The 72,089-nt window shown below is 42.0% G+C and overlaps 1 protein-coding gene across 2 annotated transcripts; it reads left to right on the top strand.

Moving 5' to 3' along the window:
* Nucleotides 1-14,800: 14,800 nt before the first annotated feature.
* On the top strand, nt 14,801-58,665 carry SAG (S-antigen visual arrestin). 2 transcript variants are annotated; one of them, XM_077488381.1, is made up of 16 exons: nt 14,801-14,939; nt 22,600-22,678; nt 26,124-26,184; nt 26,392-26,436; nt 26,672-26,865; nt 29,059-29,118; nt 29,295-29,362; nt 32,147-32,282; nt 33,242-33,326; nt 33,859-33,931; nt 39,326-39,463; nt 40,359-40,436; nt 47,366-47,389; nt 54,331-54,386; nt 56,540-56,549; nt 58,024-58,665. In XM_077488381.1, the coding sequence occupies exons 2-16, from the start codon at nt 22,619-22,621 to the stop codon at nt 58,124-58,126; spliced, it is 1,191 nt and encodes a 396-aa protein (XP_077344507.1). In that variant the 5' UTR covers nt 14,801-14,939; nt 22,600-22,618; the 3' UTR covers nt 58,127-58,665. The 2 variants fall into 2 exon arrangements, with proteins under 2 accessions (XP_077344507.1, XP_077344506.1); XM_077488380.1 differs by lacking the exons at nt 14,801-14,939; nt 56,540-56,549; nt 58,024-58,665 and having other exon boundaries at nt 26,392-26,435; nt 26,670-26,865; nt 54,331-54,416.
* Nucleotides 58,666-72,089: the final 13,424 nt, after the last annotated feature.

Here is a 72,089-nt window from a genome sequence, read left to right as displayed (position 1 = left end):
CTGAAGAAATTACACTTTGCTACAATGTAAAGTAGTGAGTGTAAGGCTTGTATAACCCTATAAATTTGCTGTCCCCTCAAAGTAACTCAACACACAGCCATTAATGTCTAAACTGCTGGCAACAAAATTGAGTGAAAAGTCCAAATTGGGCCCAATTAGCCATTTTTCCTCCCCGGTGTCATGTGACTCTGTTAGTGTTATAAGGTCTCAGGTGTGAACGGGGAGCAGGTGTTATATTTGGTGTTATCGCTCTCACTCTGTCATACTGGTCAGTGGAAGTTCAACATTGCACCTCATGGCAACGAACTCTCTGAGGATCTGAAAGAAAGAATTTTTGCTCTACATAAAGATGGTCTAGGCTATAATAAGATTGCCAAGACCCTGAAACTGAGTTGCAATATGGTGGCCACAACCATACAGCGATTTAACAGGACAGGTTCCACTCAGAACAGGCCTCACCATGGTTGACCAAAGATGTTGAGTGGAAAAGCTCACCGTAATATCCAGAGGTTGTTTGTGGGAAATAGACGTATGAGTGCTGTCAGCATTGCTGCAGAGGTTGAGGGGGTGGGGGGGTCAGCCTGTCAGTGCTCAGACCATACGCCTCACACTGCATCAAATTGGTCTGTATGGCTATTGTCCCAGAAGGAAGCCTCTTCTGAAGATGATGCACAAGAAACCCGCAAACAGTTTGCTGAAGACAAGCAGACTAAGGACATGGATTACTGGAACCATGTCCTGTGGTCTGATGAGACCAAGATAAAGGTATTTGTTTCAGATGGTGTCAAGCGTGTGTGGCGGCAACAAGGTGAGGAGTACAGAGACAAGTGTGTCTTGCCTACAGTCAAGCATGGTGGTGGAAGTGTTATGGTCTGGGGCTGCATGAGTGCTGCCCGCACTGGGGAGCTACAGTTCATTGAGGGAACCATGAATGCCAACATGTACTGGATTGCCATGTGGTGACAGAGTAGCGGCCGTGAGTGTTTGAAGTTTTTAGTGCTGTGATGCTGCCATATACCGGTGACAGTGGAATCGTGATGCAAGAATTATGATACAGAGTTTTTATTACGAAGACCACAATCTGTCTCGAATAAATACCATTAAGGCTATTATCTAATCTGCATCTGGTAAGCGCATCAAAATTCTGGTGACGGGCACTGGTTTGCAGCTTTGTTTGGACTCACCGCGGTGATTTGATAAGCACGGATATATTGGACTTTATCTTCCAGTCCCAGCTTTCTGCAAGCTGCTATATGTTATTTTTACACTTCTTATAATAGTTTGTGGTTTTATTTGTGTAATGTTATTGCTATTTTTTTGGCAACAAAATATTCATTTTCTGTGTGTGCTATTAACTCCTTATTGATATTTAATTTGTCTTCTATTATTGAATAGGACTATTGGCGCAGCTTTCCAAACTTTCTTATATTCATTCCAGTGTGTGTATCCCACTTAGAGCTGCAGCCTTTATTTTTTATATGTTTTAATTTTTCATTTTTTAATAGCTATACTTTTTTCCTGAGCGCAGTTTATTTTTATTATGTACTGTGACATACTGAAGCAGAGCATGATCCCCTTCCCTTTGGAGACTGGGCCGCAGGGCAGTATTCCAACATAACAACCCCAAACACACCTCCAAACGACTACTGCCTTGCTAAAGAAGCTGAGGGTAAAGGTGATGGACTGGCCAAGCATGTCTCCAGATCTAAACCCTATTGAGCGTCTGTGGGGCATCCTCAAATGGAAGGTGGAGGAGCGCAAGGTCTCTAACACCCACCAGCTCTGTGATGTCATCATGGAGGAGTGGTAGAGGACTCCAGTGGCAACCTGTGAAGCTCTGGTGAACTCCATGCCCAAGAGGGTTAAGGCAGTGCTGGAAAATGATGGCCACGCAAAATATTGACGCTTTTGTGTGCTTGGACTTTAAGTTTGTGGCCCTGCATTTCGGCCTCTCTTATGACTTTTGAGTGTTTATTCCAGCATTACTCCTGTTGCGCTCTCAAAGCATTCCCATCATGGAATATTTAGGTGACATCCTGCTGAGGGAACAGTGTGTACAAATTTGGGAGGACAACTTAAAGGGGTTGTAAAAGTTTGTGTTTTTTGCATCCTATGCATTAAGGTGAAAAAACATCCGACAATACTGGCCCCCCCAGCCCCCCGTTTTACTTACCTGAGCCTGTTCACCTGCTGCGCTCGCCCCCGATGTCCTCTTCACCACTCAGCCTGGCTGTTGATTGGCTAGAGTGGATGGATTGAAAGCATCGCAGCCATTGGCTCGTGCTGCTGTCAATCACATCCAATGACATGGTGCACCGGGGGGCGGGGCTGAGTGATACAGTGAGTGGCTATAGCCGCTGGCCATATCACGGAAGCGCGCCCGCAAGAACTAACCACCATGAGAGAGCTCGCATGAAGGTGGTTAGTTCTTGCGGGGAGGAGCTGAGGCAGCCGCCGAAGGACCCCAGAAGACCAGGTTCGGGGCCACTCTGTGCAAAATGAGCTGCACAGTGGAGGTAAGTATAACATGTTTGTTATTTATTTTATTTTTTTAAATTTGTCTTTACAACCCCTTTAACCATGACTATCCACACATTGCAGAGGTTCAGGTGGATTCTGAAACTTCAGAAATCAGCCTTGGACTTGAAATATCTGAGGCTAGTTGTAGACACAGCTAAAGCCTGAGTTTTTCAGACTTCTACTCCTAAGTCCAGGAGTTGTCCAACTCTCTGTTTTTGCATACGAGTTCTGGGTTGAAGGTAGTGTAACATTTGCCTATTTTCACTCCAGACCCTTGTAACATAACATTCTGTCATCTAGGAACAAGTTAGTTGAGTCCTTGGATAAACCAGTTTTTCTGGCCCCAGGCACCTGGTTGTCCCTGGCTTTCAGACTTAATAATTTGTAATTCCTGTCTTTTTAAAAACCCTCATGACATATGCTAGTCTTTTGGGCTCGGAAGGAGTCCTGGCATCCTGGCCGCATCGTGTGATTTGGCTGTTTACAGTTCTGTACTATCCAAGTGGAGGGTCATTCAGTTCAGATTCAGTTGGACATTGCCATGGTATTGGTGTATGTTAATCACCACGAATGAACAAGAAGTCTTGCTGTGGCAAGTGAGGCATATTAGAGCCTATATTGGGGAAAATGTATTTTACAGCATTGTCCCGTGTTTGTGCCCTTCTGTTACATAGTAGGTGAGGTTGAAAAAAGACATAAGTCCATCAAGTCCAACCCATGTGTGAGATTATATGTTAGTATTACATTGTATATCCCTGTATGTTGCGGTCGTTCAGGAGCTTATCTAATAGTTTCTTGAAACTATTGATGCTCCCCGCTGAGACCACCGCCTGTAGAAGGGAATTCCACATTCTTGCTGCTCTTACAGTAAAGAACCCTCTAAGTAGTTTAAGGTTAAACCTCTTTTCTTCTATTTTTAATGAGTGGCCACGAGTCTTGTTAAACTCTCTGCTGCAAAAAAGTTTTATCCCTATTGCGGGGTCACCGGTATGGCATTTGTATATTGAAATCATATCCCCTCTCAAGCGTCTCTTCTCCAGAGAGAATAAGTTCAGTGCTTGCAATCTTTCCTCATAACTAATATCCTCCAGACCCTTTATTAGCTTTGTACCTTCTTTGTACTCGCTCCATTTCCAGTACATCCTTCCTGAGGACTTATGCCCAGAACTGGACAGCATATTCTAGGTGCGGCCGGACCAGAGTCTTGTAGAGCCGGAGAATTATCGTTTTATCTCTGGAGTTGATCCCCTTTTTAATGCATGCCAATATTCTGTTTGCTTTGTTAGCAGCAGCTTGGCATTGCATGCCATTGCTTAGCCTATCATCTACTAGGACCCCCAGGTCCTTTTCCATCCTAGATTCCCCCAGAGGTCCCCCCCCCAGTGTAGAGATGTGTAGATCATATTTTTACCACCCAAATGCATTATTTTACATTTTTCTACATTAAACCTTATTTGCCATGTAGTTGCCCACCCCATTCATTTGTTCAGATCTTTTTGCAAGGTTTCCACATCCTGCGGAGAAGTTACTGCCCTGCTTAGCTTAGTATTGTCCACAAATACAGAGATTGAACCCCATCCTCCAGGTCGTTTATGAACAAATTAAATAGGATTGGTCGCAGCATAGAACCCACTACCCACCCATGACCATTCTGAGTACTCCCCATTTATCACCACCCTCTGAACTCGCCCTTGTAGCCAGTTTTCAATCCATGTACTCACCCAATGATCTATGCCAATGGACCTTATTTTGTACAGTAAACGTTTATGGGGAACTTTGTCAAATGCTTTTGCAAAATCCAGATACACCACATCCACGGGCCTTCCTTTATCTAGATGGCAACTGACTTCCTCATAGAAGGTCAATAGATTGGTTTGGCAAGAACGATTCTTCATGAATCCATGCTGATTACTGATAATAACACCGTTCTCATTACTAAAATCTTGTATATAGTCCCTTATCATCCCCTCCAAGAGTTGGCATACTATTGATGTTAGGCTAATTGGTCTGTAATTCCCAGGGCTGTATTTTGGGCCCTTTTTAAATATTGGTGCTACATTGGAGAAAAGCCAATCAGCTGGTACCATTCCAGTCAGTAGACTGTCAGTAAAAATTAGGAACAATGGTCTGGCAATTACTTGACTGAGTTCCCTAAGTACCCTCGGGTGCAAGCCATCTGGTCCCGGTGATTTATTAATGTTCATTTTCCCAAGTCTAATTTTAATTCTGTCCTCTGTTAACCATGGAGATGCATCCTGTGATGTGTCATGAGGATAAACATTGCAGTTTTGGTTACTGAAGCCCCCCGATTCCCTCGTGAAGACTGAGGAGAAGATTAAATTCAATACATTCGCCATCTCCCCATCCTTTGTAACCAGATGTCCTTCCTCATTCTTTATGGGGCCAATATGGTCTGTCCTCTCTTTTTTACTGTTTACATACTTTAAAAAATTCTTGGGATCTTTTTTGCTCTCCTCCACTATGTGTCTTTCATGTTCTATCTTAGCCATCTTTATTGTACCCTTACATTTCTTGTTGCATCTTTATAAAGTGTGAATGCTGATGATGATCCCTCAACCTTGTATTTTTTGAAGGCCTTTTCCTTTGCTTTTATATGCATTTTTACATTGCAGTTAAGCCATCCAGGACTTTTGTTCGCTCTTTTAAATGTATTACCCAATGGGATGCATTGGCTAATGCCCTTATTTTATATGCAAGGCTCGTAGTTTAGGGAAGTTGGCTCTTTTGAAATTCAGCCTTTGTGTATTCCCCTTATGATTCCTATTTGTGTGATTTGTACTAAAGCCAATTGACCTGTGATCGCTGTTACTTAAATTGCCCCGTATTTAAACATCCATGATCAGGTCTGTATTGTTGGTTATCAGTAGATCCAATAACGCTTTATTTCTACTTGGTGCGTCTACCATCTGACCCATAAAATTGTCCTGCAAGACATTTAGGAACTGGCAAACCTTAGATGAATGCACGGTTCCCTCCGCCCCGTCTATGACTGCATAGTTAAAATTCCCCATTATAACACTTCCCGTCCTTACTGCTAATCCAAATTGGGATAGGAGATCTGTCTCCCCTTTGTCCCTCAAGTTAGGGGGCCTATAGCATACTTCCAGTATTATTTTCCTCTTAGCTTCATCCCTTTGGAGCTCTACCCATAAAGATTCCACCTCCTCCATAGCTCCCTTAGTGATGTCATCTCTCACATTCACTTGTAAATTATTTTTGATATATAGGCATACCCCTCCCCCTTTTTTACCCTCTCTACCCTTGCGATAAAGGTTATACCCTTGAATGTTTTCCAGCCAATCATGAGAGCTGTTGAACCAGTTCTCCAATTCCCACAAAATCCAAATTCTCCTCGTACAACAGTAACTCTAGTTTACCCATCTTGTCCGCCAAGGCTCCTGGCATTGGTGAACATGCCACGTAGTTTAGACCGGTCGCATAGTATCCTCTTATTGGGTTTTCCGAGATTGCAACTAGGACTTGCTACTGTACTTACCATGGGTGCTTTGGTCAAACTACCACTATCCTATCATGTGCTTTGCTCAACCTACCACTAATGCCTCCAATACTACCCTCTGGAAAATGTTCTGCACTGACCATCTCTACCTCTGGACCCCCCATTGCCTAGTTTAAAAACCCCTCTAACTTTTTGGCCATCTTCATTCCCAGCTGATCTATACCCTCCTCATTTAGGTGCAGTCCGTCCCTTCTATAGTACTGGTTATCGACTGAGAAGTTGGCCCAGTCCTCCAGGAACCCAAAACTCTCCTTACTACACCAGCTCTTCAGCCATTTGTTTACTTCCCTATGCTCCATCTGCCTTTCTGGTGTGGCTCGATGTATCGGTAGTATTCCTGAGAATACTACCTTGGAGGTCCTTTTCCTCAATTTAGCTCCTAAATCCCTAAAATTGTTCTTTAGGACACTCCATCTGCCTCTGACATTGTCATTGGTGCCAACGTGCACCATGACAGCTGGGTCTTCCCAGCTGTTCTCAAGTTCGATCAGGTGGATGTTCAGGCCTCATCTGATGTCAGTATTTGTGTTGCTACTCTTCTTTTGGATTGCATTTGGATGTCCAAAAAGTAAACTTAATGAACAAGAAAAAAATTGGATTTTTTTTACGTACTGTAAAATACTTTTCTTAGAGTTCATTGAGGGACACAGGTCCCACCCATCTGTGTTTATAATCAAGCTGTTAAGAAGTCAAGTAGTCCATTATACTTTACCTTTGCTGGGAATCAAAGAGGAAGTAAACCCATCAGGGTTTACTTCCTCTTTAAGAGTTATTCTTGACTGGCCTACAATTTATTTGCCAGTGTCCTTTCCTCCTGTAGGATTCAGTATAACCTGCAAGTTAACACTTCCCATGTCCAAAAAAAGATTTTGGGTTAAGTATAAAAATCCTGTTTTAAAGCACCACACACCAATGCACATACTGTATGTAAAAATGTGTGGATGAACAGAGAATCAGAGAACTGAAATGGTAAGGGCTTGTTCATAGTATATGCATAAAGCTTCTCAGTGCAAAGCCAATGCAGGCTTAGCGCTAGGGCACATATTAGACAGTTTTCTATGTGCCCTGTTCACACCACAGTGCTGTAAGACTTCAGTAAAGTAAAAAAAAAAAAAACAGCCGAATACATTTTAACAACCCATGCACTGAGCCTCACCACCCATACACGGCAGACACCAGCCCACATGTGTTTTAGAATGCAGGTTGTTGTGAACAAGCCTCTATTGTCGATGGGCTGCCAATACACCATGCTTTGGACGTGGGCTTAGATGCTTCTGAGAACATTCTGAATTTTTTTACTTTCTTTAGTTTCTTTAGTTCTTTTATTATATGTTTTACACATAACAGAGAACATAACATTACACATAACAGAGAAGATGGGGGGTTGTTACTATTGTGGTACAATGATAAAACTCCAAGACTGAAAATAATTGCTCCACTTCAGTTTTGTTCTAATGAACTGTGCTGGAACTCCCACCTTAAGAGCAGGTTACACAAGGTGCTGGTGAGTGCCTCACATGTATCCCTTACCATGATATACCTAATCAGGGGGATTACGGGAAGATTATGTGCAGGTGACTTTAAATCTGCCAATGAGGTCAAGTGTGCTGGGCTCACAGAGGATTTACAATTCATTCTTAAGGTACATGACAAAAGCTATCTGACGTACTGCGTGTGTTTATGTGTGTGTATTATGAGCATAATTAATGGTGGATGCTTACCAGCTGGCTAACTTCAAATGCTGTGTCTTTAGTAAGAAAGGTACAAATTGCCTAGAAGGTTTACTGTAAATTGTCTTCATTTTAGAAACCGTTAGAAAAGGGTACTAATTTAGCAGCATGATTGCCACATGGTGAATAGAATAGCATGACAAATATATATATATCAAAAAATAGAAATTTTATTTCAAATTACATTAAAAAAATATATAGACATTCACATTTCATCATTGTAGTGAAGATAAAAAAAAAAACACACTGTTTCACCAATGTACATTCTGGATGTCAAAGTCATTATTCATTTGCAGGAGCTTTAATCTCTATGCATTTCGTGGGACAGCACCTGCTTCATCAGGAGACAGCACCAGTTGGTTTGTATGTGCATCTATGAAAAAAACATGTCAGTGTGTAGGTATAGTAAAAATTTGTTAAGCGGTTCATAAATTACAAAAATACAGGTAATTTAGGGTAGGAAGTCGAGCTCTATAGATAGTCAAAATATACTCACTTCAAAGTTACATATGGTGAAGTCAAAACCACATAGTGAAGATAGAACAGAATGACATCCAGATCTAAAATGCTGCGAAGGCCACAGCAGAGGTTCCCCCTGGGAGCTGAGGGTAAATGGGTGATCAGGAGGCAAGGCTAAGTGACAGGACCCCCGCTGCAGGATCCCTACAGGAAAAAAGTTGAATGGTAGGACAGTGAATGAGAGGATCAATTGAATGTGAAACATTAAAATAAGAAAAGTGACCAAGGGCATGACACCGGCATGTCTAAAAAGTGGCTAAAGTGCTCCAAATACCAGTAGGTATATGAGGTATAAAATAGTATTACCAGTGAGGTGATATAGTGCAAAGAAGGTGGTTTAGCCAAGTATAAAGAACAATGTATAATAAAACTGATGTTAGAAAGATGTTATTGTCCAAGACCAGGATGACAGCTAAATTTGTGAAACCGCCCTGTTCTAGTTACATAATTCCATCCTTGGTATTAGGAAGTCTGTATAGGTTTAATCCTTCAACATCTACCTTGATACATTCCATGCAGATTGAACTAAGGTGCCTCTGTGGGAATATACTATAAATGCTGGGATATTTTGAACGATTTAGACAAAGATAAGTTTGGAGGATGCCTGAGCTCATTATGTTAATTCCGGTATGTCTGTGAAGATTGCCATTTATCTTGGTATCACCATAACATAGCTAGTAGTCATAGGTCACATCGGAAATACTTGTACTCTAATGTTGAAGTTATTTCCTAGCTTATCGTAGACACTTCTTCTGTTCTAAAAGAGTACAAACACACCTCAGCATTTAGTCTAGGTTTAAGAAGGTAGTATTTTCTAAAGGAGATCAGCAATGACAACTCTTTTATTCCTCTTAGCATAAGCCTCTATAACAGGGATATGCAATTAGCCGATCTCCAGCTGTTGCAGAACTACAAGTCCCATGAGGCATAGCAAGACTCCGACAGCTACAAGCATGACACCCAGAGGCAGAGGCATGATGGGACTTGTAGTTTTGCAACAGCTGGAGGTCTGCTAATTGCATATCCCTGCTCTATAATAAATTTGAGGGCATTCTAATGTAGCTAAGAACGTGTGTGTGTATATGTGTTTGCGATACAGTTTTTTTACCTTGCTCAGTATGTGGGGTGCTATATTTACCTAGGTCAATATTCTTTTTAGTGCACAATAAGCCCTTGTACACACGATCGGAGATTCCGACGGAATGTGTCTGATCGGAGCGTTTTGTCGGATATTCCGACTGTGTGTGGTCTGCATCGGACTGTTTCCGTCGGAATATCCGTCGGACCAACTTTTCCAACTTGCCGGAAATATTTTCCGACAAAATGCTCCGATTGGACATACTCCAATCATGTGTAGAGAATTCCGATCGGACAAAGTGCCACGCATGCTCAGATCAAATTCCTACAAAAATGCTATTGGCTTCTAGCCTGAACGTAGTCCCATCGTAACGAAATTACGTCATCACGTTCTGAAAGATTGGATTTTCCGACAACTTTGTCCGACCGTGTGTATGCAACAGTTTCGGACAAGATCCGTTGGACAAAATCCGACGGATTTGGTTGTCGGAATCTCCGACCGTGTGTACAAGGGCTAATACTTTTTTTTTAACTAGTTCAGCTCTTTGGACATACTACGTCCAAAGAGTGAACCGTTAATCACAAGCTGATGACTGGTGGGCAGCCTCCACAACCGCCAGCTTCAGGATGGAGAGCGTGGTGTGAGAGCGAGGCATATCATGTCTCGATATCACATGTAAACAAAGAAACTGAAAGTGACATTGATTTTGTCACTTCCATTTTCAGATCTTCTATTTTCTGGCTCTTACAGTCAGGAGAAGCATCTACCTGAGCAATAAAATGCATTTCAAATTTAACCCCATTGCCCTGCACACATGCAAACGCATGCCCAGGATGCACATACGTATGTAAATCTCGTTCGCACAATATGTGTGGCATATCGTCACAAACTTCAGAGTGGAGGCAATATTTCTAGCATAAGAGCTCCTGGTTAACACTAAACGGTTGAGCTGTAAAAGCGTCACCTAACAATTTTTTTTGCAATAATATGGGCGCACGCAATTTAAATAGTTGGCATATTTGATACTATATATATATATATATTTAACATAAAAATTTGCAACTATCATCTTTTTATTCAGGGCCTCTGCTTTCAGAAAATATATAATGTTCTGAGAGTTTAAGTAATTTTATTGCCAAAAATGTATATTTTTACATGTGTTCAAGCTTTTTTTTACAACTGTGTAACTTGTCTTACAACATTGGACATCAAATTTTCATGACAAGTTGTTCTCCATGTTTTCCAATGATAACCATTCATATATGTGTGACTTAAAGTTAGTCCGACCTTCATGCAAATTGAGGGCCATAGACTTCAAACCTCAAGAGTTGCATGAAAGTCATACCTTAATGGTAATGTTATAAAATGAAACAGTTGTCCATTATCACTAGTCAAAGCCAACGTCGTGTCAAAGTTGCATGCAACTTTGGAGTCGTATAAGTGTGAATGGGGCCAAACTGGTTAAATTTGTAATACATTTTTGTATCCAGTGGTCAAAGATGTCTGAGATATTCTGAGACCAAACTTGTGACTGCAGTGGATCTTACTGCTTCAAGATAATTTGTGTACTTCAACATTGTGGGATTGATTTACTAGACAAATAGACTGTTCACCTTGCAAAGGAGATTACACTTTGCAAGGTGAACAATGTGAAACCTTGAGTTTTCCCTGGAGCTTAGTGAATGAGGTGAAGCTGTGCTGATTTCCATTATCCAATCATGTGAGAGCAAAAATGCATTATTTTTTAAAATTTTCCTTGCTTGTGATCGGGCATGCTTTGCAAAGTTAAATTTCACCACATTCACCAAACAGTGGAGAGAGTTCCCTTGCAAAGTGAAAAACCTATTTTATTTGCCTTTAGTAAATCAATTCTTGTGAATCCATCCTATTCATCACTGTTATGTTTCAACACAAAGATTGTGAGGAGTAGTAAATGAGAATGTGACAGTGTAGGCTGGGAAAACTCAGTATGGCTGGTCAGAGGTTTTCCACTGGATGTCTGCTAAGATTTCAAAATTTCAAGGCGTCACAAATTTTTCAATCCACTAGAGCGTTCCAGAATTATGTGATAAAAAAGTAACTTCTAAATTCAAATTTGAAGATTCATAAAGGTCTTTATAACCATGAAGTATACCTTCAGAGAAGGCAAATTTTGGACCTTCCCTGCCAAATAGGCACAGCTATAGATCTTCCCTTCCGCTGCTTTACCGTCTGATAATCATCCATGGTTCAAGAGGAATAGAATTTGCAACTGGGCTGTAGTGGCATGTTTAAGTTGTTTTTGGTTTGTTTTTTTCAAATGTGCCTTTTGTCATCACAATATCTTTTACATTTAATAATTGCAGTCAATATTTATATTACTTTACAGGTAGCAGGCATGGATATATATCTTCTGATACTCTTCTCCAGTCTTATAATGGCATGCACAGTAGCTCCTTGACATACAGAGGCTTTGTAACTCAAGAAAGAAATTAAACTTGAGCCAGAGTGGTAAAAACATTGAAGGGAAATGAATTCACCCATTATCAGTTATTAGCACTGATTTTAATACAGTACAGCTAATTAACAGTCGAATTATAAAGAATAATAGTACATTTGTGGATTTATATACATTTTTTGTAATCCCTGTTTCGTCGTAATAGTTACAACACAAAAGAAAAAAAATGTTTATTAAGTATCAAAAACTAGCATTATTGAAAAGCATAATCGATCCCAAGGTCCCCACCCCATCCGATGATCCTCCCAAACCCCTTATCTCGTCCTTCAATCCTCACCCTGGCCACTCTGCTCAGGAGCTGGGGAGCCCTACTACCCCTAACTAATCCCCCCTACCTTCAACCAAATACTGATAAATGGTCTAACACCAAAAATAGGACTGAAGTATGAAGGTCCAGGACAAAGTCTAAGCAACCAATAGTACGGATTTTCTCCTAATTGGACTGGATAATGATCAATGATAATCCCACAGCTATTTTAAAAGATGAATTAAAAGACTTTAGTCTCAGTGCACACTGATGCGGTGCAGGATTTGCAGTTTCCCCCACTGCATCAGTGTGAACTAGCACTTAAGGAAGGTCTGAAATCCTTGACTTAGGCTGGATTCACACCTATGCAGTTTTAGTGCTTTTCGAATTTTGCAGATTTGCACTACAGAACGTGTTCCATAGGAAATCATTTGAAATGGACTGTAGTGCAAATCTACAAAATGCAAAAATCACTAAGACTGCATAGGTGTGAATCCAGGCTTAAAGTGATGGTAAAGTCTTGTTTGTTTTTTCTTAAAAATAACAATCATGTTATACTTACCTGCCCTGTGTAGTGGCTTTGCACAAAGCAGGCCAGATCCTGCTTTTCTCTGGTCCCTCTTCGGTGCTCTTGGCCCCTCCCTCCTGACGAGTGCCCCACACCAAGCAGCTTGCTAGGGAGCACCCAAGCCGAGCCACAGCTCTGTGTGTCAATTCAGACACTGAGCCCTGGCTAGGCCCCGCCCTTCTCTCTCCTCATTGGCTGACTGAGCAGTGGGCGCCAATGGCGCTCCGCTGCTGTCTCAGCCAATAAGGAGGAGAGTCCCGGGCAGCTGAGTCTCTCGTGCAACATAGCTGGATAGAGAAGGACTCAGGTAAGTATTAGGGGGTGCTGGGGAGGCTGCTGCACACAGAAAGTTTTTTTTTATCTTAATGCATAGAATGCATTAAGATAAAAAACCTTCTGCCTTTACAATCACTTTAATTACCGTATATACTCGAGTATAGGCCGACCCGAATATAAGCCGAGGCCCCCAATTTACCCCCAAAAAAACTGGCAAACTTATTGACTCGTGTATAAGCCGAGGGTGAGACATGCCTGTCCATCCCTGTGTGTGTGTCCGTCCATCCCTGTGTGTCCGTCCATCCCTGTGTGTCCGTCCATCCCTGTGTGTGTGTGTGTCCATCCATCCATCCATCCCTGTGTGTGTGTGTGTGTCCATCCATCCATCCATCCCTGTGTGTGTCCATCCATCCATCCATCCCTGTGTGTGTCCATCCATCCATCCCTGTGTGTGTGTGTCTCCATCCATCCATCCATCCCTGTGTGTGTGTGTCTCCATCCATCCATCCATCCATCCCTGTGTGTGTGTGTCTCCATCCATCCATCCATCCCTGTGTGTGTGTGTCTCCATCCATCCATCCCTGTGTGTGTGTGTGTGTGTGTGTGTGTGTGTGTGTCCAGCCTACCTGTGTCCCGAGCCTCCGTCCCGTGCCTTGCCTCCTTGCCTCCGTCCCGTGCCGTGCCTTGCCTCCGTCCCGTGCCGTGCCTTGCCTCCGTCCCGTGTCGTGCCTTGCCTCCGTCCCGTCCCGTGCCGTGCCTTGCCTTGCCTCCGTCCCGTGCCTTGCCAGGATCGCCGCTCTTCGTCGGCGCCTCGGCGGACATACTACAATTCGAAAGCCGCGCCTCCGCCTCCGCCTCCGCCTGTGATAGGCGGAACACTGAATTTCCCAGCAGCCTGTGTTCCGCCTATCACGGACATCGTCTCATCCTCGTACTACGGACGAGGATGAGACGATGTCCGTGATAGGCGGAACACAGGCTGCTGGGAAATTCAGTGTTCCGCCTATCACAGGCGGAGGCGGAGGCGCGGCTTTCGAATTGTAGTATGTCCGCCGTCTGTCTGCTCGATACGCTGATCGAGCAGTCAGACGGCGATGACTCGAGTATAAGCCGAGGGGGGCACTTTCAGCCTCAAAAAAGAGGCTGAAAATCTCGGCTTATACTCGAGTATATACGGTATACATTCATTCAACTGTCATGAATGTATCATTCTCTTATTGTTTATCTTATAGCCCACTGTTCCTTTCTCACCTCATTGTTTTCTTATTTCCTTGTTCAATTCATTGTAAGTTATACAATTACAAACCTTTGTCATACTTATGTGAAATTGTTTATTTTATTCTGTCTTTTTTATGTAAACATCAATAAAATTCAATAAAAAAAAAAACTTGCTAATTTAAAAAAAAAAAAAAAAAAATACATATTAATATTTCATTCTGGTAAGTTTATTCCATACAAAGTGACAGAATGCTTATTACCAGCTGTATAACTAATGAACTGTAATTCATTTGTTTCTTCTTTTTTAGCCAGTCCTAATATTGAGAAAAATACAACAAAAATATAACAAGTGATATTTGGATGCATGGGTGTAACACATTAAAGGTTTTGTTTACCAGAAGATGCAATATATGGGCAGTTGGTTGCCTTCTCATATACAGCCTTGTAGCATGACCTCCTTGACACCCCTTGATGAAAGCAGCAGGCAAACCTAATGACCATAATAACCATGCCTATGCTATGTCCTACAACTTCTTGTTAATGCTCATTGGTGCTGACACAGATACTTCTGGCTCATCTCCTAATCCCACTTCCTTCACACCCTCAGTTGAGGATTAATTGGATGTTTTCTCCTCCCCACCCTCCTGCTGCTGCTACATATTGGGCTGCTGGTACTTTGTAGTCAGAATCTATCATTGTTTAAACCTGGAATCTGAAGATCCCTCACTTGATCTAGCTTCTGTGCATAGTAAGAAATTTGGGATGATTTATTGGGGTTACATTAGCACTTTTATTGTTTTATACCTTAACTATAGGATTTTGTTTAACTAATTATTTTTGGTATTTACTGTTGTAGTATATTAGTATTTGTTTTTGTTTTGTTTTTCCTAGACATTTGGCTATAATGTAATTCTAGTGTTAAATGTGTGATTTTGGTTTAACAGAAAGACAAGGACTCTACTGCTAGCAAAAATATTTATTTTATCAAAATGACTATTTCATTTTAAGCAAAACCTAAATTTCCTTAAACTTTCTAATTCCCGTTTACCAAAAAATGCCATAATAATATTATAAAGAGTTAGGAAGCATTGCTTCCTACATAGCGTGCTTTGAATAATAGGAAGTAAAGAAGAAAAATACACAAAGGGATAACTTGAAAAAGGGAAACAACGCAAAATAAACTACAGTATGGTTCAAACATCCAATGATGGGGTGAAGAAGTTCCTTCTTTTTAATTCCTATGCACACATCTGGATGAAGTGGCTCACAATGCTACAGCATAGGTCTATGAATGCTATAAATACTACACAAAAAATCTGTCATTATTGCAACAGAGTAAAACTAGCTTTTATTGCAATTTATACTTTAAAATGAAAGGCTGAAATTGTTTCTGTATTCACAAACTGTTATGAAAACCTTTTGTTATATCACCATTCTTAAAGTGGTACTTTAGCCAGAAAAATAAGTCCCGCTAGTCCCTTTTGCAGGTATTGCTATGTAAAACATTAAAAATAACTCCTTATAATGTTTAAAATCCAGTAATACACTATCTCACCCTGCTCTGCACATACTCAGTTGCTCTCTATTTTTGGGCACTGCTGAATTTGTAGAGGCCGATCTACCGACAGCCTTGAAGTGGACTTAAACCCTCCTATTCTTTACAGTCAAGGAAGCTGCTTCAGTTTGATCTGCAAATGCCATGGTGCTGCACATGTAATCAGTTATGCCATCAGTTATTTGATGGTTTGATAGTTTGGTTGAGGACACAATTAAATGTGACAGTTAGCAATCCCGGCATTCCAAGAATGCAACTTTTCTTTAAAATGTTAAATCGAAGGGTTTAGTACCTCTTTATAATTTGCTGCTGTTCAGGGGTTCTGAGCTTCGGCAAAATGGCAGCCTCCGGCAATTAGAAACAGGAGCAATGCTGAAGGCAATTTACAACACACACTAGGTTTGGTAGCATCATTATTAATGTGGAATGTATGTTCATTGCTAAAGAACATTACATTTTATTAAGTTGCTATGGGTAAAATTCTGCTTTAATGTGTATCTAAACCCAAAAGCAAGAATGCAAGCATTTATTGCAGATTACTAGTCCATAGTTGCAATGGCTGCATTCAATTTAACTTTTCAGGCTAATAACATTTTCATTAAGTACAGAGATTATGATGTCCTAGCTTTGCCGACATATCTTTTTCCAAATATTCTACAGAAAATATCTGTTGATTTTGCCAGAAATCCAGTCTGTGAGCTAACAAGTACGCGCAAAGAAATGTATGTTTCTTATGTGAACTACAAGCCCCATCAATATACAATATAATGGAGATTAATAAAGGCAGACGTGTCTGAGGTCCAGCCTGTGTGATAACCACAGCTCTATCCATACAGTAGCTATAGTATAGACATTAGATGCCAAAGGACAGGAAATATGTTACCCACAGGATTACTAAATAAAAAAAAAAGTGAAAAAATCCTGAAATTACTGTAGCTTTCAAGTGAAAAATATGATTTCAGCATCACAGTTGATTAACATCTGAATTTTTCTGTTTTTGATGGCATTTTTTCAAGATTTGCCATAAGGAATATTTGGGCATTGCTTTTTAAAAATCTGAAAAAAAATATGTTTTTAAATTAACTGCAATCTTGCATTTTAGAAAAACCACAGGGTGTATTTATAAAAAAAAAAATGCATAGCTGTTCCTCCATCAAAACTGCATATACATCTGTTTCCTGCAAATGGAGCAAAACTGAATGTTCTCAGGTTATATTTTCTGCATATTAAATGTGTGAACGGCAAAAATACTGCATCATGCCCAACTAGATGGAGCTGATGAACTTATTACCTGTGATACTCAGCACCATCTAGTGGCATGTTCCACATTCGATCCTCAGGGAATATAGCCTGAAAACATTTGATTTTGCCCAGTCCACGCTGAATGAATTTACAAGCAGTTTCAATGGATGAACAGCTCAGCAAATGTTGTTATAAAGTGTTGTCAAGAAATATTTTGAGATGGGAAAACTGTATTCAAAATGAGACTTGGGTTTTACAGCAGTGTTTCAAATGTACTCATCATACAGTTGTAGCAATTAGCAGTGTCATTATCATCTTTTCCAATGCAATATGTTTAGTGCATTTTTTTTTTAAATCTGGTGTCCCCTGAGCTTTTAATCTTCTTAACACCTTCTAGGTACACTACTCAATTGTGCTCACATTTTTAGTCTGTTAATAGGATCATCTTCATTATCTGTGTAGATGAAAGAAGATGAGGAGAAAATGCAAATAAACATGAAAATTTAATAAAATAATGAATGCTTCTGTTGCTGCCACTTTGTGGAACATTTAAAAAAAAAATCATAATGCATTAACATCAGCATTATCAACAGGTAAAATATAGTGATTAGTAATCAGAAAAAATCCTATACAGGCATACCCCACTTGTAAGTACACAATGGGGTTTATTTACTAAAGCTGGAAAGTGCAAAATCAGGCTCACTTCTGCATAGAAACCAATGAGCTTCTAACCCCAGCTTGTTCAATTAAGCTTTGGTAACAAAACCTGGAAGCTGATTGGTTTCTATGCAGAAGTGTGTACTTACAAGTGGGGTATGCCTGTATAGGTTTTTTTCTGATTACTAGTCACTATATACACTCCGATCAGTGTTCTCTGCCATTGGCTGAGTGTAAAATTACATTTTCCTCAAAAAACAGGACCTTAGAGGACCATGAACACTCAAGAGATTATTTAGTAAAAAGTACAAATGTTATTACAAATAGACATTATATAAAAAAAAGAGCTAAAACAAGATAAGACTGAAATGCACATGAGATTAGAACATGTAACAGTGGAAGAAACCCAGACCAACTGTCAGACAGATAAAATCCAACGCGCTTCAACATATGGAGTAGGGGTCTTCTTCGGGGAAGGAATGGAGAGGGTTGAAAAGCTTCCATATAGCTACGAGCAATTTATAAGATTGATATAGAGATCATAAATGTACATATAATGTTATGAAATTCATGCAAATATACAGTAGGTTAATCAGTAAGGACACAAGTATATTAACCTCCCTGGCGGTATGATTATTTCAGATTTTAGGTGCTGAAAGCGGTACACTTATTTTGCATGAAAATTTGGTGTTTTATATTGTAGTTCTGTAATTCTTAGGAATAACTCACTTAAATCTGTCCAAAGAGTCTAGCAGACATCCCGGGTATGATAAAGTTTGAAAAATTAAATAATAAATTATAATATAATAACTATAAATAATTATACTAAATAAAAATATAACTATAATAAAAAATATTCAATAATGTAATCAAATCAAAAACACTGAAATTTGCTCAGTTGCAGAATTGTCAATATCATTACTTTTCAGTATTTGATGACGGATTTCCCCACAAATCGATATCGCTCAATTCTGCGAGTGTTTCTAATTTATTATCGCTGTTTTCTAGCTGGTCTAAAACCATTTTTGATGTAAACGGACAGTTTTGGTTGCTATGGACAATCTCCAGTTTCCAGGCAGAAAGAACAGTTTATATAAGATAAAACTGCATGCAGGACACTGGAGAAACCACTAGGGACAAAGGGGATGTGAAACAATTACATACAACAATGTAATCTGTAAGATTACATTAAACTGTATGTAATGTGTGTGTTTCACTTTTTGAATTTGGCGGCGATCTCCGTCCCCGTGCGTCGCAACGCTTGCAGGGAACGGAGATCGGCTCCATGATGAATCGCTGGATCCAGGGGACAAGGTAAGTAAACCTTCCTTGCGTTCAGTGATGCGGTCCCAAGTTTGGCTCGGGGTTACCGCTTTTGGTACAAAAACTCCACCCCGAGCCAGACTTGGGAATACCGCCAGGGGGGTTAATATCAAAAACTGACCTCATGTGTTAGACACTTTTAGCACTTGAGATCAATTGCTCAAGGCAATAAAGGAGAAGAAGAATGTCCACATGGAAAGCAGCAAAATGTAATGTCAAATGTAGCAACCACGCCATATACCACCAAAATATCGCCCAGGTGTTTTAGATCTTTTTTGATATAATGTCCATTATTTGTAATAAAATTTTTACTTTTTACTAAATAATCTCTCTTGAGTGTTAATGGTCCTCTAAAGTCCCGTTTTTTTTTTTTTTGTTTTTTTTTTTTTGTTTTTTTTTTTACACAAGAACATTTTTATTAAGGAAAAGATGGTTTACAGAGTTCAAAATGAACAAAGTACAATAAATCGCCATATTGAGCATGAACAGACATGAGTTTTCAAAACAAGAAAAGAAAAAGAAAATAATAAAAGGAAACATAAGCATATAGAGTGAAATGGTAGCTATTCTCTAACCAAACCCAGGCCTTGGATCATAACAAAATAAGCAACCCAATACTTTATAACCAATTTTTACACTTGTTGGCTTATCTGGGCGCTAGGCCAGAACGATGAGCTATACATACATAAGGTCCTTGGTAGAAAAATCTAAAGGCGGAGTTGGCCACAGAGTGAATATGAAAATCATTAGTGCCCATACAAGAAACGATGTCATCTGACTTCCACTGTTGTGGACATTCACTCAGTGTTCTAACCTACTAGAGGTGGTAAAGAGTAGCGATTCAAGTTGCTATAATGGTTTTAACCAGTATCAAGTTGTAAGTATTGGTCAGAATACCTTGTTATGGATTGATTCCTGGTCCAAAACCAGAATGCATCTTCTATTCTGCCTCTGACCCTAATTCAATGTGATGTGAGTGCATGCATGCAAAAAAATTAACGCTGTTCAGTGTAAAAGCTCCTCATCAACTATTATTCAAATTACAGCTCCTTTATAGTCAAAGTGACATAAGCAAACTTCATGACATATGTGTGTGTATATGATTGGTTCATCTGTATATCATCCTCTTCCTGTCCAACATCTGTCTCCGGGGACTGAGTACATTCCAGGATATAGTGGGCATCATGCATTGCATGGTGGGAGGGGGGAGAAGAAGGAGTTAGAAGAACATCTATTTGTCCTTTTGAGTAAGGAAATCTACTGGCTTTGTTACGTACATATACATACACAAAAAATAATAAAGATATAAAAGGAAACAGTAATATTAGAAGAGAGGGAGAGGGAGACATAATATAGTCATTTTATCAGATCCACTACAACCTGAACACCACCCAAGGAGACCATAGTTCGTGGAATTTCTCAAAGGATTACCTAGCCTCCATGTGATAAATAGCACCTATGGAGTTAAACCATTCGGAGATGGAGGGAATGTCCTTTAAAGTCCTGTTTTTTTAGGGAAATTTATTTTACATGTTTTACAAGGGATGTGGACCTGAACCTCTATTTTCTCATCCAATTTGTCTCAATCCCCTTCTGCCATTGGCTGAGAGCTCTGATCCAGAGAAAGTCGACTGCTGGTTTTCCAGCGTAACCGACATACACATACACATAGGCTGAATGTCGGCCAGTTCTTTTAACCAGCAAATGTCTCCCAATGTTCGGCCCGTGTGTACCCGGATTTAAGAGCTTGCATGTTTTGTACTATGAAAAAAATCTACTACATCTGATACTTTTGTATTTTACTGTAGTTCTCTCATGATACAGGAACTGATAATGGAATCAGGATGATTGCAGAATGGATACTGTGTGGGTCACCTGGATATTTACATGCAGAACTGGCTGATCATTAAATAATTATGCAGACAAATTCAGGTTTTTGTGCTTAATTTTGTTTTTGATACTCAAAAGATCAACAATCTGAATGCATGTATTCAAGTGAATCAGACATATTTGCAGTTCACCAATTGCTCATCACTAAATGGCAAGTTTTGAAAACAAGTATATATATATACAGGCATACCCCACTTTTAAGTACACGATGGGGTTTATTTATTAAAGGATGGAAAGTGCAAAATCAGGCTCACTTCTGCTTAGAAACCAATGAGCTTCTAGGTTTTATTACCAAAGCTTAAAGAGGAAGTAAACCCTGATGGGTTTACTTCCTCTTTGATTCCCTGCAAAGGTAAAGCATAATGGACTACTATGCATCGCATAGTAGCCCATTATGTGTCACTTACCTGACACAGGAGCCAGCAAAGTCACCGCTGTCCCCTGTAGTTCCGAGCATCCATCTTCTTGGTGGGTCTCGCTGCTCCGGCGCTGTGATTCACCAGAGCAGTGATGACGTCACTCCCTCGAATGCGCACGGGAGCCGACACTCGCGGCATATCGCCGCGATCTGTGGCCTGCCCAGTGCGCCTGCGCGCCGCAGCGGTGGCTTTCTTCAGGTAATTATCTCCTAAACCATGTAGGAGATATTTCTTGGACCTACAGGTAAGCCTTAATCTAGGATTACCTGTTGGTCAAAGTGGTTTGTAAGGGTTTACAACCACTTTAATTGAACAATCTGGGGTTATGAGCTCATTGGTTTCTATGCAGAACTGAGCCTGATTTTGCTCTTTCCAGCTTTAGTAAATAAACTCCATTTTGTACTTAAAAGTGGGGTATACCTGTATGTATATATATATATATATATATATATATATATATATATATATATATATATATATATATATATATACACATATACATATAGATATTATATATACACGTACCCCTCTAAATCCTACCACACACAGGCCGAATGCCAGCTGGCATCAGTCGGTTCAATAGAAGCCGGAGTGTTCTGGCAGGGGGTCATCCCCCTGTTGTAAACACATTAGCACAGCAGGGGATATCACTGTACTAACATCAGATTGATAAGTACAGCAACTCCAACCTAATCTGTCATTTTTTTCTGAGTTTTTAAGGGAAAAAAAAAGTAATGTGTATGAAGTTTAAGGCAGGCCATGCATGGTGCAAATGCATGGTGCAAATTTCTTTCCTACAATCAGCAATTGTCTTCTATTTGTGGGCAAGCGGGGAATTCGTCCCCACCAGTAGAAGACAGCGATGATCGGTAGCGGCTATAGCAGCCGCTAGCAATAATCACAAGTGAATCAGGCAGGCTGGTAAGTTGATTAATCAATCGATCATCTTGGTACATTTAGCCTGCCCATTAACAGTTTGAACCTACTGAAGATTACTAGTGAGATTCAAACCGTATATGGCTGGCCTAAGTAGTTTAGCAGCGGTCCCTCAATGGAGCTAAGTGGTTGTAGAGAATTACAGGTTACAACTAAAATAAGTCTACAAATCTGTATATGATATACAAAATGATAACTGTAACATTAACAATTGCTTTAAATTAAAACATACAATACCATAAAATATGTACTCAGTGAAAATACACTGTTTTCCTTTCAGACATTACTGAAGTATTGGGAGATGCAAAAATTTTAAATCCATACAAGTGGCTATGTATTTTGGCTATTACACAAACTAAAATCAATAACTTTTTCTTTGCCAACAGATCTCTGAGACCAGATACCATGAGTGGAGACAAGAAGTCCCGTTCTGTTATCTACAAGAAAACCTCCCGTGATAAGGCTGTAAGCATTCCTAAATATACAACAGTATTCTATAACTTTTTACAGTTGATTAAACTGATAGATTGGGCAAAGTTTAAAATCCATCAATTTTTTTGTCATCTGTGTCCCATTTATTAGACTAAAGCTGGCCATATATTCAGCTGAAACTGAATAGATTCCCTTATCAACACATTCAAGGTGGATGGGGAAACACTGCGCTTTTGTATTTTGACTGCGGGAACTCTGCCAGAGTTACACTGATTAGCATTGCAGGCAATTAGCTGCAGTCCTGATCGAACATACATTTTCCAACAAGCCAGTTTGTAAAAAAAGTCAATCATTTGATCAACTAATGGGGAACGGCAAAAGATGGATCGAAATTCAGCCAATTTAGCAGGGACTAGCCACATTTCTAATCCATCTATGGCTGGCTTTACCTTTCTTTCCAAATGTACATCAAAAAATATGAGAATCTGAAGTGAAGGAAATCCTTTCTCTACAGCTGTCACTGCAAAAAGGTCCCCATTGAAAGATTTTCTCTTTATTCCTTTTCCACTGACAGCTCAACATTTTGGTTTTGACCTTGGTCTCAGCCCCAGTGACAGGACAAATAGAGAGGGCAAATCTATACAAAATAAAATAGAAATATTTTCTGCAAGTACATAAAATACCTGTCATTCCACATAGAAATACAGTGGTGTGAAAAAGTGTTTGCCCCCTTCCTCATTTCCTGTTCCTTTGCATGTTTGTCACACTTAAGTGTTTCGGAACATCAAACCAATTTAAACAATAGTCAAGGACAACACAAGTAAACACAAAATGCAATTTGTAAATGAAGGTGTTTATTATTAAAGGTGAAAAAAAATCCAAACCATCATGGCCCTGTGTGAAAAAGTGATTGCCCCCCCTTGTTAAAACATACTATAACTGTGGTTATCCACACCTGAGTCCAATTTCTCTAGCCACACCCAGGCCTGATTATTGCCACACCTGTTCACAATCAAGGCATCACTTAAATAGGAGCTGCTTGACACAGTAAGGTCCACCAGAAGATCCTTAAAAGCTACACATCATGCCGAGACCCAAAGAAATTCAGGAACAATTGAGAAAGAAAGTAATTGAGATCTATCAGTCTGGAAAGGGTTATAAAGCCATTTCCAAAGCTTTGGGAATCCAGCGAACCACAGTGAGAGCCATTATCCACAAATGGCGAAGACATGGAACAGTGGTGAACCTTCCCAGGAGTGGCCGGCCGCCCAAAATTACCCCAAGAGCGCAGCGACGACTCATCCAAGAGGTCACAAAAGACCCCACAACAACGTCCAAGGAACTGCAGGCCTCACTTGCCTCAGTTAAGGTCAGCGTTCATGCCTCCACCATCAGGAAAAGACTGGGCAAAAATGGTCTGCATGGCAGAGTTCCAAGGAGAAAACCACTGCTGAGCAAAAAGAACATCAAAGCTCGTCTCAATTTCTCCACAACACATCTTGATGATCCCCAAGACTTTTGGGACAACATTCTGTGGACCGATGAGACAAAAGTGGAACTCTTTGGAAGGTGTGTGTCCAAGTATATCTGGCGTAGAAGGAACACTGCATTTCATAAAAAGAACATTATACCAACAGTAAAATATGGTGGTGGTAGTGTGATGGTCTGGGGCTGTTTTGCTGCTTCAGGACCTGGAAGACTTGCCGTGATAAAAGGAACTATGAATTCTGCTGTCTACCAAGAGATCCTGAAGGAGAATGTCCGACCATCTGTTCGTGTACTCAAGCTGAAACGAACTTGGGTTCTGCAGCAGGACAATGATCCTAAACACACCAGCAAGTCCACCACCGAATGGCTGAAGAAAAACAAAATGAAGACTTTGGAGTGGCCTAGCCAAAGTCCTGACCTGAATCCTATTGAGATGTTGTGGTATGACCTTTAAAAGGCCGTTCATGCTCGAAAACCCTCTAATGTAACTGAATTAGGACAATTCTGCAAAGATGAGTGGGCCAAAATTCCTCCAGGACACTGTAAAAGCCTCATTGCACGTTATCGCAAACGCTTGGTTGCAGTTGTTGCTGCTAAAGGTGGCCCAACCAGTTATTAGGTTTAGGGGGCAATCACTTTTTCACACAGGGCCATGATGGTTTGGATTTTTTTTCACCTTTAATAATAAACACCTTCATTTACAAATTGCATTTTGTGTTTACTTGTGTTGTCCTTGACTATTGTTTAAATTGGTTTGATGTTCTGAAACACTTAAGTGTGACAAACATGCAAAGGAACAGGAAATGAGGAAGGGGGCAAACACTTTTTCACACCACTGTATGTGTCCTGATAACTTCTTTTGCACTGTTAACGAAAATCTCTTTTATAAGCTTCCCCAACTATCTTGTTTGGATCTAAAATGTGTGTAGTCCAAAGTTGCCGTGGGGAGGTACGTCATTTCCGCATCTGGATCGGCTCACTTATCCACCCCCCCCCCCCTGCTTTCTGGGACCTGTGAGCGTGTGTCCCAAAAGATGATGGGGCCATTCAGAAAGCGCAGAGCGACTCGCGCATTCGCAGTAGAAAACCGGCAGTGAAGCCTGAAGGTTTCCCTTAGTTGCAATGGCGGCGCCTGCACCCAAGCCGATAGAGGAATTGGCTTCGGGGGGCCGACATCATGCAATCCCTGGATAGGTAAGTGTCCTTATATTAAAAGTCAGCATCTACATTATTTGTAGCTGCTGACTTTGACATTTTTTTTTTCTAGAGGCTGGATCTCTTCTTTAAGTTGTTGTCTGTGTCCTCAGTGTTCTCTCAGTTGGGGCACAGACAAAGAAATAAAAATAAAACAGGGGTTATAAACTGTTAACACTCTATCTAAGGTTGGGTTCACACCTAATACCAAAGTGGCTCCCAGCAGGGATCCTGTGCGTCCCCGTTCACCGTTTTAGGTCCAATTTTAGCCCGAATTTTTGGCTGAATTTGGACCTGAAATTAACCAAAAAACACGCAGAGCTTCTGTGAAAATTCGTACCCAAGCTGCAGCGGAGATATGTGAACCAGCTCCATAGAGAGCCGGTCAAAAGCTCCTGCTATTGTAAATTGGATGCGGAGAAGCCGCATTCCAATTCGCAATTATGTGAACCCAGCCTCAATAAAAAAAGAAAAAAAAGATTGAGCAGAATAAACAAGTACATGTTTTAATCAGGTTGGTGAAGCTGTAATCACTGCATATCTGCAGTCATGTACAAAGGCACCTGACATTTTTTTTGTTTTTGTATATATCTCTTTCTAGAAGTTAAGATTGATTGTTTGCACTTTACTTTTAAATTAAATTTGTGATTTTTAATGAGAAGACTGAACAAATAATTATGATTGACAAAAGTAATGCAAGTATATAATAACAATGGCAATGGTTTTAATACAATGACTACATTTTTTTTCACAAGGGGGTTATGGAGCAAAATCTATTTCTCTTTTTCACCAATAGGTGAGTGTATATCTCGGTAAAAGGGATTATGTCGATCATATAGAGTCTGTGGATCCAGTAGGTAAGTTCACAAGAACGCCAAAGAGCTCCTTTGTGCAGTGCATTATTGTTGATTAAAACTTGTAAATAAATCATTTATAACTTCAATACAATTGTTAAAAAGAAATAGTTGAAATGTTGTTTATTGACACGTTTTGCCACTATTTTTCTTGTTATTCTTTGCTCTCTTGTAGTTTTTAAATCCTTATCCTTATTTTTTGTACTGCAGATGGTGTTGTTTTCGTGGATCCTGATCTTCTTAAGGGAAAAAAAGGTAACTAGCCAGGGGATTAAAATGGGTTAGTCTAATATATCGCTTTCATGTCTGCAATCTGTAGATTAACGTTCCCTACAAAATTCCTAATGCAGAGGGAATATTTTTGTACATTTATTTTTTTGAAAACAGTATCAGGCATGGGGTATACAAAATATTCAATGATAAACATATTCCCTGTGTCTTAAGTCCACTGTTAACTATTTTCTGTATCTTTTCTATATGCTCTTCACAGTGTATGTCACCCTAACCTGTGCATTCCGCTATGGCAATGAGGATATTGATGTCATTGGCTTGACATTCCGGAAGGATCTGTTCTTTGCACGTATACAGGTGTATCCCCCTGTAGAAGATGTAAAATGCCTCACAAAGGTCCAAGAGCGGCTAATGAAGAAGCTGGGGAATAATGCATATCCTTTTGTGATGGCGGTAATATCATAGTTCTCTTCTTTTTTTTTTTTAACAACAACAATGTGTACTAATCTAATCTAGCACTTGCAGAAAAACTTTTTTAGATGGACATATAGTTCAAGAGCAGGTTAAAGGACTTAATTCTGTCCATCCTATAGGTGTCCTTTTCTTTTCCTTTTTCTTTTCTTTTCTTTTCATGCTTACATATTTTCCAGGGGCTTCATGGGCCCCTATTGTAAAAAAACAAAACAAAAAAAATGCATTACAAAGCTTTATCTGAGGTTTCAATAGCAGAGAGCCTCCCTAAAATTAGATAATGACTGCAATGATCTGCTTTTGTAAACCTTATAGCAGTGTTTTTTTTCAGTCAAGGCACCCTTTTTAAAATTCTACAAAATCTCGAGGCACCCTATTCTAAATGTTAAAAAAAATAAACAAATGCTGTGTACACACGACCAGACTTTTCGACAGCAAAGGTCCTACGTAACGAATCCGCCAGACAATTCGATCATGTATGGGCTTCATTGGATCTTTGCTTTCTAAAAATCAGACAGACTTTAGATTTAGACCATGTTTCAAATCTTTCAGACGGACTCGAGTCCGGTCGAAAAAGCCATTTATCTGTATGCTAGTCCTACGGATGAAAACCGACGCTAGGGCAGCTATTAGCTACTGGCTATGAACTTCCTTATTCTAGTTCGGTCGTACGTCATCACGTTCAATTCCGTCGGACTTTGGTTTGATTGTGTGGCCAAGTCTGCTCGTTCAGAAAGTCCATTGGAACTCCGCTGAGAAGTCAGTTGGGAAGACCGTCGGGCCTAGTCTGCCGAAAAGTCTGCTTGTGTGTACATGGCATTATAGTTTTACATAATGCAGCAACATCAATACATGTAGGATCCCCAGCGTTAGAGGTGATTTATTTATACACCAAAGCAGGGTGTCACATCTACCCCAACGCAGGGGGTCAGACACTATAGCTGGCTACTGTGTTTCTGCACCTATAGCAGCCCCCTTTCCCATAAGGAAAGCATGCCTATCGGTACTCGGTTTCCCCCAGGACTTATACACAATGCTATAGTGCCTGGCCACCACGCCAGGGCAGATGTGAACCAAGCAAAGCAAATAGATACTTGTGGTTCGCAGACAGATAATGTGGTTCTGTGACAGTCCAGGTAAAAGGCAGGCTGACTTCAAGAAATAGTTCAATAATCTGGTCAAAATCATACACAGGGACATCCAAACTAGCAAAGCAGGGCAGAAAGACAAGGAGCTGGATCGGGAACAACACACGTATCACTATCTATCACAAGAACCCAAATGAGGTTTGAGCTGGCTTATAACAGGCTTGTTTTCCACCCAGAGACTGATCACATTAATTAGCCTGCAGGTGGACAGACAGACAAGGAGAGTGCCATAGCCAAAACCCCACATGCTGGAATGAGGAAAAGGAGCACCAAGTGATCCTGACACAGGGTGGGGCAAACAAGGATGCTGTGCACATTTCCAATGTCCTCTTTATCAACCAATGATGTCATGGTTGTTAGAACACCAGCGGCTAGAAGGCAAGCTTGATCCACCTGCTGACTTGTAAACAACTTTTGGGCCATTTTTAGGCATTTTGCCAAGGCATTCCTGAAGATACCTCAAGACACCCTGGTTGAAAAAGGCTGCCCTATAGTACTCTGGTAATCCTTTTTTATGTACAAAATGTTTTGTTTGTAAATCAAAGCTTTTTGGTTTGCCAAATGGAAATAAAACAGCCCTGAAGGCACTTTATACTGTACAAAGTTTAAAGCCTGGTATACAAAATAACATTTTTTGCATGCTAGTCTATATATCGAAAATGAAGAGGTTGCTAAAGTTACAAAAATTCTCACGTGACACAATAAAAATTCTGAAATGTATTGTATTATATTGTATTGTATTTGGATTGTATTTTCGGGCAAAAACCACTGATTAAACGAAAATCGATCTGATATCATACGAGAAAAGATTTTGTGCTTGTAACATGAAATAATTTCGCACAACCTGTCCTGATCGGCTCTTGATAGCTGTGTACTAACGTTCAGATTATCGTACGATCACTTCAGAAGTGGTATTTTTGTCCGATTTTCTGATCCTGTGTACAGGCCTTAAGACTTCAAAGCCAATTCTCCATTACTCTAAAAATACATTAAAATAATATATTCTCATTTGCTGTCTTTCTTACAGTTTCCTGATTACCTGCCATGCTCAGTATCTCTTCAGCCAGCTATGTCAGACGTGAACAAGGTGAGTAAAAAGAAATACAACCATCTCTTTCTCACATTGATATGGAAATAGTTGATGAAGAAATAAAAAATTGATATAGCATATAAAAAAATGTATGAGCTTTTAATATGTATTTGCACAGACAACCTAGCACATATTGTCAGATGAGTGCTGGAAATTTATATGTTTATTTTAAGGCATGTGGTGTGGACTTTGAGATCAAAGCATTTTCAGCAAGCAACTTAGAGGACAGATATCACAAAAAGTAAGTTAACTAGTTATTTAGTAATTATGAATTGTTCAGTATATTAATTTATACATATATTTGTCTTTTACTTGTATACAATTCACTAGAATACTAAAGATAAAGTATATCAGATAAAACTGTACAAATGTATTGTAGTTGTTTTGAACTATATTCCAGATACATTTCTATTGTAAGTTTTGTAAGTTTAAGACTGGAGTTATATATATATATATGTGTATATATATATATATATATATATATATATATATATATATATATATATATATATATATATATATATATATATATATATATATATATATATATATATATATATATATATATATAAACTCCGGTGCATACTAGGTGCATACTAGCTCATTATGCCTTTTCCTTTGCAGGTCAGGAAGAAAAAAAAAACTTTAGCGGGTATACAATCGCTTTAAGAGCTATGGGTGGAAGTGACGTTTTGACGTCGCTTCCGCCCTGCTATGGTATGGAGATGGGTGGGGGCCATCTTAGCCTCCCTCGTCTCCATACCCAAGCACCGAGAGGACCCGATCGCCTCCGCTGCTGTCGATGGCTCCGGTAAGTGGAGGAGGGCACGGGTGAGCGGCAGAAGGGGGGCCCCTCTCCCGCCGCTGATAACAGTGATCTCGCAGCGAATCCACCACAGGGATCACCATTATCATAAACACGACCGGCTCCTGAAAAGATAGATGTCTCAGCTGTGGCAGCAGCTGCTGCCGTTACCGAGATATCCTTCTTCAAAGTGCCGACGTTTATGTACAGGAGCCAGTCGTCAAGTGGTTAACTGGCAGCCTAACTTTCCAGTTTTCACTGACTTTGCAAGGTGGTGAAGCTGTTTTAAAGTGACTGAAACCCTCTGGCAGCCATAGCAAGAGACGTTTATTGTTCCAAATGTGTAATTTCTAGAATATTAGATTTTTACAATGTCATAAACTCATTCAAGTACTCCAAGAAGGCTGGACGTCCATGAAAGACAAATGCAAGAGAGGACAAGATAATGCAGAGGATCTCAATGGGCAATCAGTTCAACACTGCAGCTGCGATTTTTCATCAGTTCAGCGCTGAACAGAGTATGAATCTGTCTCATCATACAATGTCTCGCCGTGTGGACAGAGGAGAACTGGTCCAAAGTTCACTTTAGTGATGAAAGCAAGTTGAATTTATTTGGGTCCGATGGGAAACATTATGTTTGTCGTCAAACTGGGGAAAGACTGAACCCAAAGTGTGTAAAGAAGTCAGTGAAAGGCGGAGGGGGAAGCGTCATGGTGTGGGGAATGTTTTCTGCAGCAGAAGTTGGGCCTCTTATACACCTACATGGCAGAGTGAATACAAAAGTTTATCAGAACGTTTTTCATCCATGACAATGCCCCCTGTCATACAGTGAATCGGATGAAGCAGTTCCTTGAAGCTGAAAACATTGAAATAATGAAATGGCCAGCCCAGTGTCCTGATCTGAACCCAATAGAAAACCTCTGGAAAATCCTTGGTGACAAAGTTATGGCCAAGAAACCCACTACAGGCTCTAGAGCAGTGGAAGAGACTAGTGATGTCCTGTGCAAAGCAGATGTGCTGAAGTCATTCAAAGCAAGAGCCTGTACACTTGTTACGAATTGTAGCTTGTTGTAACCTTCAGAAATGTTAGTTGTATTATTTCTCCGTGCTATAGTCATTGCTGTTCTCTAATTTTGATCATTGAGTTTTCTACAAAAACAAGTTTTCTGTTGAAGTGCCTTGGTTATTTTGAAAAACAATGTTCTATTAGTATGGTACAAAATTCCACCGTCACGGCCACTTTCATCAAATTTGAAAAATGAAGATAACATTATTTCTGAAAAAATGTGCTCATAAATTGTTCTCTAGTTTTGATCTCCAGTGTGTAAAAATTGTTCTGGACCTGGTCTTGTGATAAAAAAAACCTCTTTAGCTTGAAACATTTCATAAAATATATAGAAAGGGTAAACTTAGCAGTAACCCTGATGCCAACCTATGTTTATAAACAAGGTTATGCGATTGCCATGTCAGCACTGCCATGGCGATTACATTTATTGTTCTACAACAAAGCCATGCAATTTCTCCCCCCCCCCCAAGCTAATGTAGCCTAAGCAGTTTGAATGGCAACAATTGTGTTAATTTCACAGAAAAATCTATTTCACTAAAACAGTAATTTGTAAAATGATCAGCATGCAGCTACATCCACTGGGGCTTTATGTAAAATATACTGTAACCCCAGGGCCCGTGTTACATCTCTTTATTAAAAATAATTACTATAAGCACAAATGTTGAAAACGCTTTAACCAAAATTAGATCATAAGAGCAGTTTATGATTATTCCACACTGACAGCAAAGAAAAAAGAGACAATTATTCTTGAGCCAAGGCTATCATTCTGGTGGAGGCTGTATCATCTGCTGTCTTCTGTGTCCTAGGTAAAGACAAATACCTATAATCTTTAAACCACTGGATCTCAAACTTTTTAATAAACGTCAATCTGATAACCTCTTGGAGCCTAATATGTCAAAAGTGACTTTTTAAATATGCAAATGTCTTTGTTATACATGTGTAGTAATATTTTACATGGTATAAATCAGGATTGGATTAAACGACATTGATAACAAACAAAAACATTTATCATTACATTTATGAATCAATTTTATCCATGACCAAGTGGAAAACTTCATTCTGACTTCCAGCAAACCTATGCCCAATGTCCACTATTGACATTTAATGAACTTTCCTTACAGCAACTAATTAATTAAAAAAAAAATTGGTTTCAGGAACTCTGTGCGACTATTGATACGCAAAATCCAATATGCTCCTGATCAACCTGGGCCTACACCTCGTGCAGAAACCTCCTGGCAGTTCTTTATGTCAGACAAACCTCTGCACCTGACGGCTTCCCTGGCCAAGGAGGTAAGAGTGACAAAATATAAAGAGCTGCATCCAATCCAAACATAGAATCCCTCATATTAGAATTGCCTCCTCTCCACCCCCTCTCTTCTCTTTTTTTACCCTTTTAAAAAAAAAAAAACCTTCAGACCCACTCCCTCATGCATGGCATCTAAACGAATGACATGCTTTATGCCCTCTGTGCCTCCTGGGATATGTACATCACATATCTCAGGAAGCATAATCCTTTATTGAAAAATAAGGAGGGGGCAGGCTAAGCGGCACATCATCGCGAGGCCCAGCAGCTAAACCCTGAAAAGTTGGCAGGCCTCTCGATGACGTCACCAAAGAAAATGGCAGTGCAGGACAAAGCAGGGGCAGAATTCTGATAGGATTCTGCAGGACACTTCTGGATTCACTGAGTGGGTGAGTATCTGAATTAGTTAACACCTGCAATAAAGTTTAGATCAGTCCCAATTAAAAAAAAAAAAAAGGATAATGAGAGTGGAGATCCACTTTAAGGGAAAGTTTCTGCATTAAAGCATATCAATTAGTTAGAAAAGTGATTTCCAGCTAGTCATACATTTTCTTTCAATGTTTTTCCCTGAAAGATTTGCTAATCTATTACCCTATACATTACACAGTTCTTGGTGAGCAGTCGTGTCAGGCTCTTAAAGACCTCAAGGGGTCTAGATGTGCTTTCATTGTACTGTGTTATAGAGGAACAGAGGCCTATTTCTGTGTTTGAAATAGTTACCAGCGTTTGCTCTTATGAGTGAAAGTCAACACACACACACACACACACACACACACACACACACACACACACACGTTCTCAAGAACATATAAGGAGGTTCCCATTCTGCAAAAGAGATGATAGCTTCACAGGTTTAGTGTGAGAACCTCATAATATATAACTAAAAGTAACACCTAAATGCACGCTCCTACCCTCTCACAATTTCTTCATATTAAATTATTTGCAGGTGTTTTATCATGGAGAGACAATTACTGTGGCTGTAACTGTGACCAACAATTCAGAGAAAACAGTCAAGAAAATATCTACTTCTGGTAAGTTGTGTGAAAAAAAATCTTTGTTAATATAAGGGATTAAAGGAAACAAATACTTGAGGTCCTTTCACCTTTTTACTTTGGAAAGAAGCTGCTGCACCTGATGGAAGATTTTGCAGAATGCTGTCAGAATGGTTGAGGAACCTCTATACCAGATTTCATGGGGAATGCACCCTCCATAGAGTCCTTTTTTGAAGTACACCTCATCACAAAGCTCAGTTGCATTGTGAAAATACAAAAATACATGACTTTGTTATAAATGTGTTTTTTTAGAAAGAATACTGCTTATACAATATGTACAGATTACTGTATAGAATGTATTTTTAAAATGAATTAGTGAGTTTATTTACATGGTGCAAATCTGCAATACTTGTTAACGATCTATCTGACCTCCTTGGCTGAAATGTTTTGCACTTTAATATTCTGTTTGTCAGTGAATAGGTAATGCATAGGGATGCAGATAGAAAAAAAAGCAAGCTGAAAAGTGCATTTGTACGGATTATAACTAAGTGATGTCTTCTTTACCTTGCAGTGGAGCAAACTGCAAATGTGGTGCTGTATTCTAGTGACTTCTACACCAAGACTGTGGCTTTTGATGAATCTGAGTAAGTACAATTATTTACATAGTTACATAGTAGTGTTTAATCGGGTTTGGGAGTCTTTAATGTCTGAGCTTACATCTACAGGTTAAACAATTTTTATACGTATGACTATGCATTAAATATGGGTGTGTGTTAAGTGTATTCTAGGCGTGATATAGCTGTGACCATATAGTTTAGTCCAATCAGTGTCCATATCCTCTTAATAGCCAGGGAAAAGTTAAATGGGTGTATACATCATGTGACTGGCAAAAATTCAGCAGTATTTGGTCGGTTCAGACTGGTTTTGATAAGGAAGTCATTTTGAGCAGCTTTTTGGGTTCTTATCAGTAGTTTGTGTCCTAACATATTCAGTAGTTTCCATTTCTCATGAATTGAAACAAAACAAGGAAACGCCTAGGGAAAGTAAAATAAATAAATATATATATATATATATATATATATAATCTCTATATAACTCAACATTATCAAACCCCTATAATTCTACTAATTTCCCTCCTCTTGACCTCTATGGTGGGGTCACTACCATATCTTCCCCCATATCTTCCCCCACTAATATGACACCAGAGGGTCTACAGTACTCTTCTTAGGGTGTATGTGGATACATATCTTTACTCATTCGCATCACCCATCTCGGCATTATAGGAATCTTCTAATCTGACTATCTGATAACACCCTATCTCTTCCTTGGGGTCATCTTCCTCAGTTCTAACTGCCATTGTAGTAATCTGTACACTCACTACTTTACATTGTAGTAAAGTGTAATTTCTTCAGTGTTGTCACATGAAAAGATATAATAAAATATTTACAAAAATGTAAGGGGTGTACTCACTTTTGTGAGATACTGTATATAACGGATTTATGACAAATCCAATTCAAACTCTGGATAATACCAAGAAACTCCAGAAATATGACATTAGAATATGTTGCCTTCCAACAGAGAGCTTTCCAGTAGACAATTCACTGGGTTTCTGGGTCATGAGAATGGACCACTGACCAGAACTTGCCCAGTATGGAACTGAGTTGCTGGGCTGCCCTGCATCCAGCATGCTTTTCAAATGTGCTTTCCGAATGGGCATTCAGTGGTGTCGGAGGTTTTGTGACAGATAAATAAGTGCATCTGTCCACAGACTCCATTTGTCAAAATGAATCAGTCCTGCATTAGCATCAGCTATCCAGCTCCTGATGCCGTTGTCACTGATTAAGTGTTATTGGGATCTTGAATCTCTGCAAGACTGTCTAGGCTGCCTAACTTTGTGGGTGTTGATTTTAACCTGAAGTAATTTTTTGGTATAGGTTTCATGTGCACAATTAACACCCAAAGACCAGTTTTTCCGCAACTTTGCGTCAGGGTGTCAAATAATTTTTTTTTACAACAAGGCCAATTCTTGCTTTCATCAAGAGTACTTATATAGGGTTATGGTGTGAAGGCACCACTAACACCCAAAGTACAATTTTTCTGCATCTGTTACTTCTCCTTGTCTGCGAAGGAGACACCAGACTTTATTTTATTTTATTTTAATCTTGGCCTGGGTTTACTATAATTAGGCTTCTTCGCATAAGGGTTGCTCACTGTGATGCAAAACTTTGTTATTTCCATCCAAAGTCTGCCAAAGAGACGCTAGAATTTATCTTGTTCCGAGTGCACTAAAATGTGGCCTCATCAAACAGACTGGCTCCCCAAGCCATTGTTTACTAAATAAAGAAAACTTCCATGGAAAATCAATTTAAATGTAATTTTCTTTTCTTTAAAAAATTCCCATATTGCTGCAGTAGGTTCTATACACGGTGCAGATGTGCCACTTTACAGGCAAACTAAGGTCTGCCCTCAGCCACTATATTTAAAGGATTTTATTTTTTTATTTTTATTGTTTCACTTTAAGGATCAGGTCTATTTCAGACACTTGTGTTGTTTACAAGTTAAAATCATTTTTTGTTGCTAGAAAATTACTTAGAACCCCCAAACATTACATATTTTTTTCAGACACCCTGAAGAATAAAATGACAGTTGTTGCATTACTTTGTCACACCGTATTTGCAGATCAGTCTTACAAAACTACATTTTTTTAGGGGGGAAAATACGCTTTTTTGAATTACAAAATAAGAGCACGGTAAAGTTAGCCCAATTTTTTTTTTACATTATGAAAGATGAGTAAATTGATACCAAACAAGTCATGCTTCAAAATTGCACCTGCTCGTAGAATGGCGACAAACTTTGTCACTTTCTCCATAGTCAACGTTTAACCCCTTGCAGACCGGACCAATTTGCTGGTCAAAGACCAGACCCCTTTTTGCGATTCGGCACTGCGTCACTTTAACTGACAATTGCGCGGTCGTGCGACGTGGCTCCCAAACAAAATTGACATCCTTTTTTTCCCACAAATAGAGCTTTCTTTTGGTGGTATTTGATCACCCCTGCGGTTTTTATTTTTTGCGCTATAACCAAAAATAGAGCGACAATTTTGAAAAAAACGCATTATTTTTAACTTTTTGTTATAATAAATATCCCCCAAAAATATTAAAAAAAACATTTTTTTCCCTCAGTTTAGGCCGATACGTGTTCTTCTACATATTTTTGGTAAAAAAAATCACAATAAGCGATTATTGATTGGTTTGCGCAAAAGTTATAGCGTTTACAAAATAGGGATAGTTTTATAGCATTTTTATTAATAATTTTTTATTATTTTTTTTTTTACTAGTAATGGCGGCGATCAGCGATTTTTATTGTGACTGCGACATTGTGGGGGACCCATCGGACATTTTTGACACATTTTTGGGACCATTGTCATTTATACAGTAATCACTGCTATATAAATGCAGTGATTCCTGTGTAAATGACACTGGCAGTGAAAGGGTTAACCAGTGGGTGGCAGTGTAGGGGTTAAGTGTTCCTAGGGGTGTGTTACTAACTGTGGGGGGGTTGGGCTTTCATTTAGTGAACATTGATCTCTGCTCCAATCACATGGAGCAGAGATCAGCGTCACTAGTTGCTAGGCAGAATGGAGAAATGTTGTTTACACAGCATTTCCTCCATTCGGTCGCTCCGTGAGACGATCGCGGGGATGCCTGCGGCGATCGAGTCCGCGGGTCCCGCGACCGGACTCACGGGGGTCCCGACCAGCGCGGGAGCGCGCCGCCGGCGGCGTGCTCCCGATGGCAGGGCGGCATTGAATATTGGACGTACCTGTACGCCAATATGCCTGCCCGTGCCATTCTGTCGACGTACATCGTCGTGCGCTGGTCGGGAAGTGGTTAAAAAAATTCTACAGGTTACCAATCTTGAGTGACAGAGAAGGTCTAGTGCTAGAATTATTTCTCTCGCTCTAACGATTGCGATGATACCTCACATTTGTGGTTTGAACACAGTTTTCATATGTGGGCACGACTTATATATGCATTGGCATTTGCACGCGAGCACAGCAGGACGGGGCGCTATAAAAGAAAATATTTTCCTATTTATTTAACTTCTTATTTTTTATTTTTTACACTGTCCTTTAAAAAAATAAAAAAATAATTGGATCATGTTTATTCCTATAAACATCCCTTGTAATAGAATAGGGCTCGGGGCGCAGAGCATTGCACTGTGAAACCCATCCACCTGTGACAATAGCAAATTAATATTTGCTATCTTCTTCTGCCTTCTCTTCCTGGGCAATCAGGATGGCCGGGAGGGGAAGCTGAGGAAGCCATGGAGGGGTGAGTGTGGGGGCGGGACTGTCACCGTGGATTGGTGAGTGTGGGTGGACCTAGGGGATCTTTTTATGTTTGCGTTTTTTTTTTGGTATTAAAAAAAAATAATTTGGGGTGGGTGGGGTCTTTGGTGAGATATCAGAGGTCTAAACAGACCCCACATATCTCTTTCTTTTGAGACAGAGAAAGGGACTGAAGATAATCCCTTTTCTCTTCAGCATTTTGCTTGAATGAATGAGGAATCTGTATAGAGAGAGATTTCTTATTCATTCATAAAATTACAGTCTGATACATAGTAACGCTCCAGTGATTGCTGCCTATATCCACTTGAGTGATTGCTGCCTATATCCACTGTACTACAGGGGGGGAGCTTAGTAAACACATGCCCAGAGCTCTTTTTACAATTTGGCACTGCATCGCTTTAACTGACAATTGCGCGGTTGTTCGATGCTGTAACCAAACAAAATTTGTGTCCTTTTTTCCGCACAAATAGAGCTTTCTTTTGGGGTATTTGATCACCTCTGTGGTTTTTATTTTTTGCGCTATAAACAAAAAAGAGTGAGAATTTTGAAAAAAAAAATATATATTTTTTTACTTTTTGCTATGATAAATATTCTCAATTTTGTTTCAAAGCACATTTCTTTATCAGTTTAGGCCAATATATATAGTCTTCTACATATTTTTGGTAAAAAAAAATCTCAATAAGCATATATTATTATTATTATTATAGTATTACTATTATATTATTAGTAATGGCGGTGAGCTGCGATTTTTAGTGGTACTGCAACATTACGACAGACAGATCGGAGACTTTTGACACTTTTTTGGGACCATTGGCATTTATACAGTGATCAGTGCTATAAAAATGCACTGATTACTGTGTAAATGTCACTGGCAGGGAAGGGGTTAACACTAGGGATCAAGGGCTTAAATGTGTGTTCCCTCACTGTGTTCTAACTGTATAGGGGTTGGATTGACTAGGAGAGGAACTATATAGTTTTTCCTAATTAGTAGGTGCAAATAATGTCTCATGGGGATTTGTGTGTTTACACATAAATCCCCATTCTGGCGCTTGTGCACGTCGGCCATGCGCATCGGGTCCCCCACCGTACAGCGATCGCACACGTGCCGAACAAGGGTAGGAGGTACCCATATGGGATTTCGGTGAGGAGAGCCATTGTGCCGCAGTATATCTGCGTGACATGGCCGGGAACCAGTTAAGGTGAAAGTTAGTGGTGGGAGGTATAGAAGCAGGGGGGCAGAGAAGGGGTGGGGGGAGGGTCACATTTCAGGTTTATACCTCTTATCCACTGAACAGAGTTAAAAAATAGCTTTGCAAAGTCTGCTGAACAATTCTGATATAAGTTTATGGTCATTGAGGGAGAAATGAGGTCCGTACTGTGTACTTTGCCACCTGTGGGCACTTTTTAGGTCTGTATGGCGTTTGGACCTGGCAGTGAAAGGTTTAAAATGGATCAGGGTCCAAACTTTTGCGATGTTTGAGAGTTCTGGCACGACCCGAACTGAACCGGGGGGGGGGGGGGGGTGTACGGCCCATCATGTTACATTGTCATTTGCTGAAATATCCTTTGTGATATGCAAAATATAAATTTTATTGGAATTCATTTATAGACTAGAAGAGCCTCATGAAACACTGAGTGCTTTTGTAAACAATCCGTTCATTTAATGTTATGTCCTTTCTTTCTGCAGTGAAAAGGTGTCACCAAAGTCTACTTATAAACACACCTTCACCCTTCTGCCTCTTCTGGCATACAACCGAGAGAAGAGGGAAATTGCTCTTGATGGCAAACTTAAACATGAGGACACCAATCTGGCATCTAGCACTCTGTAAGTAAGTTTTGATGCAGGAACTTCAGAGAAATCCAACACCTATTATTGTGTGAATCTTTTGTAAATCATAGCGTCAGACCACATAAATTTGGCCAAGATTTTAAAGTTGTTCATATACTTTTAAAGTTGTTCTAAACTCTTAAAGAACAAATCTTAAAAACCTTCTATTAATCTCAGCCTACCCCCAATTATTTTGCTCTTGTGACTGTTATGCCGCGTACACACAATTGGAATTTTGGTCGGAAAAAGCTCTGATGGTTTTCCCGGAATTCCGATGGGATTTAGCTCAAGCTGTCTTGCATACACACGCTCACACCCAATTCACACTGTCAAGAACGTGGTGAGTTCAGATTTAACAAAGAAAATGTATTACAAGTAAACCTGGGAATGAGGGAACAAGCAATTTGAGGAAATAGAGTACCTGTGCTTCTGCAAGTTTTTAATCACATTTAAAATTGTGTTGAAACTTGGAATCTCAATATATAAAGCCATGGGTGGTTAAATTATCTGCTACCAATGCAGCATGCTTGTGAGCTTGAATGAATATATATCTCCTGATAAAAGCAGAAGTAATGACAGAGGAGAGGAAATACTCCATTTGTGAATGGTATAAATGGAGTGAAATATTCCTCCTATGAAGATGTGGACCAGGCCATCTTAAAAGTTAAGAAGAAAAATTACCCAGACATAAATGGTATCCAAGAAATTCCCATTGAAATATTTTGTTTTAGAAGTGAAAAAAAAAGTGACAAGGTCTACATCTATCTGTTTATTATATTATTGTCTTCTTTTTTGTTTTTGCATGTAATTTACCAAGAGCATCCAGTGAACTAAAATAAAAAATACATTATTGTTAGGCTTCATTACTGACTTCACCTTACTCTTTTTCCAGTTTAAAGGAAGGCATTGATCGCACTGTCATGGGAATCTTAGTGGATTACAAGATTAAAGTGACTCTCACTGTCTCTGGGTAATTGATCCATATTCGATTTGTTTTATTCCTATTCCAATTAGGATCTAACTATTCTGTAAATTACAATTACTGTGATTAAATCTGTACCAACTTCTTAAAAAAGGATAAAAAAATGTCCGCTTGATAAAACATAGCTGTTTGCATGATATATTTGCATTTTTACTGTATGTGCCAAACTTTAACAGAATCAAAGGAGCTGGAAGTAGCCATTATCATATATATTGTTTATATTTTTTAATAAATTCTTTATTTAAAGTGGAGTTCCACCCAAAAGTGGAAGTTCTGATTTAAGGACTCCTAACCCCTTGACATACCACATTTGGCATGTAATTTTTTTTGAGGGGGGGGAGTAGGTACCTAGATTTGACATGTACCCAGCTCCCACTTCCACTTGGGCCACCTAGGCGACTTGAGTGTAAGTTCTTCTCTCCCCCTCCCTGCAATCTTCTTGGACACAGCACGGGTCCCAGAAGATTGTCCAGCCATTGAGAAGGCGCAGCGTGTCTTGCGCATGCGCAGTGCGCACCTGGCTGTGAAGCCGCAAGCTGCCACAGCCGGGTGGCCACACTTGCGATGCCGGTAAGAGGGTTCAGGCGGCTGCATCGCTGGATCCTGGGATAGGTGAGTGTGTGTTTATTAAAAGTCAGCAGCTACACTTTTTGTTATTCGGTTCGTTATTCGGGTCTGAACTTTCACGGTGTTTGAAAGTTTTGGTGCAAACCGAACAGGGGTCCATTTAGCCCATCCCTAGTCGGCAATATGATACATAACATTAAAGGAAGAAACATTAAACAGCACTATATGAAAAATGTATAAATACTAAACATATACTAGTAAAAGGATGGCTGTTTAAAGGGGTTGTAAACCCTCGCGGTTTTTCACCTCAATGCATTCTATGCACTGAGGTGAAAAACCTCGTGTAGTGCAGCAGTCACGCAAAGTCCACCTTTTAATTACCTGAGCCCGATCATTCCTGCGACGGGGATGAGCACACCTGCTCCAGCTGGTGTCTCGGGTCCTGATTGTATAGATTGATAGCAGTGCAGCCATTGGCTCCTGTTGCTGTCAATCAAATCCAATTATGTGGGAGCCCGGGGGGGGGGGAGCCGAGTCCTGCTGTCTTTGTCAATAGACGCAGCAGCAGGACTTGTGAGCACAGGCGTCCCGAAGGAGATCACCTCTCTGACGGGGCACTCGAGAATACGAGGGGGCAGGAGTGCCACTGAGGGACCCCAGAGGAGGAGGATCGGGGCCACTCTGTGCAAAAAACAATTACATATCCTTTAAGCACCATTATGCTATTTTATGACACGTGTGTGTGTATATATATATATATATATATATATATATATATATATATATATAAATAAAAATGGATTACGGCACTAAGTTTAACAGCTCCATGCTTCATTACAGCTTTTTATTAAACCCAACTGTTTCATACTATAGGGTCAATCTCAAAGCTAACAAACTAGGGTAAGCATACTTATTTTTAAAAATGTGACAGTTATTTTCTTTCGAGTCCATTGAGATTTGAAAATTACAGTCACATGACTAAATTGGAACTCTTTTTCCCTTAGTTTTGTGAACTGAGTCTGATCTCTTAAAACTGATTCAGAGGAAACACTGTGCTGAAGAAAAAAAATCTATTCAATCTGTGCTTCTAAAAAGGCTGAACTTCAGACAAGCAGCTGAATATATATTGAAACAGTATATGGGAAATACTTCTACAGGAACTGTTTTACTTGTCAAAGTCTGGATAGGATTTATACTGATACAATATTTTATCCCAGTCTAGTGGCTAGTTTTTGTATTCACTAATGAGATTCAATGTCATGGCCTCACAAAGCCTGCTGGAGCTAGGGATGGAGAGGCTTAGAAGTGTAAGCCTAAAGGTGACCTTAGCCTGCTAGCCATTTGATATGAGGCATATGGAGCCTGGAATGGAGAGGTCTAATAAAATTTTAAAATGGGCAAATTACACAGATTCATTCAACAAAAAAAAGCACAAGCTGTGCAGGGGTAACAACAAAAGGTGTGGGCGTCATTGGCAGGCAGGTCAGCAGTTTTATCCATAAGAATGTGTTGTCAACAGATTAAAGTGTAGACCACTATATGCTGCCCTTTCAGACCCTGCCACCCAAAGAATACACTGTTTTAATCCAAGCAAGAAATTCTGCCTTGGGAAAAGGAATTGTTATCCTATGTAGTTGTTTAATCTAGAGGATCATTAACCTCCACTGCATCAGAAGGCCAAAAAGTTAAGAACATGCACCTCTTTTCTCTCATTCGGTCAGCATGTGCATAACAGCACAGGCTAATTGTCTTCTACTTCTGGCTCTTCCTTCAGTCTAAATTCTACTGTATTGGGGAGAACAGAGGGCTGATATTAAGCCAAAGTCAGGAACTTAGCCTAGTTTAACTTCACATAAAAGCAATGTTTTGTAACCATTACAAAACAAAATTACTTAATTGCTTTGCCTGGCGTTCAGATTTAAATTCTTATGTGATCTCTTGAAGCCACACTAGCCTGTTTTTTATGCGGAATTGCTATCTCTTGTCACATGATTCTGAGCTGCACAACTTCGCTTTAATGGTTCAGTACATGGGATGAAGGCAGCAATAGAGAATTAACAAAGCAAATAGACCTGTTTCAGTTCTCTCTGCACCACCTGCACCAGTTTCTACTTTAGAGTGAAATTAGACGTGAAATAAAAATTGGTGCAGGTCTGCACCTAATTAGCAGAGGGAATATAGCAGTTTTTTCGATATAGAAAACTGCTGCACTAGGTGGGACCTTGTCATTTGGGATGTGAACTGTCAGCAGACTGCCTACATCCTTCTCTCTGCCCGTGCAGTAATTACACTACATGAGCAGAGCATAGTGCTTGATTTCTTCCAGAGAGAGCATATACAAAGTGTTTTGTTTGTGCATTTTGAACAAGAGGCTTTCGAGAAGTAGCAGTGCCATGTGCTAAGAAAATATGATTTCTTGAAAATTAATGGTGTCAGGCCCTGCATTGCCTTCATGTAACTAATATAGAAAAATGGGAATCCTGCCTATTATACAAATGGTAGTACTCACTGCAAAGATTGCGGGGGGGGGGGGGGGGGGAGATGATCAATATAATTAGCAAGAAACGAAAAAAAAAAACAGAATGATGTAAACACACCCTACAAAGTTAAACTACAAATATTTATTCGCTGAAAAAGGCAAAAACTAGTACAAAAATACCAACCATAGTGTCCTAAAATCCAGAATAAAAGGACCAGAGAGAGAGAGAATCCCAAAAATAGGGAATTAATCTCCTTTGGTCAATCAATTCCCCAAAAGATATATAACAGGTAAGTAATTCAAAATACTCCTCTTAACAAAATGAAGGGGAGATAATCATGCAGTGGGTAGATCCCTCCCTCCCCCAATATAGTACACCCCCCCCCGCCCACAAGCACCTATTACTTCCCCAAGCTATCAGGGGCGAGATCCAAACTGGATGATTCCTGGAGGAAAGCAGTGTGATTCTGTAACTACAGAAATCATTCACACGATTTGACCTCTGGAAACGATACAGTTACAGTTACTAAAATAGGATACACATGTCATACCCGCAATAAGTCAAGCAGTCAGTCAGGAACATGTATAATGTCATAAGAGGAACAAAGAAGAGGGGGTCCCCTGGGGGTGGACTTTTAAGGCACGTACAAATTATAATAGTATACAAATTATTTTATTACATAAAACCAACAAGAGGTAATTGAATATACAGTATACATTAGAGAGTACACCAACAGGTGTATATACAACCAGTATTGATGCTATGTCGTATCATTCATTTGAACAGAAACACCCTACGCGTTTCGGAGCTTGGAAAAGCATGTCCTTCTTCAGGGGTGTGTGGATACAATGTTTCTGTAGAATCTAATAAATGGCAAGGAACAGGGTAGCACAGTTATATAGTATCTAAACAGGTGGTGACACACGGGTACAAAAAAATAGTTAAACAGACACAATTTCAAAATACTTACAAGACTGTTAACATATATGACAATAGCCGCTGGGCACCATTTGATAAAAGAACAAATGTCATAAGAGGAGGAGATCACACAGAGTTAATCCAAAAAATGAAAATATACTTTTTCCTCACGATGATAAAGTATATTCTCAAACATGCAAAAAGTCCTGTTATGTTATCCTGATAGATGGCATGTATGTGGTAGGACAAAGCCAGACACTGAATTAAGCTGGATGGATCACTGAGCACTCCAATCTAGAACTAGTCTGATATATAACATGAAAAGAGGCGATCTCACAGGTGCCATCAGTATAACCTTATGCCGAAGTTCCCACAACATGCAAATATATCCTCCAGGCAATTAAAATGGTAAGATCGAGGTTACTTACTGATAGTTGATACACAGAGATCTCTCCAATATAGGATGAGATTCAACTGGTCCGTCTGTGTTTAGTTGCCATAGATCTCCAACTAGTGATCACTCATCTGTAATTCAGGTAATGATTTCCAAATCCAATATAGGGCGTCGATATAAGTTGAGCTGTTAGTGATCCATAGAATAGTGCAGTCCATGATTTCAGTGTCTGTTCTCCATGGTTAATTGTCCATTAGCATCCTTCTAAAGCCTTGTACACATGGTCGGAGAATCCGTCGGATTGTGTCCTATCGGACCATGTCGTCGGATAATCCGACTGTGTGTGGTATGCATCGGACTGATTCTGACCGAATATCCATCGGACCCAATTTTCCAACATGTTGGAAATATTTCCCGACCAACTGGTTCGATCGGACATACTCCGATCATGTGTAGCGAATTTTCATCAGACCAAGTGCCACGCATGCTCAGATCAAATTCCTACATCAAAGCTATTGGTTACTAGCCTGAATGTAGTCCCATCGTAACGAAATTACATCATCACATTCTGAAAGATCGGATTTTTCGACAACTTAGTCCGACCGTGTGTATGCAACAGTTTCGGACACAATCCGGCAGACTAAATCTGACGGACAAAATCCGATGGATTTGGTTGGCAGAATCTCCGACCGTGTGTACAGGGGCTTAGAGTCACTCATGCTGATCGTTTCAAAGTCTATATGTCATCAGGTTCTAGTTTAGTTTCTCAAGCCCATTATAGAGGTATAGGCTAGGGTAGGCAGCAAATACTAGGGGTGTCTATCCCAGCAAAAAGCTAAAAGCTTACATGTTTCATTCCTTAATTAGCGGAACTTCATCAGAGCTCAGTTCATCAGAGCTCAGTTCTTCTAATTAAGGAATGAAACATGTAAGCGTTTAGCTTTTTGCTAGATAGACCCACGCCCCCCCCCCCCCCCCCCGGTTTTTGCTCCCTACCCTAGCCTATACTTCTATGATGGGCTTGAGAAACAAAACTAGAACCTGATGGACCTGATGACATATAGACTTTGAAACGATCAGCATGAGGGACTCTAAGAAGGATGCTAATGGACAATTAATCATGGAGAACAGACACTGAAATCATGGACTGCACTATTCTATGGATCACTAACAGCCCGACTTATATCGACACCCTATATTGGATGTGGAAATCACTACTTGAATTACAAATGAGCGATCGCTAGTTGGAGATCTATGACAACTGAACACAGACGGACCGGTTGAATCTCATCCTATATTGGAGAGATCTCTGTGTATCAACTATCAGTAAGTAACTGCTATCTAGGGATGAGCTCCGGCGTGTTCACATGTTCCACGTGCAGAGCCCGCCAGGAAGTCGGCGCAGTGCTGCACTAATCACAGTCAGCAAGACATTTCCCGATCTCAGCAGCCGCGCATCGGGACAATGTCTCACTGCCTGTGATTAGCGCAGCTGACTTCCTCGTGGGCTCTGCATGTGGAGCATGCAAACACACCGCAGCTCATCCGTACCGCTATCTTACCATTTTAATTGCCTGGAGGATATACCTGCATGTTGTGGGAACCTCGGCATAAGGTTATACTGATGGCACCTGTGAGATCGCTTCTATTCATGTTATATATCTGACTAGTTTGGAATTGGAGTGCTCAGTGATCCATCCAGCTTAATTCAGTGTCTGGCTTTGTCCTACCACATACATGCCATCTATCAGGATAACATAACAGGACTTTTTGCATGTTTGAGGATATACTTTATCATCGTGAGGAAAAATAATATTTTTATTTTTTGGATTAACTCTGTGTGATCTCCTCCTCCTATGACATTATACATGTTCCTGACTGACTGCTTGACTTATTGCGGGTATGACATGTGTATCCTAACTGTATCGTTTCCAGAGGTCAAATCGTGTGAATAATTTCTGTAGTTATAGAATCACACTGCTTTCTTCCAGGAATAATCCAGTTTGGATCTCGCCCCTGATAGCTTGGGGAAGTAATAGGTGCTTGTAGGGGGGGGGGTACTATATTGGGGGAGGGAGGGATCTACCCACTGCATGATTATCTCCCCTTCATTTTGTTGAGAGGAGTATTTTTAATTACATTACCTGTTATATATCTTTTGGGGAATTGATTGACCAATGGAGATTAATTCCCTATTTTTGGGATTTTCTCTCTCTCTGTTACTTTTATTTGGGATTTTAGGACACTATGGTTGGTATTTTTGTACTAGTTTTTGATTTGTCAGCGAATAAATATTTGTAGTTTAACTTTTTAGGGTGTGTTTACATCATTGTGCTTGTTATTATTTTTTTTCGTTTCCTGCATGGCCTTCCCATGTGTTCCATCTGCAGTTCATTTAAAAAGCTGGAGCAAATTTGAGCCAAAGACATATGTTTACACATCACTATAGACGACAGCACCAGGTCTCTGTTTCGTCTATAACCGATTCAATGTACATTATATGTAATGTTTGTCAGATTCATAAATAACAATTGTTCTGCTTCCTCCCCCACTGGCAGCTTATTGGGCGACATGACTTCAAGGTACAGAATTATTATGATAATGTGCACATTTTATATGAAAAGAAGTGTTTGTAGTACAGTGCTTGTCAATACTGTCTATTCCCATTTAGACTCAAGTATCCCATTGGTATTAAATCGGTATTAACCTGAAAACAAACATTTATTATATTGCAGCTTACCAATTTTTTGATGTGATGGCTGCATTCGTTTTTCTTTTTTAGTTTATCTTTCTTTTATTTTCACCCGATTATCTGCCCAGTTAGGCTGGATTCACACCTATGCATTTTTAGTGCTTTTTGCATTTTGCAGATTTGCACTACAGAACATGTTCCATAGAAAACCATGTTAAATGGACTGTAGTGCAAAATGCAAAAAGCACTAAAACTGCATAGGTGTGAATCCAGCCTTAGTCTGTTGTTTTTCAACAGAATGAGCTGTCCTGCAGATGCAGCAGTTAGAGAGTTAAACCATTTACCACTGACAGGGGTGCTTACAATGATTTGTTTTTATTTATTTATACAAACACAGTAAGCTGCACTGGGTATAAATAGTAAACCTCTCAAATACAGCTGCTGACACAAAATTGCTGGACAAACAATTTAAATACAAAATAGAAAATATAAATGCAGCGCTATAAAAACTCCATATAAAAATGTCCGGTATGTAAAAGAGTCCCAAATTAGTTCAATCCCATCCAAAGTTAAAACACCAAATCAAGGAAGAAATCATACAACCAGGTGATTCAGAGGTAAACTGAACAAGTTGGAATACTGACTTATGCCGCGTACACACGATCAAACAATCGGGTGGAAAAGTCCGGCAAACTCAAGTCCGCCGGACAATCCCCCCGTGTGTAGCCTCCGGCGGACTTTTTTTACCCGAAAGTACGGCGGACTTAGAAAGTATTTTTGCACTCCAATCTTCCCGCCAGACTTGCATTTCGGCGGACAATCCGGCCGTGCGAATGCCAGTCCGCCGTACTTTTGAAATGAACAGACTTTTCCCGCCCGGAGAAAAGTCTGTTCATTTTGAGCACGTCTCCAGGTAGCGGGGCCCGCCTACCTGGAGACGTGTGGACTTAAAGGGGAACCCCAACGCCAGACTCCTCCGCTATCTTCTGCTAGCTCTTTTACTAGCGGAGTAGCCCGGCTTTCTTCCTCGCCGCAGCCCTCTTCTTCGGACTTCGGGGGTCTTGTCCCCCTCTTCGGTTCTTCTTTCCGGGCCACCGCGCCTTCTTCTAGCTCTTTTGCAGGCGGTCTTCTGTCGCCGCTGTCGTCGCCGCCTTCTGTTCTTCTGTTCTTCTCTTCAGATGTTGCCTCGTCGCATCCTCCGCTCACAATGGCACGGACGCGACGTGCGGCGACTTATATAGGGACATCACCAGATGATGTCCCCGCCCATTATGGTGTCACAGTCCCAGAGGATGCGACACAAGAACAGAAGGCGGCGACGACGACAGCGGCGACAGAAGACCAGGCCACTGCCTGTAAAAGAGCTAGAAGAAGGCGCGGTGGCCCGGCAAGAAGAACCGAAGAGGGGGACAAGACCCCCGAAGTCATAAGAAGAGGGTGGTGGCGAGGAAGAAAGCCGGACTCCTCCGCTAGCAAAAGAGCTAGAAGACGATAGCGAAGGAGTCCGGCGAGAAGACCCCCGAAGACGGAAGACCCCGGAGCTGTGAAATAAACAATTTTAACCCTTGTGTGTTGTGGTTTTTTTTACTTTTTTTACAGGTGAATGGGTAGGGGTACATTGTACCCCATACTCATTCACATAGGGTGGGGGGCCGGTATCCGGGGGTCCCCTTATTAAAGGGGGCTCCTGGATTCCGATAAGCCCCCCACCCGCAGACTCCGACAACCAACGGCCAGGGTTGTCGGGAAGAGGCCCTTGTTCTCATCAACATGGGGACAAGGTGCTTTGGGGTGGGGGGGCCGCGCGGCCCCCCTTCCCCAAGGCACCCCCCATGTTAAGGGCACACGGCCTGGTACGGCTCAGGAGGGGGGCGCTCACTCGTACCCCCCTTTCCTGGCCGGTCGGGTAGCGTGCTCGGACAAGGGTCTGATGTGGACCTGGGGGGGACCCCACGCCAATTTTTTTAAGTCCATACCAGGTGGCGGGGCCAGCGACGTCTCCTTTGCGGGCCCCTGGCTACCTGGAGACGCGCTCAAAATGAGTGGACATTCCTCCACGTGTGTGGGCGAGTCCATTCATTTCAAAAGTACGGCGGATAGTCCGGCGGACTTAGTACGCCGTATTAGTCCGCTGAAAAAGTGCCGTGTGTGGGCAAGTAGCCCGTTCGGAAAGTCCGCCGGGAAGTCCGCCGGACTAAGTCCGCCGGATAGTTGGCTACGTGTGTACGCGGCATTATCCTCCTCTCCCTGCCTGTTTGCTTAATTATTGTTCTACAGAATTTGATTCAGAAATAGTCATCTGTATACATAAGGCAGCTCTTCTTTATTCTCTTAACAGAAAGCCTATAACCCTCTATGTATCCTGTGTCATGGGTGCATCCTCTGTTAAGGAGAATGTGTTTACACGTTTTCTTTCCTTCATTATTATCAGGGCTAAAAATACAAATAAAATGCATTTCTTTCCTTAAAACTGAGTTCTGCTTAAAAAAAATATATATATTAAAAGTCAACAGCTACAAATACTGTAGCTGCTGACTTTTAATAATTGGACACTTACCTGTCCCAGGGTCCAGCGATGCGGGGGAACTAAGCTCCACTCGTCTCCCCCTCCTCTCTGCAGCGCCGGCATTGTCACTGTGGGCAGCCACTGCACATGCATGAGCCACGCGTCATGACTAGCCAGGCACTCATCTGGAACCTGGGACATGTCCCAGATGATTGCGGAGAGGGAGGGGGGATAGGTGATCTCCCTTCTGGTACCACGGTGCACCGGGAGGAAGTGGGAGCTGGGACCCTCTAAAAAGAGGGTTCCTGCTCCCCCCCCAAAAAAATGACACGCCCAATGTGGCATATGAGTGGGTCACCTCCCTTAAAGCGGAAATTCCATTTTCGGGTGGAACTTCGTTTTATATCTGCTTTGCTCAGGGTCCTGTTAGCAAGCTGGGGAACTGTTAACAGCCCCTTAGACTCTGACTTTAAGAAAGTTGCTAGTTCCACCTCTGGGTGCTTAACATGATTGTAAAAGCTACATTTTTATTAAATTAAAATAACAAACAATGGTTTTGCACCGACCCTCCCCTTCTCCCCAATGCTATGGGGGAACTCATGCATGTTTGCCCCCAAGCCCTGCGTGTCCATTGACAGAGCGTGGCTCAGCCCCGTCCCACACTCTCTAACTGGCTGTGATTGACAGCAGCAGGAGCCAATGGTTCCCACTGCTGTGTCTGAGCCAATGAGGATAGAGAGAGCCAAAACAACCTCTCCTCTTGTGCGCATTTCTGGATCGAGATCGGGTTCAGGTAAGTATAAGGGGGGCAGCCACATGCAGGAGGACTTTTACCATAATGCTGAGAATGCATTAAGGTAAAAAAATATATATTTTTAGAACCACTTTAATGCACAGACCTGCAGACAGCATGCTTAAAGTGATTATAAAATCAAATTTAAAAAAAAAATAAACATGATATACTTACCTCCTCTGTGCAGTTGGGTTTTGCACAGAGCAGCCCAGATCCTCCTTTTCATGGGTCCTTCTTTGCTGCTCCTGGCCCCTCCCTCCTTTGAGTGCCCCTCAGCCAGCAGCTTGGTACAGGGGACATCCAAGCTGAGTCAGAGCTTTGTGCATCCATTCAGTCATGGAGCCCTGACCTGGCCCCGCCCCTCTCCCTGATTCCCTGACTGAGTTTGATTGACAGCCGTGGGAGCCAATGGCGCCGCTGCTCGATCTCAGCCAATCAGGAGTAGTGTCCTGGATGGCTGAGGAGATTGTGCACATCGCTGGAGAGAGAAGGGGCCCAGGTAGGTAATTAGGGATGGAGCTGGGGAGGCTGCTACACACAGAAGGTTTTTTAAAGAGTAACAATATGGCAGTCCATGTGACAGCCATGCTTACTAGGCCTGAGCACATGCAATGTGGCACTGCTAGTGCAGTGTACTTAACCACTTCAGCTCCGGACCAATAAACACCTTAAGGACCAGAGGTCTTTTTGCAATTTCGCACTGCGCTGCTTTAACTGGTAATTGCGCGGTCATGCAATATTGCACCCAAACGAAATTTGCGTCCTTTTCTTCCCACAAATAGAGCTTTCTTTTGATGGTATTTGATTGCCTCTGCGATTTTTTTTTTTTGCGATATAAATGGAAAAAGAGCGTAAATTTTGAAAAAAAAAGATATTTTCTTCTTTTTGTTATAAGAAAAATCGAATAAACTAAATTTTAGTCATACATTGAGGGCAAAATTTATTCAGCCACATGTCTTTAGTAAAAAAAATGTCAATAAGCGTATATTTTTTGGTTTGCGCAAAAGTTATAGCGTCTACAAACTAGAGTACATTTTCTGGAATTTACACAGCTTTTAATTTATGACTGCCGATCTCATTTCTTGAGGTGCTAAAATGGCAGGGCAGTACAAATCCCCCCCAAATGACCCCATTTTGGAAAGTAGACACCCCAAGGAAATTGCTGATGGGTATGTTGAGCCCATTGAATATTTATTTTTTTTGTCCTAAGGGATTGAATAATGACAAAAAAAAAAAATTTTTTTTACAAAAAGTTGTCACTAAATGATATATTGCTCACACATGCCATGGTTATATGTGAAATGACACCCCAAAATACATTCTGCTGCTTCTCCCGAGTACGGGGATACCACATGTGTGGGACTTTTTGGGAGTCTAGTCGCGCACGGCACCCCGAAAACCAATCACCACCTTCAGGATTTCTAAGGGTGCAAATTTTTGATTTAACTCCTCACTACCTATCACAGTTTCGAAGGCCATAAAATGCCAAAATAGCACAAAACCCCCCCAAATGACCCCATTTTGGAAAGTAGACACCCCAAGCTATTTACTGAGAGGCATGTTGAGTCCATGGAATATTTTATATTTTGCCAAAAGTTGCGGGAATATTACAAACTTTTTTTTTTTTGCACAAAGTTGTCACTAAATGATATATTGCTCACACATGCTATGGGCAGAAGTCAAATTACACCCCAAAATAAATTCTGCTGCTTCTCCCGAGTACGGGGATACCACATGTGGGGGACTTTTTGGGAGCCTAGTTAACTAGCTACCTAGCGACACTAGCGACACTGATGCAGCGTTCAGAAAAATTATCGCTTAGTGACACTGGCAAAAGGGGGTGAAAGGGTTAACTAGCGGAAATCAGGGGGTTAAAACCATTATTGGGTAGTATATCGGGGTACCTAGCGCTATAAAAACCTGGCGGTGAACCTAAAAAAATAACTAGCTACCTAGCGACTGTAGCGACACTAATGCAGCGATCAGAAAAACGATCGCTTAGTGACACTGGCAAAAGGGGGTGAAAGGGTTAACTAGCGGCAATCAGGGGGTTAAAAACATTATTGGGTAGTATATCGGGGTACCTAGCGATATAAAAACCTGGCGGTGAACCTAAAAAAATAACTAGCTACCTAGCGACACATGCAGCGATCAGAAAAATGATCGCTTAGTGACACTGGCAAAAGGGGGTGAAAGGGTTAACTAGCGGCAATCAGGGGGTTAAAAACATTATTGGGTAGTATATCGGGGTACCTAGCGCTATAAAAACCTGGCGGTGAACCTAAAAAAATAACTAGCTACCTAGCGACTGTAGCGACACTAATGCAGCGATCAGAAAAACGATCGCTTAGTGACACTGGCAAAAGGGGGTGAAAGGGTTAACTAGCGGCAATCAGGGGGTTAAAAACATTATTGGGTAGTATATCGGGGTACCTAGCGATATAAAAACCTGGCGGTGAACCTAAAAAAATAACTAGCTACCTAGCGACACTAGCGACACATGCAGCGATCAGAAAAATGATCGCTTAGTGACACTGGCAAAAGGGGGTGAAAGGGTTAACTCTAGGGGCAATCAGGGGGTTAAATCTTTATTGGGGGGTGATAGGGGGCTACCCTGGACCTAACACTAACTGTCCTGACAGTTTTTACTGTCACAACTGACACTGAATGCATTGATCAGTAAAGAAATGATCAATGCAATCAGTGACACTGTGACTGGGGGGGGGAGGGGGGGCGATCGGGGGAGGGATCGGGGGGGGTTTGTGTGCCTGTGTGTACCTACATGTCAGTGTAGTGTTCGTGCAGACTTACTTTTACTCTTCTCCTCGTAGTCCGGTCAAAAAGACCGCCCCGAGGAGAATGACATCACTTCCTCCTTCCTGTGTAAACAATACACAGGGGAGGAAGCTTCTCATTGGCCAGGAGCGATCCAGAGGGGGTGGCCGAAAACGAACGGCCATCCCCTCATCACGGAGCGCTACTGGACCGAATCGGACCGCCGTAACCAGCGGGAGGGGGTCCGATGGGACCCCCCACCCGCTGGAAGGCAATCACATAGATGTACGTGATTATGCCTGCCTGTGCCATTGTGCTGACGTACAATGGCAATACGGCGGTCCTCAAGTGGTTAAAGGAGTTGTAAAGGAGATGTAAATTCTATGCATGAAGATAATAAACCTTCTGCCTTTACAACTCCTTTAAGTACACTGCACTAGCAGTGCCACATTGCATGTGCCCAGGCCTAGTAAGCATGGCTGTCACACGGACTTCCATGTTGTTACTCTGTAACCAATCATAATAGGCATAATGTTGAGCAATTGAATCTTCAACAATGCTACAGTGACCCTACACAAAAATTGTATTTTTTATCAATGTTGAGATGTAGATGTAAATATAATGGTGTTACAGAGCAGCCACAAAATTATGCAATGCCACTCAAACCTAAATCGCCATCTGATAGAAGAATACTGAACTAAACATATTGTTTATTTTTGTTTCATGCTGGGAATTCACTGTTATTTGTTTTTTACAGTGAGGTCTCGACAGAACTCCCTTTCATCCTCATGCATCCTAAGCCAGACAGTGGAGGTAAGAAATGATTCCAAGTCAAAACTGACAAAATGGATAAAATGTAAAAAATAAGCAGTATAAACAAGAGCAATATGATTGCTGTAAATATGATATATAGTACCATATGATTGTTGTAAAACTATAAACACCACATGCCACTCCAGGTTGGTGTACCTAAAACAAATCTAGTGCTGGTCCTACATGCAATTGTAGGATATCAGAGAATAAAGGATAGATGACTGCACACTAATACAGTTAAAACAACCATTTCTATATTGTTGCAGTTAAAAGGTCCACAGCATCACAGCAACACAAGAAGAGAGCAGTTGTTAACGCATTTCACATCAAAGGCACCTGATCATAACAATATGATGCAAAATGTATTGCTGACTTAATGACTGCAAGCTGCTGCAGGCCCTGAAGCAGCAAAGCAGCCCCAAACCATATATTATACATAACTTCCCACCCTTATAATTCACAGTTGTTATGAGTTTCTTCTCCACAAAAGCTGTAACAGCATATTTATTTTTAAGCTGGCCATAGATGGTGTGATTTTCTTTACTGCAATCACAGATTGCATGAAAGAAAAACGCTCAACTTCCCCATCAGTACAGCCAGTGCTGATGAGGAAATGCCGCCCATAGAGCAATTGTGTCTTACTGGGGGGAAAGCCATCCCTCCCGGAAGAACACACAGGCTAAAGCCACTGGCAATAATCGCATGAAAAATCCAACATGCTGATTGTACCCAAGTTGATCAATCAGCCTACCCATACATGGTTTGAATCTTGGCCGGTCCCTGCTGAACCAGCCGAGGTTCAAACGGTCTATGGCTGGCTTTACTGTGACCAAACAACTTCATATTTGACTCTTTGGCTATCTGTCAGTAAATGTGGGGGGGCCTTTTTTTTCCATGTGACAAATTTGCATGGGGATGTACTTACAGTATCTCACAAAAGTGAGTACACCCCTCCCATTTTTTGGAAATATTTTATTCTATCTTTTCATGTGACAACACTGAAGAAATGACACTTTGCTACAATGTAAAGTAGTGAATGTACAGCTTGTATAACAGTGTAAATTTGCTGTCCCCTCAAAATAACTCAACACACAGCCATTAATGTCTAAACCGCTGGAAACAAAGGTGAGTACACCCCTAAGTGAAAATGTTCAAATTGGGCCCAATTAGCCCTCCCCGGTGTCATGTGACTCGCTAGTGTTATAAGATCTCAGGTGTGAATGGGGAGCAACTCATCAGAGCACAGGACACGGTTCCAGTAATCCATGTCCTTAGTCTGCTTGTCTTCAGCAAACTGTTTGCGGGCTTTCTTGTGATTCAACTTTAGAAGAGGCTTCCTTCTGGGATGACAGCCATGCAGAGCAATTTGATGCAGTGTGCGGCGTATGGTCTGAGCACTGACAGGCTGACCCCATCACCCCTCCAAGTTCTGCAGCAATGCTGGCAGCACTCATACATCTATTTCCCAAAGACAACCTCTGGATATGATACTGAGCATGTGCACTCCGCTTCTTTGGTCAATGCCTGTTCTGAGTGGAACCTGTCCTGTTAATCCGCTGTCTTACCCACCATGCTGCAGCTCAGTTTCGGGGTCTTGGCAATCTTCTTATAGCCTAGGCCATCTTTATGCAACAATTCTTTTTTTCAGATCCTCAGAGAGTTCTTTGCCATGAGGTGCCATGTTGAACTTCCAGTGACCAGTATGAGAGAGTAAGTGCGATAACACCAAATTTAACACACCTGCTCCACATTTATACCTGAGACCTGGTAACACTAACGAGTCACATGACACCGGGAAGGGCAAATGGCTAATTGGGCCCAAATTGGACATTTTCACTTAGAAGTATAGTCACCTTTGTTGTCAGCGGTTTAGACATTAATTTCTATGTGTTAAGTTATTTTGAGGGGACAGCAAATTTACACTGTTATACAAGCTGTAAACTCAATATTTAACATTGTAGCAAAGTGTCATTCCTTCAGTGTTGTCACATGAAAATATAATATAATACAAAAAATGAGGGGTGTACTCTTGTGAGATATTGTCGTTTTTCACATGACTGTATATTATATATCAGTATGCTATCCTTACATGTTTCTGAGTTTTAATCTCATTATGTTTGTCTCTTTTTTGTGGCTATTCAACACAATGACAGCTAAAGAAAGGTAAGACACATAGATATATTCAAACTTGGTGGGTAAATATACACACTGACATTTACTTCACTGCTTGCTTTTGTTGATATATACCACATGAGTCAATGGTCTCCATTTACAAAGCAGTATCTACCGGTATCTCAGCGTTTTTCAAATTTTTTTGTGGGCATTCAAAAAAAAAAAAAAAAAACACTACTAAAATACTGCACACGTGATTTTATGAAGTGATGCAGTATTTTAGTAGTGAATGCTTGTGGTAATTTAATGCCAGCCATTAGTAAATAGTAAACTAGTAAATAGCTGGTTGTTAAGAAGCGGGCAGGCACTGCGTCCTTAAAAATGGATGAGTCATCTGAATGTAAAGAAATGTAATGGTTAAAAAAATCACAGAAAAAAAGGGGCCAAAATTAGAAAACAAAATAGGTAAAAATGGTGTGGGTTTCCTCAAAATCTATAATGGACCCTTACCTGAGCATGCAGTCCAGGAAAGGGGAGGGGGATGAGCGAGTGCCCCCCCCCCGAACCATGCCAGTCCACATGCCATCAACATGGGGGTGCTTTGGGGCACGGGGGGCTCACTCCCGAAACACCATATCCCTATGTTGATGAGGACAAGGTCCTTTTCCCTACAGCCCTACGTAGGGGTTATGGGGGTCTGTGGGTTGGCATTCACCAAACAAATGCTCAAAAAGTAAATAAAAAGGTGGTCACAGATCCAGCATCAATCATGATTACTGCTGACCCGGAAAAAAAAGGATTAAAAAAAGAGCTCCGTAAGGCACAGGGCCACCTCGTGATGGCTTGCTATGAGGGCACTCAGCAGGGGGAGGGAGCCAGGAGGACCGGCAGGGGATCTGAAAAGAGGAGGATCGGGGATGGTTGTGAAAAACCATTGCACAGAGCAGGTAAGTATACCACCCTGTGTTACATAAAAAATATATTTTTACAAGATTATCAATACGTTTCTGGGTATAGCTGTATATTTTATACAAACTATTTTTTTTTCTTGAACAGTGTTTCCCTCTACACAGCTGGTTCTTTTTGTTTCAGCTTAATCTACTCATTACTTACATATATAGTACTTGTATTTTACTAATAAACAATATACACAGGGCAAATGATTTACAAAGCACATTGGGTTAGCGAAAGAGATAGTACAACAGCAATGCAGTTTGACTAAAACATCTAAATAAACTGTTGGATAAGGAATGAGTGGCCATCTTTCTTGCATTTTGCAGAAGCAGAAGTATCTTCCCTTTCAGGGGGTACATGAACAGCAACCTAAACTTTTCAGCCTCCTATTTAGAAAACACCCTCTAACATCTTAAAAAATTAATCTATGGCATGGCTATTGATGTTCAAGTATTTACGCTGGCTAAAAGCAATAATAGACCTCAAAATAAAATGTATTATATTGTGGTTTACCTATTCTTATATACTGCTACTATAATCTCATTAACAGTCATTGTTTCCTCTTTTATAGTGAACAGGAAGAAGATTTTGTATTTGAAGATTTTGCACGTGATCATCTTAAAGATGAATTGCAACCTGAAGAGAAAGAAGAAGAGGAAGAAGATGAGAAATGAGTGGAAAGTGAAACTCTTCAATGTATTTTTTTATCCTCTAACATATGTTGCAGCTTGTCACCTTATCTTTCCACTACATAGGAGAAATTGAAAACAGGAATAAAACCCTGGATAGTATACAATATAATTTAATGCTCAATTTTCTTTGGGTGTTGTTTCCGCATTTATAGATATATTAAATGACAGTCTAGTCCTTTAAACCATTACAAGTGAAAATTAGAAAAAAACTTCCACTCTGAAAAAAAACAAAACATTGGAATCCATGCATCTGGCGCTCCCGCATGTGGATTAGGGGGCAAGACGCATGGAGGGGGGGCATCGCCCCTAATGGACGGCTGCCACTGGTGATATGCTACAAAAATGTAAACAATAAAGATGTTAGTTTTTAGTTTTCTAGTTAAATATATATACAGTGAAAAAATAAGTACACCTTATGGAAATGGTTGACTTTTTCAAAAGGTTTGAACGAGCAAATGGATTTTCATTCAAACAGTGCTTACGGATAAAGGTGATATACATGAATAAAAACTCCAAGAAAATTGCCTTTTCAATATTTTATTCAACCAAAAATATCAAAAGACGTAATTATATACTGTGGAAAAGGTGTGTACACCCTTAAGCCCCATACACACTATCAGATTGCCTGCTGAGTTTTTCCTTCAGATTTACCAAAACCATATAATATGAGGACAAACCTTAGGAGTTTCAATGTGTATGCAATCAGGCAGGCCCTTCTACTACATGGTTTTGGTAAATCTGAAGGAAAAACTCAGCAGATAATCTGATAGTGTGTATGGGGCTTTAGACCCCTTTAGCAGAAATTACTAATGTTGGACATTTTATAACTGTCTATTAGTCTCAGACTTAAATAGAATTAAGTAAAATGTTTGACCATTCCTCCTTGCAAACATTGTCCAGTTACAAGATGTTGTTGTACTCAATTCTGCATTCTGTACATTGCGCATTCCTGAACTCTACATTCTGATCATAGAGCACCACTGCACTCTACATTCTTTACAAAGTGCACCCCTGAACTCTACATTCTCTACATATCGCACTCCAGAACCCTGCACTCTGCGCTTAGCATACTCCTGAATTCTGCACCCTGTGTGCAATGTACTCTGGGTATTTGTCAATGCACCTTTAAAACCCTCCCACTGTTAGTTATAGTTTGACCAGACCCACCTTTTGATGCAGCATGCTCTCCCCCTTGGTGGGGGAGAGGGGGTCATTTCTATTGTGGTGGGAGTGTGGTTGAGATCCTGCACCTATTTTTTTGAGAAAAAAAAGCCCTGACCACCAGTATACCTCTGGCTACTAGTATAAGCAATAATCACAGAATCATTCCAGCTGGTTGCTGCTAGCATTGATATGTGTTCCCATGTCCAACATGAATCAATAAAAGCTAAAAATGCAGTGAACCCCTACCATTCCTCTATAAGATAGTAAAAATGGACTTTGTATTGGTAAAGCCAATATATGAATATCCTGTGCAAATCAACCAATGGATTGCAATGTAGAAGTGATAGTATCACCCTCTAAGCAAAACTTAGGAAATACTGCAGAGCTGCAATGTGCAAATAGTGGTGAAACCCCCCCTTATATTTAATTATAAATGTTAAATTGATGTCCATATTTTACATTATTAACCTCTTGCTGACCAGCCGCCGCAGTTATCGGCTGCGCGAATCGTCCTAGCTGAATGTTGGTTCGTGCACAAGGCTTTGTGGATGCGTGATGCCCACTGACCAGCGGGAGAGCCAATCAGCGGGTCTGGCAGACTTGATGCCCGCCGCCCCGATCATTCTCCGCAGTGACAGAAAGTAGATCTGCCATAGTAAACAAGGCAGATCTCCGTTCTGACAAGGGATCATACAGAGATCCTGTCTTTCTGCTATGCAGGAAGCCGGATCTGTGTGTTGTTCCAGGCAGCCCATCCCCTGCACTGTTAGGAAGACATTTAACCCCTTGATCGCCCCTGATGTTAAACCCCTTCCCTGCAGTGTCATTAGTACAATATCAGTGCAAATTTTTATCACTGATCACTGTAATAATGTCACTGGTAACCAACAAAGTGCCAAAAATGTCAGCTAGGTGTCTGATCTGTCCGCCTCAATGTTGCAGTCCCGCTAAAAATTGCTGATCATTGCCATTACTGGAAAAATATATAAAAACGCCATAAATCTTTCTCCTATTTTGTAGACGCTATAACTTCTTGCTCAAACCAATCAATATATGCTTATTGGGGTTTTTTTTATCCACAATATGTAGCAGAATACGTATTGGTCTAAATTTATGATGAAATTCGTTTTTTCAATTTTTTATTGGGTATGTTTTATAGCACAAAGTAAAAAATATTGTTTTTTTTTCTCAAAATTGTCGGTCTTTTTTGTTTATAGCGAAAAAAAATTAAACCGCAGAGGTGATCAAATACCACCAAAAGAAAACTCTATTTGTGGGAAAAAAGGACATACATTTCATTTGGGTACAGCATTGCACGACTGTGCAATTGCCAGCTAACCTCCCTAGCAGTATTCCCGAGTGAGGCTCGGGGTTCATTTTCATTACCTAAATCGGTAACCCGGAGCCATACTCGGGACTGTCGCCGTGCCCTACACCTATGCATCATTGTTCTGGGCTCTGTTCCCTGTGAGCGTTGCGATGTATGTAGAGGGTTTCACCATTATTTGACCACTACTGCTCTGCAATTTCTCAAAATATTTTTGCAAGAGGGTGACACCATCCAGCTGGAACGGAATGCAGTTGGTCCTGGGAACAAATGGTTAGACAGCTGATGCATTTTGGGGGTCATTCCCCCTTCCTCAGAGCTGACTCAACTTGTCAAATAATGGTCTTAAATATGGTGACTAGGGATGAGCCGAACACCCCCCAGTTCGGTTCGCACCAGAACTTTCGAACGGACCCAAAATTCGTACAAACTTTAGAACCCCATTGAAGTCTATGGGACTCGAACGTTCGAAATTAAAAGTGCTAATTTTAATGGCTAATATGCAAGATACTGTCCTAAAAGGGTTTGGGGACCTGGCTCCTGCCCCAGGGGACATGGGTCAATGCCTAAAATGTTTTTAAAAATGGCCGTTTTGGCGGGAGCACTGATTTTAATGACGATTAAAGTGAAAAAAAAGTGAAATATTCCTTTAAATATCGTGCCTGGGGGGTGTCTATAGTATGCCTGTGAAGTGCCACATGTTTCCCGTGTTTAGAACATTCCCTGCACAAAATGACACTTAAAGGAAATAGCGTCATTTAAAACTGCTTGCGGTTTTAATGTTATATCTGGTTCCGGCAATATGGATGAAAATCATTGAGAAAAATGGCATGGGTAGCCCCCCCTGCCCATTACCAGCCTCTTTGGGTCTTGCACGGATATTAAGGGGAACCCCGTACCCATATTAAAAAAAGGGAAATACGTGTGGCCCCCAGGCCCTATCTACTCAGAACAGCAGTATACAGGCGGTGCAAAAAAGACAGGGACTGTGTAGGTTTGTTGTGTTAAGTAGAATCTGTTTGTAATTTTGAAATGGTACATTTTTAAAGTGTAGCTGCAGTCAAAAAATCTATTTTTAAGCTTTTTGGAAAACATAGGGAAGGGTTATCACCCCTGTATAGTTTGTTTTGCTGTCCGTCTTTTTTCACCTCACTTCCTGTTGTCTCCTTACGTTTGCAAGTAGGAGACATTTGTAAGTTGAATGTTTGAAAGTAGGGGCCTGCCCTATATGCTCTGCAGAAATGGCGGAACAAGGTGTTGGTGTTGCCACAACATTGTAAGCCCTCAAAGTGACCCTTGGTGGGCGCTGAAGCGCCCTGCTGTGAACGATTATATCAAGAATTGTAATTACATGCCATTGTTGAACAGTGGTAGAAAAATTGGGCCTTTGGTGGTTGTGGGGCTGGTGCCATAACACTATAAGTCCTCACAGTTACTCTCGGTGGGCACAGGAACGGGCCCTGCTGTGAAATATTATATCAAGAATTGTAATTACATGCCCCTGTTAAACAGGGGCAGAAAAATTGGGCCTTAGGCACTGCAACCTCTCCCATATACTCTAGTTGTAGTGCAGGAATGAGCCCGGCTGCAAAGCATTGCATCAAAAATTGTAATTAAACGCCCCTGTTAAACAGGGGCTGAAAAATTGGGCCTTAGGCACTGGTGCTGGTGCCACGACACTGCAACCTCTCCCATATACTCTAGTCCTGGTGCAGGAATGAGCCCTGCTACAAAGCATTGCATCAAAAATTGTAATTAAACACCCCTGTTAAACAGGGGCTGAAAAATTGGGCCTTAGGCACTGGTGCTGGTGCCACGACACTGCAACCTCTCCCATATACTCTAGTTGTGGTGCAGGAATGAGCCCTGCTTTAAAGCATTACATCAAAAATTGTAATTAAACGCCCCTGTTAAACAGGGGCTGAAAAATTGGGCCTTAGGCACTGGTGCTGGTGCCACGACACTGCAACCTCTCCCATATACTCTAGTTGTGGTGCAGGAATGAGCCCTGCTACAAAGCATTGCATCAAAAATTGTAATTAAACGCCCCTGTTAAACAGGGGCTGAAAAATTGGGCCTTAGGCACTGGTGCTGGTGCCACGACACTGCAACCTCTCCCATATACTCTAGTCGTGGTGCAGGAATGAGCCCTGCTACAAAGCATTGCATCAAAAATTGTAATTAAACGCCCCTGTTAAACAGGGGCTGAAAAATTGGGCCTTAGGCTCTGGTGCTGGTGCCACGACACTGCAACCTCTCCCATATACTCTAGTTGTGGTGCAGGAATGAGCCCTGCTTTTAAGCATTGCATCAAAAATTGTAATTAAAGGCCCCTTTTAAACAGGGGCTGAAAAATTGGGCTGGTGGCATCACCTAGAACCAAAAATGTTCTTCCAACATATCAGCGGAGGAGGAAGAGGATAGACAATCAACATAACAGGACAGTCACTCAGCATCAGCATAGGCAGTCTTGAAGGGATGTGATATTTCAAAAAAAATTATTCGGTTACATCAGCTTCAGGTGCTTGGTAGCTGTGGGTGATCCAAGACTGATTCATCTTGATGAAGGTCAGTCGATCAACTAAGTCGGTGGACAGGCGCACCCTGTGATTGGTAACAAAGCCACCAGCAGCACTGAAGGTGCGTTCTGAAAGAACGCTGGATGTAGGACAGGCCAGTAGCTCAATTGCATACTGTGCAAGCTCTGGCCAGTGATCCATCCTCAAGACCCAGTAAGCCAGAGGATTTCCGGTGGGGAAGGTGTCCAAGTCTGACCTTGCCCCTAGGTATTCCTGCACCATGTAAATCAGACGCTGGCAATGGTTGCTGGAACCGATCATACCTTGGGGCTGCGGACTAAAAAATTGTCTGAACGCATCGGTCGGACGGCCACCTTCTCCACCGCTCCTTCTGACCGATGCCTCAGCAACACGTTGTCCAGGACCAGGAGTTTGTAACCTCCCAGTCTCTGGGAACGCGTTGCACAGACCTTTCTGCAAGGCCTCCCAGAGATGTCTCATCCTCTGCGACGGCAAGATAAGATCGGCAACCTTACCCTTGTACCGTGGATCAAGGAGAGTGGCCAGCCAGTAATGGTCCCTCTCCTTCATCCGAAGAATACGAGGATCCTTCCGCAGGCTTTGCAGGATCAGGGAGGCCATGCAGCGTAGGTTAGCTGAGGCATTCGGTCCGGAGTCCTCTGGGTCACTAAGGACAACATGATCCGCAGATACCTCCTCCCAGCCACGTACAAGTCCACGGGTTTCTTGGGACTGTAAATCATCCCTACAAGACTGCAGCTGCTGCTGATGCTGAGTGCCAGCCTCCACCTCCATGCTGACACAATCATCCTCCTCCTCCTCTTCCTGTGTGATAGGTGGCACAGCAGGAACACTGTCTGGATAAAGGGGGCCTTGAGAGGCAAGGAAGTCCTCCTCTTCCTGCCTCTGTTCTGCCTCAAGTGCCCTGTCCATTATTCCACGCAGCGTATGCTCCAAGAGGTGGACAAGAGCTACAGTGTCACTGATGCATGCACTGTCACTGCTCACCATCCTTGTGGCCTCCTCAAACGGTGACAGGACAGTGCATGCATCCCTGATCATGCCCTACTGGCGTGGTGAGAAAAAACCGAGCTCCCCTGACCCTGTCCTGGTGCCGTAATCGCACAGGTACTCATTGATGGCCCTCTGCTGCGTGTGCAGCCGCTGCAGCATGGCCAACGTTGAGTTCCACCTGGTGGGCATGTCACATATAAGGCGGTTCTTGGGCAGGTTCAACTCCTTTTGGAGCTCAGCCAGCCAAGCACAGGCATTAAATGATCGGCGTAAATGCACACAGACTTTCCTGGCCTGCTTCAGGACATCCTGTAAGCCCGGGTACCTGCCCAAGAACCGCTGCACCACCAGGTTAAGGACGTGAGCCACACATGGCACATGGGTCAGTTGTTTCTGTCGGAGGGCAGAGAGGAGGTTGGTGCCATTGTCGCAAACCACCATTCCTGGCTTAAGCTGGCGTGGCGTCAACCACCTCTCGGCCTACCCCTGCAGAGCCGACAAAACATCTGCCCCAGAGTGGCTCCTGTCCCCCAAACAAACCAGCGTAAGCACGGCATGGCATTGTTTTGCCTGCATACTTGGGTAGCCCCTGGAACGCCTATGGAGCACCGCTGGTTCTGAGGACAGAGCACTGGAAGAGGCCATGGAGGAAGAAGAAGAGGAGGGGGTGGAGGAGAGAGGTGTGTCACAACCAATAGTAGCATTTTGGAGGCGTTGTGGCGGTACAACCTCCAACTCTACTGCACCCTGTCCTGCATCCTTCCCAGCTGCCAGAAGAGTGACCCAATGGGCTGTGAAAGACAGGAAACGTCCCTGTCCATGCCTTCTGGACCATGAGTCAGCAGTAATATTCACCTTACCACTGACCGCCCTGTCCAGTGAGGCAAGGACATTGCCTTCCGCATGCCGGTAGAGAGCCGGAATCACCTTCCGTGAGAAAAAGTGGCGTTTGGGGACCTGCCACTGAGGAACCACACATTGTACAAACTCACGGAAGGGGGCCGAGTCTACCAACTGAAAAGGCAGCAGTTGAAGTGCTAGCAATTTAGCCAAGCTAGCATTCAACCGCTGGGCATGTGGATGGCTGGGAGTGAACTTCTTTCGGCGGTCCAGCAGCTGGGGCAGGGACATTTGCCTGCTATAATCGGACGTGGGTGTACTGCTAGCAGAGTGCCCGGAAGCACTTGGCTGTGACACACCTAATTCTACACCTTCATTCCTCTCAGAGCAGGTTTCAGAGAGGACTGAAGGTCTAGTGGGGTTGGAGATCCCAGCTGATGAGGAGCAAGGAGAGGTCCGCTTTGTTCTTTGGTGTGGGTCTTTGAGGTACGCTTGCCAACGAGCTGCATGGCAGGTCAACATATGTCTGGTCAAGCATGTGGTGCCCAAGCGGCTGATGTTTTGGCCACGCGAGATACGCTTGAGACATATGCTGCAAATAGCAGCGGTGCGATCTGATGCACTCGTCTCAAGAAAGGCCCACACCAAAGAACTTTTAGAATAACGCGCAGAGGCAGCGCCCTGCACAGGCGGAGCACTGCGGTGTGATTCAGTCGGTGTGCTGCCCCTAAGTTGGCCCCCGGAGGGCATCTTGCCTCGTTGGACATGTGCCTCCTCCTCCTCCTCTTCTCTCCTACCAGGCACCCACGTGGAGTCAGTGCCCTCATCATCCCCTCCCTCTTCATCGCTGGAGCAAACCTGGCAGTATGGTGCAGCTTGTGGAACATGACTGCCAGATTGCTGTCCTTCTTGAGCATCCCCTCTCTCTGCGCCCACGCTACTGCCTTCCTCTAGCTGAGTATCATCATCAGAGCCTACAAAACACTGGGCATCCTCCTGGAGCATGTACCCAACACTGCTCAAAGAGTTCAGGAGACTCCTCAGGAGGACGTGGTGGGTCTAGGGAAGGAGTCACTGATGATGACATTGAGAGGAGGGAAGACGATGCGTTGGCAGCTGATTTGCTAGTACCCTGAGCCTGGGTGAGAGAGGATGAGGAGGATGAAGAGGGCTTGGTCATCCACTCTACCAAGTCTTCGGCATGTTGCGGCTCAACATGTCCAGCTGCCGAAAAGAAGGACAAGCGTGTCCCATGGCCACGTGCTGATGATGACGATGCACCGCATCCACGACCAGCACTGTTGTCTCTAGACACAGAGTCTGCTTGCCATCTTTTATCAGCTCACGCCTGTCTGCCTCTCCTTGCTGGCCTTCCAGACATGGTAATGGCCTGAAGGGAGACGGGAAAACCAGCAATTGGGTAGTGTATATTGTGCTGGAGGCACACACTACACCCACTCCTGCAGATGGCTCAATTAGAGAAGAGCTATGCCGAAGACTTGGTAGAGTGGATGACCAAGCCCTCTTCATCCACCTCATCCTCTCTCACCCAGGCTCAGGGTACTAGCAAAGCAGCTGCCAACGCATCGTCTTCCCTCCTCTCAATTTCATTATCAGTGACTCCTTCCCTAGACCCACCACGTCCTCCTGAGGAGTCTCCTGAACTCTTTGAGCACAGTGTTTGGTGCATGCTCCAGGAGGATGCCCAGTATTTTGTAGGCTCTGATGATGATACTCAGCTAGAGGAAGGCAGTAGCGTGAGCGCAGAGAGAGGGGATGCTCAAGAAGGACAGCAATCTGGCAGTCATGTTCCACAAGCTGCAGCATACTGCCAGGTTTAAATAGAGCTTGCAGTCAGCTGTAGGAGATTCTGCGTGCTGTTTGCGTGCCCTGACCGCAGAATACACCGCTATATCCACCTATATAGCTAGCTATATTGCTCTTTTTAAATAGAGCTTGCAGTCAGCTGTAGGGCTCATTCCTGCACCACGATATAGGCTGGCAGCCTTATATAGTGTGGGGCGTGTACTAAACAGCCTGAGCTATGATTGGCCACAGGCATCCTGCCTGTGGTCAATCATGGCTCTCCTCGCTGCCGGCGCTGTGATTGGCCAAGCATGCGGGGTCACAGTGCATGCTTGGCCAATCATGAGCCAGCAATGCACTGCGATGGCGCAGTGCATTGTGGGCCGTGAGCACCACACGAATTTGGTGCGAACGGCCCATAACGTTCGGTATTCGCCGAACGGGCGAACAGCCGATGTTCGAGTTGAATGTATGTTCGACTCGAACAGGAAGCTCATCCCTAATGGTGACAGATCATGGGACCCTTCCCACAGGCAATTGAATACATGGGCAGAGCCCAAAAGGGCTGCACCCCAACTCATTTCAAAAGGAATCACTTGACAGCACAAATCTGGCCTTTTTGGAAGAGTGTCAAGAAGAAAGCCATTGTTGAAAGAAAGCCATAATAAATACTGTTTGCAGTTTGTGAGAAGCCTTGTGGGGGACACAGCAAACATGTGGAAGAAGGTGCTCTGGTCAGATGAGACCAAAATTGAACTTTTTGGCTTAAAAGCAAAACGCTATGTGTGGCGGAAAACTAACACTGCACATCACCCTGAGCACACCATCCCCACCATGAAGCATGGTGGTGGCAGTATCATGTTGTGGGGATGCATTTCTTCAGCAGGGACAGGGAAGCTGGTCTGAGTTCATGGAAAGATGGATGGAGCCAAATACAGGGCAATCTTAGAAGAAAACCTGTTAGAGTCTACAAAAGACTTGAGACTGGGGCAGAGGTTCACCTACCAGCAGGACAATGACCCTAAACATACAGCCAGAACTACAAATGAATGGTTTAGATCAAAGCATATCCATGTGTTAGAATGGCCCAGTCAAAGTCCAGACCTAAATTCAATTGAGAATCAGTGACAAGACTTGAAAATTGCTGTTCACAGACGCTCTTTATCTAATCTGATAAAGCTTGAGCTATTTTTCAAAGAATGGGCAAAAAATGTCACCGTCTAGATGTGCAAAGCTGGTAGGAGACATACCCGAAAACACTTGCAGCTGTAATTGCAGCGAAAGGTGGTTCTATAAACTATTGACTCCAGGGGCTGAATACAAATGCACGCTACACTTTTTAAAAACTATTTATTTGTAAAAAAATGTTGAAAACCATTTATAATTTTCCTTCTACTTCACAATTACGTGCCACTTTGTGTTGGTCTATCATATAAAATCCCAATAAAAGACATTTACGTTTTTGATTGTTACATGACAAAATGTGGAAAATTGCAAGGGGTGTGAATACTTTTTCAAGGAACTGTAAAAGGTAATACATTCTTAAAGGGTTAAAAAATATAACACAACGTAGTAACATGGTGACATGACCCCTACAATGTATCTTCCGTGGTCAGCACCATTGTAGACAGTCCCGACGCACTGGATATAAAACTAGGCACATGTTCCTATATCCCTTAATGCATGTACAGAATGTTGATAACTCCTGTACTGCCACTCCAGTGGCAGAGTGTTACTCGCTAGATGAGCCACATGTCATCTGGCTCGTAAACCAGACATACCGGAAAAGTGCGTCACCAGCGAAAGTCACTGGCCCAGTGTGTGAACTGCATGCTAATCCGGACGTCTAGATACCTGGCCAACGGAGGAGCATGTTTCATTTTTGCCATGCTCACCTGCAATATACCTATGAAAGCCGTGGGAACAAGACCTAGCCGGCTTTGAAAGTAAAATAACTTTCCTGGTGCCTCCATGGTAGCATACCTGTGACAATCTCCGCCTTGGCTCCTCCCTCAGGACTAGTGAATATTATAAAAGAAATGGTTAGCACAGCCCCAGCATTCTCCTTTTTTTCCTCATACCTCATGGCAGTGAATTCTGGTCGGCGTCCTTATCTTCTGCATTCGGCAGCTTCCGTCCGGGTTCAAGCCTCTCCCGGACGCAGTTCCCTCTCTTGGGCAGCTAAATGCGCTTATAAGGTTGGAAGTCCCTTCTGTAGGATCTTTTGGGACAAGCAGTTTGTCTCTTAACTAAGAGCTTTATCTGCAGTTTGGGTATTCAGGCTTCAGCTCATGGCAGCAGAGGTAGCAGCTATTTCTATTGTCCTTTCTGTCTCTCTCTTCCCTCCTGTCCTCCTTATCTTTCCTTTTTCCCTTTATCTTTAGGCTTGGAATCCGTCTCTTGTCTCTCCTTTCCTCTTCCCTCTCTCTTTTCCTCTCCTCCCCAACTTTCTATTTCTTTCCCCTGGCTTCCCATACCCCTCAGAGACCCCCTCCCTTCCCCCCTCACCCCTGCCGTCCTTCAGGCTCCCTAGGGGCCGCGCGCGGCCAGCGCCGGGTTTTTTATTTACTGTCGGTGTTCCCCACCATCTTCTGCGCATGCGCCGGCGGGTCGGATTTTCAACGGCTCGTTCCGCCGCTCGGCGCATGCGCGGTGGATTCGGAGGCTACGGCGGCCATTTTTGCTGAGGGCGGAGTGTCCACTTTGCCCTCAGAGCGTCAGGGGTGGAGCACAGGAGTGCCCCCACCCCTCCTCCTCCTATTTATCTCCCTAATAGCCTCAGTGGGATGCCTGTGGCTGTGGGGAGAACTGCACTTTAGAGCTCCAGGGAAGTTATACCCATTCTTCTAAAGGTAGACAAATGAATTGATGTATATATATATATATATATATATATATTGTACTAAATAATATAAATGGATAATATATATATTAATTTATTTATATAAATGTAAATTAATAAATTGAATTAATTAATTAAATGATCATTTACGGTTCCAAAAATAAAATAAAAAAATAAAAATAAAAAGGGGGGGAAAGTCATAATTTATGCAGGTAAATTCCCTTTTTCCTCGTTAGGGCACAACCAGTTGATGCTTCTCCTCTGACTCTTTTCCTAGCCGTTGCCTCTGCTAAGCCGCCTAACATGAGCCTTTCGCCGCCCGCTCAAGATCCTACTCTACTCCCAAGGTAAGGACCTACGTCCAGGTAAGTCTTAAAAAAAAAAAAAAAAAAAAAAAGAGTACTGCACTGAGGATGGTACCTTTTGTACTTCAGTCCTCTACGCCAGAAGACGTCTAAGAGGACCTCAAGGCGATATAAAGACAACGATGACTCTAGTCACAGTAGAGACAGGTCGCCCAGGCGTGGGGATTACAGAAGTGGCAGGAAAGCTTCGGCCAAGAAGCGCAGTCATTTGCGCTCCCCGAGACCTAGACCCACTAGATGTCAGGCCTGTGGAGGTACCCCACTTCCGGACAAACTGATTTGTCGAAATTGTCTTAGAGACTATGCAGCGGACAGAGAATCTGAGGGCCTGCAAGTGGCAAATCTCCTTAAAAGGCAGTAAAAGACTCCCTTGTGAAATTGGTAGCTACAATACCGACGCAACAGCCAGCATCCCCTCCTCAGGAGCAGATGGCTGAGGCCTCCATTCCCGGGCCATCCACGAGTGGAATTTTTCGTCCGACGCCTGCATCTTCCTCTAAGCATCAAGATGAGATGGCCATTTCAGAGGAATCATCTGATGACCTAGATGCCTACGGCTTTGCCTTCGCCATGGTCCAGCCTTATGTACAGGCGGTTAAACAAGCGATCGGTTGGGGAAAAGAGTTTTTCCACCAATCACTTGGGAAAATTATACCCTCTCTCTGAGGCGGATTCCGCAATGCTGGAAGGCTCTCCAGTAGTCGATGCCGCAGTGGTAAGGCTGGCAAAGAATGGCACTTTGCCCCTGGAAGATTCAACTTCTTTCAAGGATCCTCTGGACAAAAGGATGGACCTTGACCTTAAGAAGGCTTATCAGATGGCAGGCAACGCCTGTAAACCTGCGATAGCCCTGACATCAGTGTCTAACGCATTACGTGTCTGGACGGATAATATAGAGTCGGCAATCCAACAGGACATCCCAAAGGAAAATATAATTAAGGCCTCAGATGAGCTGAAGCTCTCATCGGACTTTATTGGAGAAGCCGCCATTGACTCAATTCGTTGCTCCGCAAGGGCAATGCCCCATTCAGTAATGGCCAAACGGGCCCTGTGGCTGAAACCGTGGGCAGCGGACATTGCTTCGAAGCAGAACTGGTGCAAGATACCTTTTGACGGTAAAGCCTTGTTTGGGGAAAAGCTGGACAAGGCTATCTCTCGGGTCACTGGCAGAAAATCAGGCCTACTTCCCCAAGACAGGCGATCCAGACGCTCCAGGTCATTCGCACCCAGGTTCCAATACTCCAAAAATAAGGACTACCGACAGTCCAGGCAAGGGAGAGGCTTCAGGCATAATTGGAAAAGCACACAGTCTTTGTTTCTCAAGACCCGGAGACAGAGGCCAGTGCCTACCCCACAGGATTTATCAAAATCCTTTTTGACGCCAGGCTAGCCCAAGTGATCTCTGTAGGGGCCAGGTTAAAACAGTTCTCAAAGATCTGGGAACAAAAGTGCAGGGATCCTTGGGTAGTTGCCACGGTCAAACACGGCCATTTCTGGTCTTTCCTAGACAAACCTCCCAAGGACTTTTTCTCCCCGACAAGGGTGTCAAGGTCCCCCCAAAAGCGGAAGCGCTAAAGCGATTTCTTCTCTCCTTGCAGGAACAGCAAGCAGTAGTCCCAGTACCTCCATCTGAGAGATTTTCGGGTTTTTACTCCACCCTGTTTCTAGTCCCCAAGAGAAACGGAGGGTGGAGACCCGTGATAGACCTAAAAAGACTAAATCGCTATATTTTTCTAGAAAAATTCAAGATGGAGTCACTACAGACGATTATTCGTGTAGTCCAACCAAGGGACTGGATGTTGTCAATAGACTTGCAGGACATTTACCTGCATATACCCATACTCCCTCCTTTCCAGAAGTATCTGAGATTCGCGGTGGGGCAGGTACATCTCCAATTTAAGAGCCTTCCATTTGGCCTCTGCACATCACCAAGAGTCTTCACAAAGACCCTGATTGCCATCATAGCCCCTCTGAGAGAATTGGGGCTTCGGGTATACCACTACTTGGACGACCTTCTACTCCTGGCGAAGGATCCAGCCCAGTTAGT

This window comes from Lithobates pipiens, unplaced genomic scaffold (assembly GCF_037356315.1).
Source record: "Lithobates pipiens isolate NorthernLeopardFrog02 unplaced genomic scaffold, aLitPip1_a1.2 Scaffold_18, whole genome shotgun sequence".
NCBI classification, from domain to species: Eukaryota; Metazoa; Chordata; class Amphibia; order Anura; family Ranidae; genus Lithobates; species Lithobates pipiens.
The sequence above is the reverse complement of the archived record's forward strand: the minus strand, read 5'-3'. Positions and strand labels throughout refer to the sequence as shown.

Bases quoted from the DNA above. Each gene is read 5' to 3' on its own strand.
- SAG (XM_077488381.1), top strand. From the start codon at position 22,619: ATGAGTGGAGACAAGAAGTCCCGTTCTGTTATCTACAAGAAAACCTCC. The intron at 26,866-29,058 runs GTAATATCATAG...TCTTTCTTACAG, and splicing joins CATATCCTTTTGTGATGGCG to TTTCCTGATTACCTGCCATG. The intron at 33,932-39,325 runs GTAAGTACAATT...TTCTTTCTGCAG, and splicing joins GTGGCTTTTGATGAATCTGA to TGAAAAGGTGTCACCAAAGT.